The 70573-nt window shown below is 47.9% G+C and overlaps 2 protein-coding genes and 1 long non-coding RNA gene across 12 annotated transcripts; 2 read left to right on the forward strand and 1 right to left on the reverse strand.

Annotated features, from left to right (window-relative positions):
- The first annotated feature begins 7686 nt into the window (after nt 1-7686).
- On the forward strand, nt 7687-17217 carry CRLF2 (cytokine receptor like factor 2). Of its 8 annotated transcripts, none has more exons than XM_070059569.1 (8): nt 7687-7836; nt 10736-10835; nt 12096-12259; nt 12726-12859; nt 13104-13266; nt 15691-15796; nt 16027-16111; nt 16192-17217. In XM_070059569.1, the coding sequence occupies exons 1-8, from the start codon at nt 7710-7712 to the stop codon at nt 16456-16458; spliced, it is 1146 nt and encodes a 381-aa protein (XP_069915670.1). In that variant the 5' UTR covers nt 7687-7709; the 3' UTR covers nt 16459-17217. The 8 variants fall into 8 exon arrangements, with proteins under 8 accessions (XP_069915670.1, XP_069915665.1, XP_069915668.1 ...); XM_070059564.1 differs by having other exon boundaries at nt 7688-7836; nt 16195-17217; XM_070059567.1 differs by lacking the exon at nt 7687-7836 and having other exon boundaries at nt 10453-10835; nt 16059-16111; nt 16192-16359.
- An 11103-nt stretch (nt 17218-28320) lies between these two features.
- LOC103352519 (uncharacterized) lies at nt 28321-58112 on the reverse strand. 2 transcript variants are annotated; one of them, XR_011383037.1, is made up of 5 exons: nt 57217-58112; nt 56893-57022; nt 44343-53523; nt 34829-39916; nt 28321-29380 (listed from the first exon to the last, which is right to left on the reverse strand). It is a non-coding gene; the product is annotated as an uncharacterized lncRNA (long non-coding RNA). The 2 variants fall into 2 exon arrangements; XR_011383036.1 differs by lacking the exons at nt 28321-29380; nt 34829-39916 and adding an exon at nt 40735-43811 and having other exon boundaries at nt 57217-58103.
- Nucleotides 41621-54197, forward strand: LOC100355159 (serine/threonine-protein phosphatase 2A regulatory subunit B'' subunit beta). Of its 2 annotated transcripts, XM_008275405.4 has the most exons (14): nt 41621-41914; nt 43650-43838; nt 44260-44363; nt 44620-44722; nt 44947-45021; nt 45256-45377; nt 45505-45559; nt 45771-45927; nt 46040-46088; nt 46345-46434; nt 46877-47052; nt 47440-47561; nt 48607-48707; nt 49201-54197. In XM_008275405.4, the coding sequence occupies exons 1-14, from the start codon at nt 41621-41623 to the stop codon at nt 49322-49324; spliced, it is 1761 nt and encodes a 586-aa protein (XP_008273627.1). In that variant the 3' UTR covers nt 49325-54197. The 2 variants fall into 2 exon arrangements, with proteins under 2 accessions (XP_008273627.1, XP_002721575.1); XM_002721529.5 differs by lacking the exon at nt 45256-45377 and having other exon boundaries at nt 45473-45559.
- Nucleotides 58113-70573: the final 12461 nt, after the last annotated feature.

Below are 70573 nucleotides of genomic sequence, written 5' to 3' on the forward strand. Positions count from 1 at the left end.
AGCTCCCTGCTCATGCACACCTGGGAGGAGGCAGCAGGGAATGGCTCAGGGGCTCAGCCTGTGCCCCCGTGATGCCAGCTGGTGGTCAGCATCCTGCCAGTCATTCCATTTGTCTTTCACCTGTGGAATCGCAGACAAGAGGCCACACTGCCTGAAGAACCTGGGGTGAGGGAAGGGGCAGAAGAGTGAGCATGGCAAGTTCTGGAACCTTCCATCTGTCACTAAGGGTCAGCCATCCACACCCATCTCCCTTACAAATCTCAGCACTGCCATCATAAGGGATGCAGGAAGCAGGTGACAGGGTGTGAAGGTACAGTCACAGCCAGGAACATTCTGCAACCTTCTCTCTGTCACTGAGGCTCAGTCTTCTACACCCATCTCCCTTGCAAATCTTAGCACTGCCATTGTGAGGGAAGCAGGAGACAAGAGACAGGACAGGAAAGTACAGTCACAGCCAGGAACTTTCTGGAACATTCTGAAACCTTTGATCCATCACAGAGTCAGCCTTCCACACTCATCTCCCTTGCAAATTTCAGCACAACTACTTGAGTTCCTAGCTCTCCTGAGTCGCCTTGAGCACCTGCTGCACCTCCATGGGAGACCTGGAGGAGCTCCTTGCCCTGGTTTTGACCTGGCCCAGCCCTGGCTGTGTGGCCTCTTGGGGGACATCTTGCCTGGGGTGCATGCATCTTACGGATTACCTTTTAGCGATAAAGCCTAGCACAACGGAACAGATGAGGGTCCCCAAGAACACAAGCAGGGACACATGCACAAGGCTGCCATCCTCTGTGTCAGAGCCTGCAGGTGGAAACATGACAAGTGTGGGCTGGGTCAGGCTGGCACAAGCTATTGCCAGGTTCACCTGAGCCATCTCCTGTTGCTGCCTCCCAGGTGTGCATGAGCGGGGAGTTCAGTCAGCATCCAGGAACTCCATCTGGGCCTCCCAGGAAGGTGAAGCAGGTACACAAGCACATGCGCAATCCCCTGCTGCCTCCTCTCAGGTGTACATGAGCAGGGAGCTGCAGGCAGGAGCCAGGAGCTCCATCCAAGTCTCCCACATGCATGCATCAGGTGCACAAGGACCTGAGCCATCCTCTATTGCTGCCTCCCAGGTGTGTACACGCAGGGAGCCGGATCAGAAGCAGGGCAGCCAATTGGGGAGGTCCTGGGTCTGCCAGGCATCCCTGGCACCTGCCCATCACTAAGGAGTGGGCCCCTGCACCCTGCAAAGCCATTACCAAGGTACATGGGCTGGCTCTAGGGGCTCTAGCCCAGGACCTTGGCATCCACAGCTCAGACCCATACGCAGTGCTTGACTCTGGGCTCTGGACTAGAGAGATTGTATTTTTTTCTCTGGCATGCCAGACACACTGACTTTGGGGTAGGGAGAGAGAGAGAGAGAGAAAGCAAGTATGAGCTAGTTCACTCATCTAAATGCACAAAACAGCAAGTTCAGGGCCAGGCTGCAGTCAGAAGGACTCCATCCAGGTCTCCCACGAAGGTGTAGCAGGTGCACAAGGCTCTGAGCCATTCTCTGCTGCTGCCTCCCAGGTGTGCATCTGGGTCCAAAGGTGTTTTACAGAAGGAACTGATCAGCCAGGGTTGATAGATAAAATTTAAATGCGACATGAAACTCACCAGGGGTTTCTGGCTGCCAGGTTCCGTGCTCTTCACAAAGACCAAAACAACACAAAAATACAGAAAAAGCTAACATTTCATCTTCTGCGATCCTGGAGGTTCCCAAGAGTTCCGTGCATTCGGCCAGAGGGAGCAGATGCTTGCGTGACAGCTCCCATGCACCAGCACCCCCTGCACCTGCCCTGCCCAGTAAACCCCACCCGCACTTCGGGGACCTCTGAGGGGATGTCACATACCTCCTTCTGGATGTCCAGCTGGTACTGGGAGTCCAGGTGCCACAGCCACTGCTGGGTTCTGGGCTGCAACCACTGGATCAGACAGTGGGATTCGTTGCAGTGGATGCTGGTGTTGGGCCAGAGGGCTGAAGCATTCTGTAGGGCAACAGATCCCCCAGGACTGAATGGTGCCCATTCCTGCCCCCGCTGGCCGCCCAGGACATGCTGAACACTCCCTGCCTGCCTATCTGAGGGAGGCCAGAATGGAGTTCTGGCTCCTGACTGCTGCTCAGGCACACCTAGGAGGCAGCAGCAGGGGATGGAGCAGGGCCTTGTGCACCTGCTGCACCCACTTGGGAGACCTGGATGGAGCTCCTGGCTCCTGGCTGCAGCCTGGTCCAGCCCCTGACTGTTGGGAACATTTGGGGGAGTGAACCAGCACATGGAAGCTCGCTCTCCGACTCTGTTATACAGACTTCAATCAATTAATCAACGCCACCCCACCCCAAAACAGCAGAAGCCAACAGCGAGCACCCATTCATGGTGCTCACCCATTTCCTTGGTGGACAGGATAGCGACGAAGAACTGGATGCACATATGCTGGCTGCTGCCGATGACCAGGAAGTAGGTGGAGAAGGGCCACCTGGACCGGCCAAGTAGGTGGCAGCCCAGGTATATGCCTGCCTCCTGCATTCTGCTTCCCTCTCACCTTGGCTCCTGCAGCATCCTAGAAGCATGCATTAAAAAAGTCCCCAGTATCAGCCTTTCTTCCTGCACATGGCCATTGTCCCACCCCCAACCCCAGTGCTCACCTGGAGCCCAGCAGAAACAGGAAGTGCTGGGCATCTGCGGAGAGGACAGGCCCCCAGGCCCAGGTGCAATTCAGGAAATCAGCGTTGTAGATGAGGCAGGAGAAGTTGCTGACAGCTGTACCCTACACACCTGTGCAGTGCAGGTAAGCAGGTGTGAGAGCTCAGCCTGGTGCACAGAAGCTGGGCCGGGGGGGGGGGGGGTTTGCAGCGGGGAGGGGTTTGGGACAAGGGGAGAAGGGGAGAAGGGTCCCTGAGATACCTGTGTTGCCATACACCAGGGTCTCACACAGATGTCTCTGATGGGCTGTCACCTGAACCTTGAACGTGGCGCCCACATGTAGCGTCATAGAGGTAAAGGCGCAGCCACATCCTGTCTGGAAGACCTGGCTCCAGACACTGGTTCACTCCCCCCAAATGTCTGCCACAGCCAGGAGCCATGAGACTCCTGGCAGATGCACAGGGACCTGAACCATCCCTTGCTACTGCCTCCTCCAAGGTGTTCATGAGCAAGGAGCTGTAGTCATCCAGGTCTCCCATGTGGGTGGAGTATTATGTTTATCCACCTATCAGATCCATCTATCATAAATCTATGTTTCTACATATCCATCTCTTTATCACCTCTGTCTCTCTGTCATGTCATATCTATTATATCAACTCATCTATTTTATCTATTATCCATCTATCTGTCATATGTCATCTACTCCTCAACATATTTCATCTACCTGCCAATCATCTCCATCTATCCATAATATCCATCATCTATATTTCCCTCTATATATGCATATATCTATCCATCACCCATTTTCTATCTACCCATCAATGTATATCATCTATCTACTTATACACTTATTAGTATATTAATATATATCCATGTATCTTTTCATTAATCTGTGAATATATCTATATGTACATGTCTCACTTATCCTTTCATAATATCTATCCTATATGGTAAGCATTTATCTACCTATATCACCTACAATTTATGTCTGTCGATCCAGCCATCCACTTATATCTAAGTGATTGTCCATCTGTCCATCATCCATTCACCCATCATTCCACTAACTCATCCAAACATCCATCCATCCATTCAGTTATCCATCCATCCATCCACCCATCCACCCACCCACCCATCCAATCCATCTACCCATCCCTCTACCCATGGTTTCCTGTGGCCCTCTGCGGGCACCATCTTGGTTCTCCTACATGATAAGGACAGCCTGTAGTGGAGCCGAGGGCTCACCTGTGGGCTAGGAGCTCACCTTTGTGGTGACTTTCCCAGTCTCCCCATATGTCAGTGAGCACCTGGCTTCAGTCATGTCCTCTGGGCAGGCTTAGCGTAGGGTCATTTTCCTTGGGTTGAAGGTCACATTGAGGCTGTGGTCTGCACCCTGGCCTCTTGGTCTCCCTGGTCCTGGAGGAATGCTGGGACAAGGCAGGTGTATAGTACAAGAGATGTCAGCAGGACACCTGTGGGGACACCAGCAGGAGAGGGAAGGCAGACAGAGAGAGAGAGAGAGAGAGAGAGAGAGAGAGAGAGAAGAGAGGACATCCTGGGAACACCATCCTAATACATGGGGATTAGGACCTGGACATCCTGGGGACATCCTCCTGTCTGTCACATGGGAATCAAGAACTGGACATCCTGGGGACATCATCCTATATATCATATAGGGTTGAGACCTGGACATCCTGGGGACATTTTTCCCTGGTTCCAGGGACCCTCTGAAAAATAGAAGCAAAAAATAGAAATAGAAACACGATGTGGCTCAGGTTTCTGTTATTAAAAAAAATTAATGACTTGTCTTTTTAACATGAGTGTTGTAATGGTTGCAAGAGGGCGAGTGACGGGACAAGCCATCGATGTGACAGGACAAGCCATTGAGTAACGGGACTGGTGTGGGGGTACAGCGAGGTGTGCATGAGCAGGAAACTGCAGTCCGGGGCCAGGAGCTCCATCCTGGTTTCCTACATGGGTGTAGCAGGTGCACAAGGCTGTGAGCCATTCCCCAGCAGATGAATGGATTGGTGGGTGGGTGGGTGTGGGATGTCTATCATCATTCAAAAACTTCCTCCTCCCAGCTCCCTCTTCTCTTTTCCCTCTGCCTGTCACTCACTCCCTGCCCAAGCCCACCCCCAGATGCCAACCCTGAGCCCTTAATGGGGTGGGAATTTTTTTTTTTAAATCTTGGCTTGCATCTCAAAGCCTTTATCAGCTGTGTGCAGCCTGCCAGGTGCAGCCCCAGCTGAAACCAAGCTCCAGGTGCCTCCTGCTGAGACCTTAACACTCACACAGAGGCACCCACCTGGGTGATCAGAGCTGGGAAGCTCTGGGGAGACCCAGGAAGGGGGATCCTAAATTTCTAGAAGTTTCCTAGGCTTCACCCTCCTCCCCCAAGGACTTCCCCTCCTCCTCCTCCCCCACTCTGCTCACCTGGAGCAGGAGCCATGAGCAGGTGCAAATCAGCTCAGCAGCAGCAGCCATAGATCCTGCAAATTCTGGGCTCACCTGGAGGCTGACTGACAAGCCAGCACCGTCTCCCTCTCCTCTTCCTCCTCCACCAGTCTATCTTTCTGCCTGCCTGTCCATCTACTGTTCCTCTTCCCCACCTCCCAGCACTTCCTTTGCGGCAAGATTGGGAAACCGTAGCCCCCGGCAAATGAGGTCAGCTCATGTCCACAGCTGCACACAACCCACTCTTCTTGAAGGGAAGAATGAGAAGAAAAATGTGCAACCATTGGGGTGTTGTTCACATGGGACGTGAATTAAGGAATGAAGGGACAGAGATGAGGGGCTGAGGGATGGAGCTGTCCCTCATGTGTTGATCTGTAAGAGGTCAGCTGGATTTGGGGGACTTTGGCTGGGTCTTGCGTGGTCAGACTGTGGGTGCAGGAGACATTCCACCAACTGGTGGGGCCACAGCCCACATGCGCTGTCGCTCACTGGTGTGTGGACGGTCTCCCAGTGTCTGTCACTCCCATTGACGGCTCATCAATCTGTCATCCTGTTTATCTGCATAAAAGCAATGCAGGCAGGTGGACCTGCAGCAGCACACTCAGGGGTGTCTATTATTTTTAAAGGGCACTCTGGAATTAGGGGAGGAGACAAGGGTTGCTCACGGGGTGGGGGTGGGGTGTCGTTCAGTATATGGTCACCATGCACGCTCACCTGTGTTTGCATGGGAAGCAGAAGCAGCACCTGTGTTCAGAACTGTGAGGTTTACCTGGAGGACGCTGCTGTCATCTGAAGGCCACACACAGTACTGTGGGCTGCCTGGTGGTTCCGGCATCCGAGGCCTTTGAAGGCAGGAGCCTGAGGTCCAGGTCTGGGCCTGAGCTGGGCTGCCTTGGTGGACTGCAGGAGCTCACCTGTGCCTGGGGCACCTGAGTTCCTGGATATCAGGTGAATGCCACCACATAGGAGGCAGGTGCACAAGGCCCTGAGCCATCCCCTGCTCATACACAGCCCTTATGTGCATGAGCAGGGAGATGCAGTCAGGGAGCCAGCAGCTCCACCCAGGTCTTTCAGTTTGATTGATCCATCTGGACAGTTGTCAGTTGTCAGTTCTGATGGCTGCCTCACCTGCTGTGTCTCCCAACAGGATTTGTCCTCGTGCAAAGGTCTTCTATCACACCCACGTTGGGGAGCTTTCATAACAATGCTTGACCTTGAGTCCAGCTTTCAGGTGTGTGCCTGGGACACCCTCAAAATTTCAAAAATATTCTTGAATGTTCTAGAACATCCTGCTTAGATGCCTGTCAGCAGGCATGCTGTCCATTGACTTTCAGTGCAGCTCCCGTGTGCTCTCTATCCGTCTGTCAATCCATCTATCATCTGTTTCTCTATCCCCACCTACTTCCATCCTTCATCCATCACCTCATATCTTTCTACCTATCTTCATTACCACATGTGTCATCTACTTCTATCTGTCCACCTATCTCTCTTTTTACCTATTGTCTAATTATCTATGTATGTGACACCTGTCAACTATCCATCCTCTTTTTTAATCTGCCCATCTTGTGCCTTTCTTTATATCTGTCTACCTATGTAGGAATCTATCACCTGTCTGTCATCTACCTACTTATTATTCTGTCAGTCATCTCTCTTTCCCTCTATCTTTGTCTATCACCTATCTGTCTACCATCTACCTATCATCTATCCACTAACCTCTCTATCACCTCTCTTTCCTATATCTGTCCTTATGCGTGAGTCTCTCCCTCAGCCATCCATCAACCTCTCTGTCTACCTTCGCACATCCCTACCAGTCATCTCTCCATCATCCACCCATCTGTAAGTCATCCATCCACCTGTCAATCATCTGTCAACCTGTCCATCATCTGTCCTTTTGTCACTCATCTGTCCATCGGTCCACCATAAGCCCAGACTGCAAGCCCCCAGCTGGTTCTGAGCCCCACCAGCACGTCACTTTGACCCCTGGAAAGCCCAGGACAGCCCCAATTTCCAGAACCTTCTGAGCTGAAATGCCACTCGTGTGCTGGATGAGGAAGTGAGTGTGACGGAGAGGCCCTAAGCCACAGAGAGATGAGTTTCCCAGGAAGCCACTTCCTATTTTTTTATTTAAAACTAAATTTATTTGGAAGGCAGAGCTACAGAGAGAGAAAGAGACAGACAAAGACAGAAGCAGAGAGAAAACGAGAGGTTCCATCTGATAGGTCTTTATGCCCATATGTTAGGCAGGATGACATCCCCAGGATGTACAAGTCCTATGTGACAGGATGACATCTCTGAGATGTCCAGGTCCTCATGCCCTTGTGATTGACAGGATGATGTCTCCAGGATGTCCAAGTCCTAATCTCCATGTGAGAGACAGGATGTTGTCCCCAGGATGTCCATGTCCTGATCCCTATCTGATTGACAGGATGACAGTGTGTGTAGTGTTTTTTTTTAATGCCGAGACTGAGTCTGTTTCCTTCCTGCCATTTTATCCTTTGTTCCATCTCTGCCTCTTCACCAAAGGGGTGTGGCCTCCATCTGTCACTCACCAGCCGAAATCTCCCCACCCTCCACCCAGGACGATCGTCACTCATGTGTCAGTCTCTCATTTCGGGAGCAGGCATGAGCTGCCCAGTCCACGCAGCAGCCCCCACAGCTGCTATCTTCCTCTTCATCTTCCTGCTGGGTCCTCGGGAGGCTTCGGGGCACCTGGGGACAGGTAAGAGGAACATGGGGGCAGGTAAGGCCTCAGTCCATTGCATTAGTGGTTTACTGTCTCTGTCCTTCCTTTGATTTTTTTTTCTCTTTCTAAATGTACCATAGAAGAATTTCATTGGGTTTTTTTGTGGTGATTTCCTGGCACTATGAAGAGGCCTGATTGGGGTGTGTGGAGAATCTGAGGTGTCTTCAAAATCTGGGTTGTGTGCATAATCTGGGCCATGTGCAGTATCTGGGCCGTGTGCAGTATCTGGGCTGTGTGCAGAATCTTGGCCATGTGCCGTGTCTAGGCCATGTACAGAATCTGGGCTGTGTGAAGACTCTGGGCTGAAGCCAGGTGCCAGGAGCTCCATCCAGGTCTCCCACGTGGGTACTAGGTGCACAAGGGCGTAGGTCTTCCCCTGCTGCCTTCACCCAGGTATGCGTGAGCAGGGAACTGCAGGCAGGAGCAAGGAGCTCCATCCAGTCTCCCACATTTGTTCAGCAGCTACACTAGGACCTGAGCCATACCCTGCTGTCGCCCCCCAGGTGTGTGTGAGCTAGAAGCTGTAGCCAGGAGCCACGACTGGCCTGGTACATGGGCCAACTTGACACCTGCCTCCCAGATGCCATGTTCGGGGGCTGCTCTGTCTCTGAAAACTGCTGTCTTATACACACACACACACACACACACACACCTGCACAGAGTGTAGGTGTCTACAAGGCTACCTCCCAGGCTGCCGCCAGCCTCAGACATCTGTCTAGCTCTCCCTTTTTGTGTCTATCCTGCAGACAAACAGCCACTCCACTGGCCCCCCACCATCCTGGAAACCCCTGTCTTTGCTTCCTGTTTCTGCCAATATAAGCCTTGGTGGCTTAAACTCCAAGCATACAGACTTCTGTGCCATCAGGGACAGAATAAGCTTCACTTTTCTGACAGCCAAAAAAATAATAATAAATAATGCCTCCTTCCACCTCCCCAGGGTGCATGAGCAGGGAGCTGCAGCCAGGAGCCAGGAGCTCCATTCTGGTCTCCAACATGGGTGCAACAGTTGTACAAGGCCCTGCACCTTCCCCTGCTGCTACATCAACTGTCGCCAGCCTCCACCATCTGTCTAGCGCTCTCTCTCTCTCTCTCTCTCTCTCTCTCTCTCTCTCTCTCTTCCTCTAACCATCTTGCAGATGGTAGGCTGGCCTACCCCTTGGCCAGTCTGGAAACCCCTGACTGTGCTTCCAGTTTCTGCCAATCTGATCATGTGTGGGGCCTCTGACCTCAGGAATTGCAGTTCCATCAGTCACAGAAGAGGCTTCACTTTTATAACAGCCAAATAATAATAGTAATAGTAAATAATGCCCCTTTCCACCTCCCAGGTGTGCATAAGCAGGGAGTTGCAGTCTGGAGCAATGAACTCCATCCGGGTAGCCCAGGTGAGTGCAGCAGGTGCAGAGGCCCTGAGCTATCCTCTGCTGCCTTCTCCCAGGTGTGCATGAGAAGGGAGCAGCAGCCAGGAACCAGGAGCTCCATCAGGGTCTCCCACAGCAGTTGCACAAGCTGAGCCATTCCCTGCTTCCTCTCTTCCTCCTCCTCCACCTACTGCTGAGTCACCACCCCTACACCAGGCCCCGACCACAAGTTCCACTTCTGCTTTTCGATTGCAAAGTGGGTGTAGCCGATGGTTATCAATCACTCCGGATTCGTGTTTTTTCCTTCATGGACAGAAGTTGCAGTGAGGTCTTTGCTCCTGCTAGAGGCATGCACAGAAACACACTCACACATGCAAATTCTTCTCATGTGCAAGGTGAGGCCTAGCAAGGACTTCCTAAAGCCCTAGTTCCAGAAACCAGAAGTTGATGGATGACTGACAGTTATCATCTCTCAAGTCACCAACCAGGACATGTCAGAGAGACAGGTGGTATTCAAAGAGGAGTTGATTTCAGTGAAATGCATGAATGGTTTTTTCCTTGATATGCATTTCCCATTTGTTTTAACAAACTCTGTTTGAGTGACACTTGGATGTTTACATATGCATTCAGATTCATCACATATGAGTTGCTATAGACCCTTCTGCCAATGGATCCATCCATGTGCTTGCCTACATGTCCATGCATCCATCCATCCACCCACCCACCCATCCACCTATCTACACATCCAACCATCCAACCATCCATTTATCCACAGATCCAAGCATTCATCCATCTACCCATCCACCTATCCACTCATCCCCACCCCCCCACCCACACATCCAACCATCCATCCATTGCATCTATCCATCCACCTGTCTGTCCACCCACCCACCCATCCATCATTCATCCATATCAGAGTGTCCAGGTTTGAGTTCTTGTTGTGTTTCAGATTCCAGCCCTCTGATCCTGCACACCTGGGAGGCAGCAGCAGGGGATGGCTCTGGCCCCAGTGCAACTGCTACACCCATGTGGTAGACCTTGTTGGAGCTCCTGGCTTCTGACTGCAGCTCCATGCTCATGCATACCTGGATTAAGGGAGAAGCAGGAGATGGTTCAACGTCTTGCGCAAGTGCTGCACTCACATGGGAGACCCAGATGGAGCTTCTGGCTCCTGGCTGCAGCTCTCTGCTCATGCATGCCTAGGAGGCAGCTGCAAAGGACAGCTCAGGTCCCTGTGCACCTGTTGCACCCACGTGAGAGATGCAGATGGAGCTCCTCACCCCTGACTGCAGATTCCTGCTCCTGCACATCTGGGAGGGGGTTCCAGGTACTTTGACCATGACCTGGTGGTGCCATAGATGATGGTGACCCAGCTAGGATGTCACCAGGGCTGCAGACTTTCCCTCAGTGTTGCACCTGCGCATTCCAGCTCAGGATGCCCCTGAAAGCTATCACTCATCCATCCAGCGGGTCGGGCATTTGCTGGCAGTGGTCTGTGCATCTGTGTCTCCATGCAGGGCAGCTAGGACTCCAGATCACCTGCTTCAATTTCCAGACGGTACAGATCACCTGGGATGCTGGCGAAACATCTGGAAGCAACCTGACCTTCATGTACAGGTGAGGTCCTTGGGAAGTGAGTGAGGCCAGGAGCCTCAGTTACAAAGTGGATTCTGCCTCTGGAGGAGTGCATGGGTGTGAGAGAGCTCAGGAGGGTGTGCAGTGGACACGAGGTGCAGATAGATGCTGAGAAATTACAAAGCGATTTCAGTATATTTTTGCCTCCAGCTCAAAATGAAGGCAAACAATGCTTGAAATGAATGCACAAAAATTGATGCAAAAATGCTTGGAAATGTATTATGCAAAAAATAAAAATATGCAGTTACCTCAGCATGTTTTGCATCCAGCTTGAGATGCATGCAAAAATGCACCCTCCAAAAAATAAAATTATTCCGAGATCTCAACATGTTTTTATCCATCTTGATATGCATAGAAGTAATGCTTGAGATGCACAAAGTGCAGAGATGCATGCCCAAAAAAGCATGCATAAATGCATGGAAATGCACTATGCAAAAAAATGCAGCCATTTCAGTGTACTTTTAGTGCAACTTGAAATACATGCAAACAATGTTTGAAATGCATTGTAAAAATGAATGCAAAAGTGCAAGGAGGGGTCAGTGCTGTGGCCTAGCAAGAAAAGCTGCTGCCTGCAGTGCCAGCATCCCATATGGATGCCTGTTCAAGTCCTGGCTGCTCCACTTCCAAACTAGCTTACTGCTATGGCCTGGGAAAGCAATAGCAGATGGCCCAAGTCCTTGGGCCCCTAAACCGTGTGGGAGACCCTGAAGAAGCTCCTGGTTCCTGGCTTCAGATTGGCAGCCAACTGGGGAGTGAACCAGTGGATGGAAAACCTCTCTCTCTCTCTCTCTCTCTCTCTCTCTCTCTTCCTCTCTTTCTCTTTGTGTGTAACTCTGACTTTAAAATAAATAAATGAATCTTTTTTTAAAAAGTGCATGGAAATGCATCCAGTAAAAATCATGCAGCAATCTGTTTATTTTTGCATGAAGCTTGAAATGCATGCAAACAACGCTTGAGATGCATGCAAAAAATTCCATGCAAAAAGAATGGAAATGCGTTATGCAAAAATTATCTCAGTATATTTTTGCATCCAGATCAAAATGCATGCAAACAATGCCTGCAAAAATGCACGGAGATAAACTTGAGGAGCATGCCAAAGCAAAATAATGCACAAGCATGCATCCTACAAAACATCACATCACACCTGCCTTGCAGGTGACACTGGAAATTCTTTTTTAATTCTATAAGAGCCTCAGGGATGGGGCTCAGCACGCGCCGCTGTCCTGTGTGTGTCCCCGTCAGGTTCCAGGATGACCCTGCCTATGTCCAGTGCCTGCACTACAGCATCCATGGCAGTCACACCAACGGGTGCCTGCTGTCTACCGCGGGCGATGACATCCTGCACTTTGTGCTCCTCAATGGCAGCCACGCCCTCATCAACCGCAGCCAGTGGCTCAGCGACCACCGTGAGTGCTCATGGGTGTATTTCTTCTGGTTTAGATGGACATCTGTTAGTCATGTCTTTAGAGAGGGTAGGGGAAATTGCAGGATCATCCAGTTACCTGCTCCAGGGTGCCCTGCAAACCCTCCTTGGCCAAGCGTGCAAATGCAATGGAAACAATACATCATGAGCACATGCTGACCCACATGACATCACACATTAACCATGTGACGTCACACAATTAACGATGTGACCTCACCTGATGACCGACACGACGTCACAGGCTCCAACCCACATGACATCACTCAAAGATCCATGTGAGATCACCTGATAACCGCATGACGTCACTCGAGAAGCCCCCTCCGCGTGACGTTGCCTGGAGTGGGCGGGGAATTGCTGGATGCCTCTGTGATGTCACCGAGCTGCGACTGGCGGCTCGTGTTGGATGTGACGGTGGCAAGGTTTTCCCCTCCTCCTCCTCCTCCTCTCAGTGAAGCCCGGCTCACCCCGTGATGTCAGCTTCCAGTGGGAGGAGGAGGCAGTGACTGTGAGCTGCGTGCAACTACCCTACAGCGGGATCCTGTACGAGGTGCAGCACCGTAGCACCTTCGACACTGAGTGGCAGGTGAAGGAGTCGGGGCCTGGGGCGGGGGGCGGGGTCTGCACGGGTCTCCCACGTGAGTGCAGCAGGTGCACAGGGACCTGAGCCACCTCCTGCTGCTGCCTCCTAAGTGTGTGTGAGCAGAAAGATGAAGCCAGGAGCCAGGAGCTCCATCCGGGTCTCCCAGGTGGGAATAGCAGGTGCATAGGTATCTGCAGCCTCAGATGAGCCCTGAAGTGTGGTCGCTCTGTCTCCCCAAAACTCACAGTCCCAGGATGCGGAGACCTGCAATGTCACCATCCACGGCCTGGATCCAGACAAATGCTACCGCTTCCGGGTGCGAGCGAGGACGAAGCTGTCTGTCTATGGCCCTGAGGCCCAGCCCAGCGAGTGGTCAGCTATCAGTCATTGGAAGCGGGCACGGCCAAAAGGTGAGAACACCTGGCCGCAGGTACAGGCCACGCCCAGCTTCAGGGTTCCCAGGGGAACTAGACGGAAGGGGTGGGACCAGGGGAAAGGGGAGGAACTAGGAGCTCAGATTGACAGGAGAAGGGGCAGGATAAGGAGTAAGGATTGACAGGAGAACAGGAGGAACCAGAAGCAGAGATTAGCAGGAGAAAGGGTGCGACCTGGAGTGGAGACTGATAGGAGATGGGTGAGGGACCAAGGCTGGAGACTGACAGGAAAAGGGGTGGGACCAGGAGTGGGCAGAGGGGTGACTTCTGCTGGGCACAGATGAATAAATGGGAACATCAGAAAGCAGTGATGGAGGCCCTGATGGACGTCTAAGGTGACAGGCGTCATGGCCAGAAGGTGACACATGACATGTGACATGGCCATGTGGCTTCAGGCATGTCTATGGCTGCTCAGAGGTGTCAGGCAACATGTGGATGGCCAGATGGAAGGGTGGAATAGATGGTTGGGAACGGACATGGAGCTGTGCAGGTGATGGGCAGACTGGTAGAGAGATGTGGAGAGGCTCAGATGATTGACACATGGAGAGATGGATGATTGACAAATGAATAAACACTCAGATGATTGACACATAGATAGACAGATATTAAGATGATGGACACATACATTAATAGATACACAGAGGATGGACACACACGCAAAGATGATGGGTAATGGACAGATGGGATAGATTGATGGACAGGTACAGAATAACAAGAAGGAAATTGGAGTTGAAAGGCTGGCTTGTTTTGGGTGAAAGAAATGTGAAATCAATGCAAAGTGATTTCCATGACATCTACAAGGTCACTGCATGGATAACAGATAGATAGGCAGATTGACAGACAGGTAAATGGATGGATTAATAGATGGATGGATAGATAGATAGATAGATAGATAGATAGATAGATAGATAGATAAAATGGATAGGCAGATAAATGGATAGATTGGCAGACACATAGATATGTAGCTAGATAGATGATAAGTTGATGGATTGACAAATGGATAAATACAAAGATACTTTGATATGTAGATATGATAGATAAATGGATGGATTGGCAGATGGACACATATATATGTAGGTAGATAGATGATAGATAACTAGATGTACTGATGGGTAAGTGGTTGGATTGACAGATACATAAACAGATGGATCTGTAGATAGATGATAAATAAGTGGGTAGATTGACAGATACATAGATATGTAAATAGATGATAGATACATAAGTGGATGGATAGACAGATAAGTAGCTGATTTACGGATGGATAGACCGATAGATATGTAGATAGATGATAGATAAGTGGATGGAAAGACAGATAAATGGTAGGATTGACAGATACACAGATAGATATGTAGACAGATAATAGATAAGTGGATGAATTATCAGATGAATAGATATGTAGACAGATAGATGTTAGATACATGGTTAAATTGACAGATACATGGATAGATATGTAAATATATAATAGGTACATGGTTGGACAGATAAATGATATATCAGCAGACAGATAGATATATTGATACACATAGATACATAGATAAATGATTAATGAGAGACACAAACCAGAGGATTGACACATGACTGGGAGAACTGATAGAGAAACAGTTATGGAATATGGATACCTGATGCACAGATGACAGTTCACCAACAATGGGTAAACATAGACACATATATTGGAGATGATGGACAAGTGACAGACAGAGGAGAAGATAGACATCAGTTGGTGGTAGATGGCACAGACAGGCACGTAGATGACAGATGGATCTATGGATTGATGGACAGGAAATAGATTGACAGACAATAGGTGAGGGATGGATGGATAAAAGATGAGACAGAACATACATAGTTGATGGACAGGTGGATGATTGACAGATGGTAGATAGACATACAACATGAGTGAATTGACAGGTCAATCTGTATTATACATATCATGGATGATCAACAGACATATGTGATTGACAGATGGTAGATAGACCCACAGATGAGTGGATTGATTGACAGGTCAGTCTGTACTATATATGTCTCCATGCATGAAGATGGACATAGATGATTGACAGGTGGCAGATAGCCATCAGATGAGTGGATTGATTGACAGATCAGTCCATATTACCTATGTCTCCATAGATAATGATAGATAGACATAGATGATAGATAAGTAGTAGTGACACACAGGTGAGTGGACTGATTGACAGATGTCTCTGTGGATGATGATGGACAGGGTCAGCATCAGGGTCTTGTGGGTGGCCCTGCCTCTGCCCTGGCTGGGGGTGTGTGTGCAGGTGCATGCCTGGTTCATTTGTGGCCTGAAGGCAGTTCATGGCATTCTAGAGCATTCCAGAAGGTTCTAGAAATGGAGCAGGGCCTTGTTGATTTATTTTATTTTATTTTATTTTATTTTTTAAGATTCATGCTCAGACAGGGCTCAGGGCCCCAAGCTGACCTTCATCTTTGTCCTGGCCAGCATCCTGAGCATGGGCCTCCTCTTTCTGTCCCTGTGGAAGTTGCACAGGTGAGGCCGGCACTGACCAGATGCACAGGTCGGGGGGGCATCAGGGCTGGGCAGGGGTCCATGCACACCTGGGAAGAGGCAGCAACAGGGGTTGGCTCAGGGCCTTGTGCACCTGCTATACCCACCTGGGAGACCCAGATGGAGCTCCTGGGGATGGCTCAGGGTCTTGTGCTCCTGGGTGGGGAGGGAAGGGGAGGACCTGCCACATGAATGACAGCTGTCGGTTACAGTGTCAAGAAATTTCTCGTGCCCACTGTGCCAGACCCCAGATCCAGCTTCCCCGGGCTCTTCGAGTGCCACCGAGGAGATTTCCAGGTAAAGCCCAGTGTTCCTGGCCCATGTACTTACCCCTCACCTTTTACCTTTCACCATTCACCTTTCACCTTTCACCCCAGCAGGAGTGGATCTCTGACACCCAGAATGTGGCACCTCCGGATCCAATGGAAGACAGTGCCCCGGAGCACACACTGGTCATCCACCTGCCCAGGATGGACCCCCAGGAGGTGCCTGGGGCATCCAACCCGGGGTACCCTGAAGTTAGGGAGCAGAAAGCCACTGTGGACTCCCCCAGGCTCCCTCGCTCCCCACCGGAAAGCACCAGCCTGGAAGCCCTGGCACAGCCCAAATTCACACTGGCAGACACACACTATGTGGTGATGTAAAAGGGGTTTGCAAACTAAGGAGGCAAAGCGGGCAGCGGGGGCAGGGGGAATGTCTCCTGGGCTCCACAGCTGCAGGATGCGGACCTCTGAGGTCCCCTCAGCCTGTGCTGGGCACCATCCTGGGGACCTGAGGACCTTACCTGGGGAAGGAGGGGGGCTGTTAGGGGTTGGCTGCTTGGGACTGTTGCTGCACAGGACCCCTTCTGGATGTGAGTCAGAGACGTCCATGGTCTCCGGGAACCCCTCCCTCAGCTGTCACTCAGAGGAGGGGGTGGGGGACAGGGAGATGGAGCTGTCGCTGCCAAGGATCCCCCTTTGGCTATGCATCAGAGACCCTCTTGCTCTCAAGGAACCCTCCCTCAGCTGTGGGCAGGGCTGCAGCTGTCCATTACCCTGCAAGGCCCGCCCTTCCTGGAACTTTTTAGAAACTAAGCCATGGTGGCTGCCTAGATGCTGAGAAGATACCTCAGCCACACCCTTGGGCTCCAGCCAAGACCACAGATGCCGTCTCTGTTGTTACTCAGTGTCCATCATGGAAATGACAGCTCAGCCAGTGAGCCTCTGAACCATTTGAGAAGATACTTCCTTGACGTGTGTCAGTTACACTGGAAAAAAAAAAAAAAACCCAGAGGTGATAGGAATTCTCTCCACAATGACATTAGCATTTCTCCTAAATCTGCCGGCTGACCTCTGTGACTCTTGACCTGCATGACCCCTGACCTCGTGCCCCACCAGGAAAAAAATGGAAAAATATTCACATTCTCGGTTTGGCTTTTATTATTTAATAAGCAGAAAACACAAAACACACAGATACCTGAGCAAGCACCTGCTGCTGCTTCCCAGGTGGGCATCAGCAGGAGCCTGTAGCCAGGAGCTCCATCTGGGTCTCCTATGTGGTTGTAGCAGGTGCGCAATGCATTGAGCTATCCCCTGCTGCTGCTCCCAGAAGTGCATGAGCAGGGGACTGCAGCCAGGAGCTCCATCGGGGTATGCCACGTGGACGCAGCAGGTGCACAAGGACCTGAGCCATCTCGCAGCAGGTGGACTGGGTGGGGCATGCCCTGGCATGCCATGTCACAGCAGCCCATCCATCATCAACCACCACTTTCTCCTCCAGGCTTCCTCTTCTCTTTTCCCTCTGCCTGTCACTCACTCCCTGCCCAAGCCCACCCCCAGATGCCAACCCTGAGTCCTTAATGGGGTGGGAATTTTTTTTTAAATCTTGGCTTGCATCTCAAAGCCTTTATCAGCTGTGTGCAGCCTGCCAGGTGCAGCCCCAGCTGAAACCAAGCTCCAGGTGCCTCCTGCTGAGACCTTAACATTCACACAGATACACCCACCTGGGTGATCAGAGCTGGGAAGCTCTGGGGAGACCCAGGAAGGGGGATCCTAAATTTCTAGAAGTTTCCTAGGCTTCACCCTCCTCCCCCAAGGACTTCCCCTCCTCCTCCTCATCCCACTCTGCTCACCTGGAGCAGGAGCCATGAGCAGGTGCAAATCAGCTCAGCAGCAGCAGCCATAGATCCTGCAAATTCTGGGCTCACCTGGAGGCTGACTGACAAGCCAGCACCGCCTCCCTCTCCTCTTCCTCCTCCACCAGTCTATCTTTCTGCCTGCCTGTCCATCTACTGTTCCTCTTCCCCACCTCCCAGTCCTTCCTCCTATGGCAAGATTGAAAAATCGGAGCCCCTGGCAAATGAGGTCAGCTCATGTCCACAGCTGCACACAACCCCACTCTTCCTGAAGGGAAGAATGAGAAGAAAAATGTGCAACCATTGGGGTGTTGTTCACATGGGACGTGAATTAAGGCATGAAGGGACAGAGATGAGGGGCTGAGGGATGGAGCTGTCCCTCATGTGTTGATCTGTAAGAGGTCAGCTGGATTTGGGGGACTTTGGCTGGGACTTGTGTGGTCAGACTGTGGGTGCAGGAGACATTCCACCAACTGGTGGGGCCACAGCCCACATGCGCTGTCGCTCACTGGTGTGTGGACGGTCTCCCAGTGTCTGTCACTCCCATTGACGGCTCATCAATCTGTCATCCTGTTTATCTGCATAAAAGCAATGCAGGCAGGTGGACCTGCAGCAGCATACTCAGGGGTGTCTATTATTTTTAAAGGGCACTCTGGAATTAGGGGAGGAGACAAGGGTTGCTCACGGGGTGGGGGTGGGGTGTCGTTCAGTATACGGTCACCATGCATGCTCACCTGTGTTTGCATGGGAAGCAGAAGCAGCACCTGTGTTCAGAGCTGTGAGGTTTACCTGGAGGACGCTGCTGTCACCTGAAGGCCACACACAGTACTGTGGGCTGCCTGGTGGTTCCGGCATCCGAGGCCTTTGAAGGCAGGAGCCTGAGGTCCAGGTCTGGGCCTGAGCTGGGCTGCCTTGGTGGACTGCAGGAGCTCACCTGTGCCTGGGGCACCTGAGTTCCCGGACATCAGGTGAATGCCACCACATAGGAGGCAGGTGCACAATGCCCTGAGCCATCCCCTGCTGCTGCCTCTCATGTGTGCGTGACCAGGGAGATGCAGTCAGGGATCCAGCAGCTCCATCCAGGTCCCTCAGTGTCCCTAATCCGTCTCGACAGATGCCCATCAGTTCTGATGGCTGCCTTACCTGCTGCTTGTGCTGGGTCTCCCATCAGGATTTGTCTTCATGCAAAGATCTATTGCACCCACGTTGGGGAGCTGTCGTAACAATGCTTGAACTTGAGTCCGGCTTTTGGGTGTATCACCAGGCCAGCTGTCCATTGATTTTCAGTGCAGCTTCCCTGTACTATACATCTATCTACCTATCTATCTTTTTTATCTATGTATCTACATCTCCATCTACGTCCATCCATAATCCATCATCTCTTATCTATCTTCATTATCATCATGTATCATCTACCTCTGTCTACCATCTCTCTTTCTACCTATTGTCTAATTATATATATGGGGCACCTGTCAGCTACCCATCCTCTTTATTAATCTGTACATCATGTCTTTCCCTATATCTGCATATCTAGGAATGAATCCATCATCTACTCATCATTCTGTCAATCATCTCTCTTTCCTCTCTTTTCCTTCTTATCATTCTGTCAATCATCCCTCTATGTGTGTTTATGACTTATCTATTATCTCTTTGAGCATTAATCTCTAAGTCAATCACCTCTCTTTCATATATCTCAGTCTCTATGTGTGAATCTCTCCATCATTCACCCATCAACCTCTCTTTCTACCTGTGCATGTCCCTACCTGTAATCCGTCCATCATCCAACCATCTGACAATCATCGTCTGCCTTTCATTATCCACCAGTCCATCATCCATCTGTCAAGCATCCATCCATCTCTCAATCATCCATCTGGCTGTCCATAGTCAGCCTGAAAGCAAAATGGGAACCAGAACCAGAATCACTGGTTCTTCCCCCACCAGCAGCCACATCACTGGTGCCCCTGGAAAGTCCAGGACGTCCCAGTTTCTAGAATGAGTTGAATCAAAATGTCATTCATGGGCTGAATGAGGAAGAGGAAGCTTGATGCTGAGGTCCAGGGCTGCAAAGCAATGAGTCTCCCTGAAAGCCAGTTCCCATTTTTTATTTAAAAATAATTTATTTGTAAGGCAGAGTTAGTGAGAGAGAGAGCGAGAGAAAAAGAGATAGGAAGAGAAAGAAAGCAACTGGTGACATGTTGCTCCCCCTCTTCGTGGAGGAATGACACTAAACCCTACGCTGTTCTTTCGTCTTCTCGGCCCTTCCTGGGTTTGCTGCTGGTCCTTCCCGGGTTGGCTGCCGACCCCTCCACCTGGTACCCCCTGCCACTTTCCCCGCTTCCGCGGAGGAGTGGCACACCGCCGGCCGGCTCTCTCGGGGGCTGCTCAGATGTTATCCGGATGTTCCTGGTGCATGTTGTCTCTCTCCTCCTTTATAGTCCTCTTCCACCAATCCCAACTCTGCTGCCCACATGCCGAGCACGCTGCTCTCCTCCAATCAGGAGCAGGATCAGCTCCTGCAGCTTATCAGTCAAACTGGCGAGAGGCAGCTGCATAGAGGTTGTTTGGGCTCTCTCTCAGCGCCATATTGTGGGAGAGCAGATGCATAGAATAAGTCTTAATTCCAGTAACTTAGTCTAGTCTCAGTTGCTCCCCACAGTAACATATGCAGGTCCTCATGCCCATGTGATTGACAGGATGATTTCCCCAGGATGTCCAGGTCCTCATGTGCTTGTGATATACAGGCTAACAACCCCGTGTGATTGACAGAATGATGGCCGTGTGTGTGTGTGTGTGTGTGTATTTTAATGCCAAGACTGACTCTGCTTCCTTCCTGTCATTTTATCCCCCACTCCATCTGTGCCTCTTCAACAAATGGGAATAGCCTCCACATGTCACTGACCAGCTGAATTCCCCCTGGACAGCTGTCAGATATGTGTCAGTCCCTTGTCTCAGGAGCAGGCATGAAAGCTTCCAGCTGGGCAGGGGCTCCCACTTCTGTCTTCCTCTTTTTTTTTCCTGCTGGGACTTGGGGAGGCTTCAGGGCACCTGGGAGCAGGTAAAGGGGCACCTCAGCACAGGTAAGGCCTCAGCCCATGTTACTTGTGGTTTATGGTCTCTGTCCTGCTTTTCGATTTCTTTTTTTCTCTTTGTGAAAGTACTGTGGAATGGGGTTAATTTTTTGTGTGTGTGATTATTTCCTGGCACCACAAAAAGACCTACCTCTGGGGCATGTGGAGAATCTGAGGTGTCTTGAGAATCTGGTCTGTGTGCAGAATTTGGGCCGTGTGGAGAATCTGGGCTAAAGCCAGGAGCCAGGAGCTCCATCCAGATCTCCAACATGGATGCAACAGATGCTCTGGGATCTGAGCCATCCCCTGATTCCTCTCTTCATCCTCCTCTTCCTGCTGCAGAGTCACACCCCAGCTACAAGTTCCACAGCTGCTTCTCCATTGCAAAGTGGCCATGGCCAATGGCTATCACTCACTTCAGTTTGGTGGGGTTTGTGTATTTTTTTGCAATGAGGCCTGTGCTGCTGCTGGAGGCATGCACAGGGATACACGCATGCATGCAACTTCTTCTCCCACAGGCCTGGATGAATCCCAGAAAGGAATTCCCAAAGCTTCAGGTCAAGATGCCAAGAGTTGGTGGGTGACTGACAGCTGTCATAACTAGTATCACCCCAAGACTGCTCCAGCTCACAAAGCAAATCCACTAGATGAGATAGAGACTTCCAGACCCAAGACAGGCAGGGCCTGCACTACGCCCCTCATAAGCAGGAAGCAGCTATGGAAGATGTGATGATTCTATGCCCTTCAACATCCCTTAAGATTAAGAGAATGGAGTCTCTGAGGGGGGAATGTTGTAGGCAGGTATATAGGATAAAATCGATCAGGTTTGTGAGCCGGAAGGCCATGCCTTCATCATGCCTCCTGTGTGGCCTCATCCCCCTACCTGGCCCCATCTGTGTGCCCACCTGCCAGTCAGGCTAATTAACACTCCCCTTTGGAAGTGGATTAAAGACCTGGGACACTGTGGGCCCAGCTCTTTTTTTTTTTTTTTGCCCTTTTTCCTTATTCCTTGGACCCACTGGCTGCCCCTGCACCTTCAGGGCACATAGCCTTTGAGCCACCTGCCCCATGCTTTCTGGACTGCGTGCTCCTCCACATGGCTGGCTCCTGGTACTCAGTATGAATCCAGATTTCCCTCTCTCTCTTTGATAGGGCCCTCACTCTCTTATGCATTTCTCTCACTGAATAAAAACCTTAAAATTAAAAACAAACAAACAAACTGGTGTCACCAACTGCAACCCCTCAGAGAACACCACGTGGCATTCAAAGAGAAGTTGATTTCGGCATTGAAATTTCCTTTTTTGCAAATGTATGTGTTTTTTTTTTCATGATATGCATTGCCCAAGAATGTTTTTAGCAACCTCTCATTGACAGACACTTGGATGTTTATATATGCATTCAGCTGCATCACATACAAGTTGCTATTGATCCATCTGCCCATGGATCAATCCATATGTTCACTTACATGTCGATCTGTCCACCCATCCACCCATATATCCATCTATCCATCCATTCATCACCCATCCATTTATATATCATCCACTCATCCAATGACCCACGCACCCATCCATCCATCCACCCATCTATCCATCTATCAATCCCTTGTTCATCAATCCACATTGACATCTATCAATCACCTGTCCATTGATCTGATATAGACAGGCAGATAAGATAAATTTATTAGGTTTGTGAGCTGGAAGACCATGCCTCCACCACACCCCTGTGTGATCTCATCTCCCTACCTGACCTAACCCGTATGCCCACCTACCAATCAAACTAGGTAACCACTCCCCTTTGGAAGTGTAAAAGGCCTGGAAAATCACAAAGTCGCTCTCTCTTCGCCTTCACTTTGCTGCTCATACTAAGCTACTTGTGGCTGCTCATAACCAAATGCTCACTGCACATGGCTCTTGGCCTGCTCTCTGCCCAGTATGGACTTAATTTCCTGGCTTTTCTTTCTTGCTTAGATTAAAGTCCTCACTCTCCCATGCATTTCTCTCACTAAATAAAAAGCTTAAAAACTTACCATGCTGCCTGGTCTATTTGTGCAAGAACCCACACAGCTTATTAATTTCAGAAATATTAATAGGGGCCAGTGCTGTGGCATAGTGGATAAAGCTGCTTCCTGCAATGCCAACATCCCATATGGGCGCCGGTTCAAAACCTGGCTGCTCCACTTCTGATCCAGTTCTCTGCTTTGGCCTGAGAAAGCAGTACAAGATGCCCAAGTGTTTGGGCCCCTACACCTGGGTGTGAGGAAGATCCTGGCTCCTGGCTTCAGATTGGCTCAGCTCCAGCCATTGCAGCCATTTGGGAAGTGAGCCAGAGAATGGAAGACTTCTGCTCTCTCTGCCTCTCTGTAACTCTTCCTTTCAAATAAATAAATAAATCTTTAAAAAGAAATATTAATTAACAGGTTGGTTTCAGATCCACATCCACATCTTATCCTGTCCATCTATCTATATCCCAGGTGCATCCCTCGGCCAAATTACCCACCATCTGCTTCTAAAAATGAGGACAGGGACTCTGAGTGATGGACAGTGACTCTGAGCGATGGACAGCTAGGGCATCTGACCCTCACCATGCATGAGCCATGTTCTGATCACGTGATCACCCCACAATCTCCACTCAGCTGACTGCCAAAACATGGCTACCTCCGCAATGGATGCTTCTTCCCATAGCAGCCATCCAGCCACGCCCTTTCCTTACTGCAATCCCCACACTGCTGCCCATATGAGGCCCAAGCATGCCCATGCCTGTCAACTGGGGACCCCAAGAGCAGGGGAATTTTTTCCCCAGTTCAGTGTGGACCAGGCCTGGTCTACATGGCTCCCCGCGTGCCAGCAGCACCTGTACCTTGAATAAGGTCCTTGTGCACCTGCTGCACCCACGTGGGGGTCCAGAATGGAACTCTGGTGCAGGTGATTCAGAGCTGAGTGACTGACATGTGCAAAGTAGCCGGGATCTTGGGAGCAGCCAGAGCTAGCAGCTCCCCCACCAGCAGCACTGTGTGATATGCATAGCCTTGTCTTAGTCATTCGGAGTGACTGGTCCCCTGCAAAAAAAAAAAAAAAAGTGAAGAATGACAGCTGGGTAAGGGGGATGTAATGTAGCAACTCAGTATCCCCTGCTGCCTCCTAGGTGTGCATGAGCAGGGATCTGCAGCCAGGAGCTCCATCCAGGTCTCCCCAGGTGTGCATGAACAGGGAGCTGCATTCAAACCACAGCAACCTAGCCCCTTTGCAACACTCCCCAAGCTGCCAGCCCAGCCTCCACACCTTCCCCCATCCACTACACCAAAATCATTGTTTTGACAGACAGGCCCTGGGGGGATGCTGTGACACCGTTCCTCTGGACATAGCATGCCCTGGTGATTATAGGGGATCTTGCTTTGCTGCTTCAGAGCAAGGACTGTTCCTTTGAGAACAACAAGTTATAGATATCAGTCTGCTCATCTGGCTGTAACCCTGTAACTGGCATATTTCTGGCTTCTGTACTTCTGCTTGCTTGCTTGATAAGAGCCAAGGCCACCAAAATGTGGTTTCTCCTTTAAAAATACCCACAACTACAACTTGGGGCTGTCTTCTCCAGACTTACTCTGTGAGAAGGCAGTCACCAGCTGTCTAATAGACTCCTAATTTTACCTCAAAAGTCTCCCTGAGTTTTTAATCTGTGCACCCCACAACAATACATGTACCTGCTGCTACAAAGTCCAACCCGAAGCCCCGGTCTCGCTTTGATCCAAGTCCCCCTCACAGTGCTGTCAAGAGCAGGAGGCCCAGAGGGAGCTGAAAGGTGGCTGTGATGATTGAGGGACACAGCAGGGTATGATGGGGGTGGGGCAGCAGGCTCTGTACTGGGGTGAGGGTGGGGCGACGTGCACCCCTCCCATTCCCCCCTCTATCGCTGAGGCCTTGGAGAGGAGGAGCAGAGGTAGCTGGGTGCGCACACACAAATTATTCAAGGTTTATTGATTGCTAAAACGATTTGTTGGTGCAACCTTGAGCTCAGCTGGTTTGCAGCTTTGACTTCAGATTCTTTGCAAAAAATTGTAGCTCTGAGATCAGATTCTTTGCAGAAATTCCAGCCCTGAGCTGAGTTGCTTGCAGAAATTCCAGCTCTGAATTCAGAGTCTTTTCAGAAATTGCAGCTAGTATTACAAATTGTTAGGTTTGCAATAGCTTGGGGTTCCGGCCTTTCATACCCCCAGAAAGGAAAACGGAAAAAGGAAGATGAGACTGACCTCAACAGAGATAGGTTGCATTATCTGAAGCAAAGAGGTTGGTGACACTATGTTTTTGCAAAGAGACTGCACAAAGGGGGTGTTTAGAGCTCAGTTTTTATCCGGCCAGGGAGGGGGTTTGCCACTGGGGAGGGTGGGTAGAGGCAGCTGGGAGGGGGGTAGGGGGGAAGTAGTGGAACTTTCCTCTTATCTGTTTCATAGCTGCCCTGTGCAGCTTATCTGTTTTGCCATTTGCTTTGCAACGAATCTGGAAGGGTCTGGTTCAGCAGCAAGGGTCTCAGCTAAAAGGAAGAAATAGGACTGGGGGTGGGAGGGGGCGGCAGGGAGGAGGAAGAAAGGTGACATGTCCTTTATTCCAGCCCCTAGAGGCAAAAAGGAAAAGGGGTGTTGATTTCATCTGGCTACTTCCTGCAGAGAAAGGGCCCTGTGGATACTGGGGTTTGCCTGTAGAGCCCAGAGTCCTCTTTGGGTTTTGAGGGAAGGGTCTGGTATCCTTGATTGAGGTGGTAGAATAGCATCATGGTTTTAATCTGGACTTGAGAGAGCTTTGATGCTATTCTTGTGGGGAGCAATCCGGACTGGACTAAGTTACTCGAATTAGGACTTATTCTATGCATCTGCTCTCCCACAATATGGCGCTGGGAGAGAAGTAAACAGCTTCCGCACAGCTGCCTCCAGTTCAACCAATTAACTGTAGGACTTGCTCCTGATTGGAGAGCAGCGTACTCAGCCGAGTTGGGATTGGCGGAGGAGGACTATAAAGGAGGAGAGAGACGGCATGCACCAGGAACATCTATGGGGAACATCTAAGGGAACCCGTGCAGCCCCCGAAAGAGCCGGCCGGCGGTGTGCCGCTCCCCTGCGGAAGTGGGGAATGCGGCCAGGGGGAACTGCCCTTCCACGGAGGTGGAAGGGATAGTAGCCAACCCGGGAAGAACCAGCAGCGAACCCGGGGAGGGCCGAGCAGACGAAAGAACAGCGCAGGGTCCTGTGTTGCTCCTCCACGAAGAGGGGGAGCGACATAATGGTGCCGTGACTCGGATATGAAGCCTAGGCAGGGTTTTGTGTTGCTCCTCCACGAAGAGGGGGAGCGACATAATGGTGCCGTGACTCGGATTAGGAAACCTAGGACGGATATGAAACTTAGGAGGGAAGAAACGGGAAGAACTGGGAAAATATCGGAGAGAGAGACTAGCAAACAACCTAGGGAAAATATCGGAAAGAGACTAGCAAACAGCCTAGGGAAAAGCCGGACGAAAAAGGAGCCGGAAGAAGTTATTGAAAGCCTAGGCATAGATTCGGATACGGACTGTGGGAAAGAAGTTAGGGTCGAAAGCGAAAGTGAAAGCTAGAACAAACAGATTCGGATGCGGACTGTGGGGAGAGGCCAGGAGAAATGAGGGAGGAATATCGTTGGAGGAAAGCTTGGGGAAACATACCGGGTAGAGAAAAATGTTAGGGAAATTGAAGCCGCGGGGGGCAGGCCGAGGCGGAAACGAAAGCCACTTTGGGGTTCTCAAGTTAGCCCGGGAATAGGGGGCGAAAAGTTGAAACCAGAAGCTGAGACGTAAGCCAGATTGGGATCCGTCTGATTAGCCCGGGGAGCAAAGGACGGGAAGCCAAATCGTGGGGCGGAGACGTACGCTGGGTTGAATTCGCCAGGCTAGCCCGGGGAACTTAGATTGAATCCTAGTGGCGGAGACGCAAGCTACGCTGTGTTACTCGCGGAAGCCGCCGCGTGCAGAGAGAGCACGGGGCGTGAATAGATAGGGAACGCTGGCGGAGGCCGTGGTTCAGACGCGAAAGGGTTAAGCGTGGAGACCGCGGAGCGCGCAAAGCCGAGCCGCGCAAAGCCGGGAAGCTACGCAGATGAGAGAGGCGCGCGGGCTGAAGCGGTGCAGAGCCGGGAACCCGCCGGCGGGGCGAGGTGCCGGAAAGCCGCGGGGATAAGAGAAACAGAAGTTTGGAAGTGAAGTAAAAGAGAAATAGGAATGTTGGCAGACAGAAGTAAAATGGGAGAAATAGAAATGCCCGGAGATAGAGAAATAGAGAAAAATAAGGCCTCCCCTCAACATGCCAATTAGAAGGCTTGGATTCGGTCTGCCTAATCAAGTGAGGCGATGAGCACCTGCGGGCAGCTAGCAGCTTATGCGCTGCAGGTCACCGAAGACAGGCACGAATTAACATCAGTAAGGCTTCCCCACAATACAACAATATTAAGCTTGGATTCGGTCTGCCTGATTTAAGGCGGTAAGCGCCAGCAAAGCTCGACCAGAGTATGAGCTGCAGGTCACCGAAGATAGGCACGAACCAACACTAATAAGTCTCCCCCACAATAAGGCAATGAGAAGGCTTGGATTCGGTTTGCCTGATAGGTTTTGTAAGCCCCTGCGGGCAGAGCAGAGCATGCGCTGCAGGGCACCGAACACAGGCATGCATCAGCGCCTAAAAACCTCCTCACAATGGCGAAGAGAGGACCCGGATTCGGTTTTCCTGATTGATAGGACTTGTAAGAGCCTGTGGCAACTCTAGCAAGTAGAGCAGAGTGTGTTCCGCGGGACACCGAAGACAGGCGCGTATCAACGCTAAAAAATAAAAAGAAAGGGGGATCTGTGGGGAGCAATCCGGACTGGACTAAGTTACTCGAATTAGGACTTATTCTATGCATCTGCTCTCCCACAATATGGCGCTGGGAGAGAAGTAAACAGCTTCCGCACAGCTGCCTCCAGTTCAACCAATTAACTGTAGGACTTGCTCCTGATTGGAGAGCAGCGTACTCAGCCGAGTTGGGATTGGCGGAGGAGGACTATAAAGGAGGAGAGAGACGGCATGCACCAGGAACATCTATGGGGAACATCTAAGGGAACCCGTGCAGCCCCCGAAAGAGCCGGCCGGCGGTGTGCCGCTCCCCTGCGGAAGTGGGGAATGCGGCCAGGGGGAACTGCCCTTCCACGGAGGTGGAAGGGATAGTAGCCAACCCGGGAAGAACCAGCAGCGAACCCGGGGAGGGCCGAGCAGACGAAAGAACAGCGCAGGGTCCTGTGTTGCTCCTCCACGAAGAGGGGGAGCGACAATTCTTTAAGAAATTTTGCAATAAATTAAATAGGCATGGTCTGAATAGCAAGGCCATAAGGATGACTGTGATGGGCCCAAGAAGAGGAGCTAGCCATGCCCACTCTCCCAGTGTAGCCGTCCTCCCCATGTTTTGTGGGTTTTGAGCCTGTGCCTGTTCCAGTAGTCTATTTTTTATCTTGTCTGGGGAGTCAGTTACCACTCCAGACTGGTTGACATAACAACAGCACTCTTCTCCCAGAAAAGACAGGTTCCGCCCTGTTGTGCTGTCAGGAGATCTAGTGCTCTCCTGTTTTGCAGGACCATGGATGCCAGGGAGTTTATTTGTTCTAGTAAGGCGGTGGATGCCTGGTGGAGGCTTTCAAAGTCAGAATCTATTTGTTGGACCAATTGGTTTAAGAAGTGCTGAGAGAAATTTTCAACATAGGTCCAATCAGTAGGCGTGACTGCCACTAATCCTACAGCAACAATAAGGGCAAGGACTGTGACTGAAGACAGCAGCAAAGGGTGACAATGCATTTAAACAGAAAGAAAATCAGGGAGGCTGGCGCCGTGGCTCACTTGGTTAATCCTCCGCCTGCGGCATCAGCATCTCATATGGGTGCCGGGTTCTAGACCCGGTTGCTCCTTTGCCAGTCCAGCTCTCTGCTGTGGCCCAGGAAGGCAGTGGAAGATGGCCCAAGTGCTTGGGCCCTGCACCCGCATGGGAGACCAGGAGGAAGCACCTGGCTCCTGGCTTCTGATCGGCGTAGCTCCGGCCATAGCGGCCATCTGGGGAGTGAACCAGAGGAAGGAAGACCTTTCTCTCCATCTCTCTCTCTCACTGTCTAACTCTGTCAAATAAAAAAAAAAAAAAAAGAAAGAAAGAAAATCAGATATTTGCATAGGAGTGAAGTCACTGAGACCACCTGGGGCCAATAATAAGAATAAAGTGGGAGTGAAGAAGTCGATTTACTCTGGAATGAAGTCAGTGAACATTCCCTGGAGACCAAGATCCTCAACCAGTGGCCATAGGTTGTTCAATGAGGAGATTTGAGGTGAAGTCACCCAGAGATCCGACTGAAGGGCTATGAGGAAGATACAGAGTTGGGGCAGGTTAAAGGCCATTAGTCAAAGGTGGCTGTGAGACAGGTTCTGCTAAAATAATGCTGCATAATTTAGTTAGTTTGAGTGTGGTGAGACCAGTGGGGGAGGCCATATATCTGGAGTGGATTGGCATTGTTGTGGGAAGGGCCTCTCTTATAGCCAAGACCGGCAGGGGGGCCTCAGGGAAGCCTTCCAGGCCTGGTTAGTATGTTGTAAAATGGTTTGAGAGCTGAAAGGAGGGGATAGAGCGAGTTGGAAGGAAGTGTGGAGGGGAAAACCTCAGCCCCAGGATAGCAATGTGTCTGCCGAACATGACTTGAAAGGGACTGAGCTATACAGGTTTCTTTGGCAGAGCTCTAAGCTTTGGGTGGGCTAAAGGTAGAAGTTTTGTCCAATCTAAATTGAGCTCGATGGAGAGTTTGGTAAAGGTTTCTTTCAAGCGTCTGCAAGTCCTCTCAACCTTTCCTGATGATCAAGGCCTATAAGCAATATGAAATTTCCAAGGGATGGGTAAACACTGAGTGACTTGTTGAGACACCTGGGAGGTGAATTCAGACCTGTTGTCTGATTGGAGGGAGAAGGGTACGCCAAAAAGTGGTATAATTTCCATTAGGAGGAAGTGGACAACCATGGGGGCTCATTTTTTCTTAGTTGGGGGGAATGCCTCCATCCACCCTGAGAAGGTGTCTACCAATACAAGGAGATATTTAACTCTATGTACAGGTGGCATGTGAGTGAAGCCCATGGCAGGGAGGGAACCCTGCGTTTGGTGAGTGGGGAACTTTGGAGGTGAAAGATTGGTGCTAGGATTTGTCTATTGGCAGATGGGGCAGGTTTTAATAAGGTTTTCTAGAAATTATTGGTCTAGGGGATGTAGGGACAGGTGAGTCTTTACAGATTGCTGTAAGATTTGAGTAGAGGGATGAAAAAGAGAGTATATATATGAGAGGATTTGGGGAACAGAAAGGTTAAATGGGTGTTGGGATGGTTTTGAGGTTGTAGTCAGTAGGGCAAGTAGAGAGCTTTGGGAGCTGGACAAAGGGTGAGTGAGGGCAATATGCTTCACCACTTGGTCTGTGACATGATATAAAGTGGTCAAGGGATATTTATCTCTTTGGTGACCCCGATGGTGGAGTACAGCAGTTTGTTTGGGTAGGAGGGCTGCAGCAAGAAGAGCTTTAATGTGAGAAGCATTGACTACAGGAGTGCCTGTCTGAGTGAAAAGGCCATATTCTCTCCAGATAAGGATATTAGAATGAAGAATGTTATAGGCAAACTTTAGTGTGGATGTTTACCTGTGTATCCTTTGTTAGTGTGAGAGCTCGGGAGAGTGCAATAGGCTCTTCCTGTTGGGAAGCAGTTTTAGGTGGAGGTGTTGCGTCTCTAATTGGATGTGTTTAGAGGGATTAGAGTTCTTTCCTTGTATAATTGCATATCCTGCCACATAGGGTGGTATTTTTAGGAACTGACATTGATGAACCAGTATGGGCTATGGGGAATCATTGAGAGGCTCATGCATGATATGGGCAAAGGGTTTTAGGGTGAGATCTAAGATCTCACAGCAATTGTGTGTTTTAACTTGTGAATCTTGGGTATGGAGGGGGGGAGTGTTGCAGAGTTTAGAAAGGGGAGAAGGATATGGTTGGTAAAGGCATGTTGGACCTGGATCCTGGAAGAAGGAAGACAAAGAAAAGTCTAATGCTCACAAGTCTTGGGGGTGAGTGAATATGTAGGAGGAGGTAGGGACCCATGGTCAAGACAGGGTTCAGGCAGAAGGTGGCTTCTCGGGGTGGGGGGTGCACTCTAGCTCACAAAAACTGTCTCCATTAGAGGTTTCATGTGCATGGCCATCTAAAATCTCATTGTTAAGTCTGGAGGAGATAGATCTGACAAACAGGGTTTTAAAACAAAGGACAGATGGTTATTAGAGGACCTAGAAAAGGTTCTGTCAAGAGGAGGAGTGAGTTTTTCATTGACAGGCAGACAGCAAGTAATGGGAGGAGATTTTAATTGTATGTTAATGAAATAGATTGAAAGCTTTTGTATTTAAAAAAATTTTTATAGCCTTCTATGACTCACATCTGCAACTTGCTTACACCTTCTTAGCTTTTAGCTTTTCATTCCGGTCTAGAATAATCTAGCACTTGGGATAAACTCTTTTTTTTTTTTTTTTTTTTTGACAGGCAGAGTGGACAGTGAGAGAGAGAGAGAGAGACAGAGAGAAAGGTCTTCCTTTGCCATTGGTTCACCTTCCAATGGCCGCCGCGGCCGGCGCGCTGCGGCCAGCGCACCGCGCTGATCCGATGGCAGGAGCCAGGTACTTATCCTGGTCTCCCATGGGGTGCAGGGCCCAAGTACTTGGGCCATCCTCCACTGCACTCCCTGGCCACAGCAGAGAGCTGGCCTGGAAGAGGGGCAACCGGGACAGAATCCAGTGCCCCGACCGGGACTAGAACCCGGTGTGCCGGTGCCGCAAGGTGGAGGATTAGCCTAGTGAGCCACAGCGCCGGCTGGGATAAATTCTTACAAGCCTTGCCCTTCATTCAAAATTCTCTATCTTAACCTTTCTTACTAATAACATACTTTATAACCTTTCTTACTAATTAACCTGGTGAGCCTGTTGGTTTGAAGGGCCAGTAGTCTTGATTATTTTACGAAGGTTGGAAGAGATATCTCTCAGGGTAATGTTGCCTTGGGAGGGGGACCTTTATTTTTATTTACTTATTTACTATTCTCTGTGTGGAACATTGCTGGGTAGAGGGCTTCATGGGTATAGAATCCCTAAAATCCCTTCCAGGACTTTACAATGGACTTGACAGCCCTTTTGGTGCAGGGTTGGGGAGCCGAATAAGAAGAGACAGCTAGTTAGAGTAGACTGGAGCTGAGCCTGCCCAGGGGGTGGGGGTGGGCTTGGGGTTTGAAGTCAAACTTGCAGAGCAGAGCTACTTGTTGGGGGAGGTGCAGAGTACCACAAAGACCCTGATTAGGTGAGGGGAGGATGAGAGAAATTCTGCTTGGTAAAATCTGCAGTACATCGTCTTAGCAGTTTGGAATGTCCCAGGTGCAGGGCTTTTGGGGTGATAACATTTGGCTAGCCTTTACAGTATTTTCTTTGTACTCAGGAGGAGAGAGTGGTGGAATGAAGGAGGAGGGTTCAGGAAGAGAGAGGCAGTTTTGGCTGCCGCAGAGGGGAAGGAACAGGGCATCAGGCAGAGGGGAGGAAGAGATGGGGATCTGAGGACAATCGGAGGGGTGGAGCTGCAGACAGAAGATGGAGGTGTAGTCTAGGGGTGGTATGAAGACCCAGACCTTTAACTTGGAGAGAAGGTCTCTGCCCATGAGGGGCATGGGGCATTGTGGCATCACAAGGAAGGCATGGGCCAGAGTAAGGGAGCCAAAGGTGCAGGGAAGGAGTGGAGTGATTCTTGCTTTGATGGGGATGTCTGAAACTCCTTTAATGGAGATGTTGGGGTCCAGAGTATGGCCTAAAAATGTTTTCAACAGAGAGAAAGAGGCCTCAGTGTCCAGGACAAAAGAAACAATGTGTCTGGCCACCATCCCAACCACCCAGAGTTCTTTGGATGAGTCAGAAACTCCAACCAGGGTTGAAGAACCCAGGCCCCCTCATTGGAACACTTGCGCTGGCAGGAGTCAGGGTCGGGGAGGTCACCAGGGGCACTAGGGCATCCCTGGGGACAGTCCCATTGGCCACAAGTGGGGCATGCTTTTGTTGGGGGCCTTGGGTTAGGACATGCTTTTGCCCAATGTCCAGCCTAGTTGCATTGAAAGCAGGGAACAGGAGGGGTCCTATTTTGGGTGTTAGAGTGTCGGGGCCAGACGGATTCTGGTTTCAGAAGGCTGAGACCGGTATATATTTATTTAGCATTTCTGTCCCAGTCTTTTTCTCTTTTGGCCTCATCATCTCGGTTGTTATATACCTTAAAGGCCACATCCAGGAGCTCCTTTTGGGGGGGTTACGGGCCCTTTTTCTAGTTGTCGGAGTTTTCATCTGGTATCAGGTACCAACTGGCTAATGAACTGGACATGAAGATACAGAGTTCTGGCTAGGGCGGTTACATCTAGATTTGCAGATTTTTTGGACTGCTTCAGTGAGACAAGGCCTGGATTTTTGTCAGGCACAGCGTAATCCTCCTGACCCTATCATAGTTCACATAGGCATGAGTATTTTTCTGCATTCCTTCCAGGAGACAGGTTACCATATGATTAAGTCTGTGTGCCTGACTCTCCAGGTTGATACGTCCAGTCTGGGAGAGCAGTGTCTGCCACTGGAGATAGTGAGGGGTCTTTTTTACACAGGTGGTCCACATGAGCCTGAACTGAGGGCCAGATATGCTCCTTTTTATCAACCATAAGTGTAGAGGTTAACACATAATAGACATCTCCCCAGGTTAAAAGGTACACTTGGGCAAGGCAGAGGAAACATTCTTAAATTTAGCTGGATTTTCTGAAAAGGAGCCTAGCTTTTCCTCAATCTTGCCCATGTTGGACAAACAGAAGAGGACTTGGACCCTGTTGGGTCCTTCTATCCCTGCCACTTCCCTTAGGGGGAACATATGTATTGCCTGTGGCTCTGAGACTGAGTGAGGGGAGGGGTCCAGTGAGACCAGGGAGGGGAACATATAAGGGGCTCTGCTGGGGGGCACAGGGAGGATAATGGGTGGAGCCAGCTAATGTGGTTGGCAAAGGGAAACCAGAGAAGGGAGAGAGAAGACAGATGAGTCTGTTTGGCCTCGGGGTCGGGGAGGAGGGTGGTCAGAGAATCCTCTATAATAATAGAAGTGCTAGCAGAGGAGGTGGAGGGAGTTTGGGAGGGAGCTTCCAGGAGAGGCTGGGAGGTCGAGGAGGGGGTTGTCACAGGGGAGCTGAGTGGTTTGGGCAGTGAGGGGGTGGGGGTTGGTAAGGAGGGGGCTCTTTAGCTGGATCAAATGCATCTGGATCAAGGGGTGAGGAACTGGCTTTGGATTTTGAGGTGGGTCTGGGAGGATAAGAGGGGGAACAGAGGAGGAGTACATAGGAAGAACAGTCCTTACATAAAGACTGTGAAGGTTGTGAAGGGTGAAGAAGGCCTGTAGGCATGGAGGGAGAAACTGGTTCCAAAAGCTTGGCAGCAAGGGGGAGTGGGAGAAGAGAGGGAGGAGGGAAGCTCAGAATACTTGCCATTCCATGTGAGGATGTTAATAGGTCCATGAATAAAGGAAGTTTTGGTTAATGGTGCCAAATTCTGGCCTGTGGTCACGGTTATCCAATTTGTATTGAGGCCAAATTTGTGGGCAAGAACATGTCATTTTGCAAGCCTGAAGGTCTGTGAATGTCGGAGGCTTAAGATTTTTTAACATGCAGGCCAAGGCCGATTCTTTTGGAACTGAAATTTCAGGCCCCATGGTGTTAGGCAGAGACAGGATTCCTACCTCTAGGCCAAGTCCCCACTTGACACAGAAGACTGCAGGAACGGAGATGGAGACGCTGCAGTGAAGTTGTAAGTTTCCTTGTTTGCCGTGGATCAGGCCGAAGCTGGAGCCAGTAGGCAGAGTGCACGCAGCAGTGAACTTAGGCGGCCTCTTGTTCGCCGGTGGGTGCAACCAAAGCTGGAGCCTAAGGGCAGGGGATCTGGGGCTGGACCTGGAAAACAATATCCTAGGGTAGCTCCAGAATATGTCCAGATGGAAGAGTCTTACCTTACCACACAAGGGGCTGAGGCCAGTGTCTGCATGTAACTTGGTCAAATGGCAAGAAGCCCCTGCTCTGGAGGTTGGCTTAATAGGAAAAGAAGGGGGAGAAGATGAAAGTCTAAGGGACAGGCTTACACCAGTGAGCTCAGCAGGAAGCAGTGCTCCTGAATGCCTCCGGAGGGTGGTGTAGAAGGGTGAGGAGAGAGGCCAAAGGTTAGGCCCAAGCAAGTCAGAAATGAAAGTAAAAGGAAGTTGACTCTAGGATAGAGAAAAGTTTGGAAGAAGCTGGGGGGTTAAGACATGAAAAGACCCATTCCCTGTACAGGCCTTCAAGTGTTAGGTTTGGAATAGCTCGGGGTTCTGGCCTTTCATACCCCCAGAATGGAGACGGATAAAGGAGACAGACACCAACCTCAACAGAGAGAGGTTGCTTTATTTGAAGCAAAGAGGTTGGCGACAGTCTGTTTTTGGGAAGAGACTGCACTAAGGGTGCATTTACAACTCAGTTTTTATCTGGTCAAGGAGGGGATTTGCCACTGAGGGGGAGTAGGGGGCTCTTTGAAGCCTCAAGGAACTTTCTTCTTATCTGTTTTACCATTGGCTTTGCAAGGAGTCTGCAAGGGTCTGGTTCAGCACCAAGGGTCTCAGCTAAAGGCAGGAAATGGGGGTGTATGTGACATGTCCCTAACAGACCCCCTCCTGTTTGCCATTAAGGAGCCAGTTCGAGGGAATGCTAGCCTCCCTCCTGCTTGTTATCAGAGGGCCAGCTGGGTCTGAGCAGCCCAATGCTGATAGTGGAAACACTTTCTCCACCTGCCATAAAAGTCTAGTCCCATGTCTAAGGTAAGACAGTGTGTGCCTCCTGAAATGGCCTTCAAGTTGTGATTTACCAGTTCCTGCCTTGCTGACCATGTGACAGTGACTCCTGCAGGACAGACAGTTGGGGAGGAGTCCTCCAGAGTGGGGAGCTCTGCTGTCCCAGCCACCAGCCACTACCACCAACCCAGACTCAAGGAGACTTGGAATGATTGGACCTTGACAACATCAGACAAGGTAAGACCTGCCCTAGCAGGCAGACGGGGTACCTGCTCACTCTCTAAGAAATCCACTTCATCTTCTAGGGGCTGGTCCCTGGGGGTCAGGACTCTGAGTAGTTGGATCTTGACTTTGCCAATATGCGAGTTAATAAAACAGGTAATGGCATTGAGTATGCAGGGGCCAACCACAGATATCATGAACAGGAGAAGCAGGGGTCCCGACACAACCCATCAGAGGCCTTAACAACCCAGGATACCAGATGTAGGAAGGAGGGTCTCACATACGTGCACAGAGAAACACACATGCCATAGCATGACATAACACATACAACATAATGCCTTTTTTTTTCACAAGCAGAGTTAGACAGTGAGAGAGAGAGACAGAGAGAAAGGTCTTCCTTTTTTCAGTTGGTTCACCCCACGAATGGCCGCTATGGCCGGTGTGCTGTGCCGATCTGAAGCCAGGAACCAGGTGCTTCCTCCTGGTCTCCCATGCGGGTGCAGGGCCCAAGCACTTGGGCCATCCTCCACTGCCTTCTCGGGGCCACAGCAGAGAGCTGGACTGGAAGAGGAGCAACCAGGACAGAATCTGGCGCCCCAACTGGGACTAGAACCCCGGGTGTTGGCACCGCAGGCAGAGGATTAGCCTAGTGAGCCGCAGCGTCAGCCAAAATGCCTTTTTTTTTTTTTAATTTATTTATTTGAATGGCAGAGCTAGATAGAGAGAGCACGAGATGTCTTCTACCCATTGGCTCACTTCCCAAATGGCAACAATGGCAGAAGTTGGCCCAATCTGAAGCCAGGAGCCAGGAGTTTCTACTGGGTCTCCCATTTGGGTGCAACTCTTTGGGCCATCTTCCACTGCTTTCCTGGGCCATAGCAGAGAGCTGGATTGGAAGAGGAGCAGCTGGGACTCCAACCTGTACCCATATGGGATGCCAGCACTGCAGCCAGCAGCTTTATCTACTGCATCATAGTGCTGGCCCTCCAAGTGCCTTCTTATGACAGCATAAAGAATGACATAAAATGGTATCTCATAACATCATGAAAAGGAAAGAAGATAAAATGCCATCCCAGGGTGTTATAAACAATGACATAAAATAAAACATCAGGGCCGGCACTGTGGTGCAATGGGTTAATGCCCCGGCCTGAAGTGCCGGCATCCCATATGGGCGCTGGTTCGAGACCCGGCTGCTCCACTTCCTGTCCAGCTCTCTGCTATGGCCCGGGATAGCAGTAGAAGATGGCCCAAGTCCTTGGGCCCCTGCACCCACGTGGGAGACTGGGAAGAAGCCCCTGGCTCCTGGCTTCGGATTGGCGTAGGTCCGGTTGTTGCGGCCAATTGGGGAGTGAACCATCAGATGGAAGACCTTTCTCTTTCTCTGCCTCTCCTCTCTCTGTGTAACTCTTTCAAATAAATAAATCTTAAAAAATAAAATAAAATAGAATAAAATATCATCATGTGACATCATAAACAATGACCTAAATGCCATTCCATGTTATAAAGAATGACATGTTATCCTATACTATAATAAAATGACATAAGCCAAAATATCTTCCTATGACATAATAAAAATAACATGAAATACAATGCCATAGTGTAACATAATAAAAATTAAAACCATCCCATGGCATAAAAATAAAATAAAAAATGTCATCCCACGACATCATAAGCAATGACATAAAATGCCATCCCATGTCATAAACAATATGATTAAAAATGCCATCCCATGACATCATAAAAATAACATAAAATACAACAAAAATGAAACGCAATGAAATAGAATAACCACATAACTTAATAAAAGTGAAATAAAATAAAGTAAAAGGAAATCATATAGCATAGCATAATATAACATGAAATGAAATAATGAAATAAAAAAGGAAATAAAATAATATACCAGAACATAGTATGATAGAAAATAAAACAAAATACCATTCCACAACATAATAAAAAATAAAATACAATAAAATAACATAGCATAACATAGTATAAAATAAAAAATAACATGAAAGAAAATGCCATGGCATAAGATCATAAAAACTAAAATAGCATCCCATCCCATAATAAAAAATAAAATAGCATGTAATATCAGACCATAACATCATAAAAAATAAAATACCATATTATAAAAACTAAAATACCATTCTATCCCGACATATAAAATATCATCCATGTCATAAGAATGACATAAAATGCCATCCCATGATTTAATCCAAATGAAATAAAATACCATGAAGTCATAAACAATGACATAAAATAAACTGACATCCCATGATGTCACAGCACCCAACCCTCTGGGCAGTACTGGCTGTGGCCGGCCCTCCTGGGAGCAGTGGGCGGAGCTTCCCCACCTGGCCCCACCTCTTGCACTCACCCAGGTGAGGAGGCCTCTCCAGGGAGGGTGCCATGGGAATGTCCTTGCAGGGGGGCCCCCTGCACTCCCCTAGAAGTCCAAGCAAGTGAACCTGTGATTGAGAGCTTCTCAGCCATGTGTCAATCACTTCTGACAGGCACCTGTCACTTTATTTTTATTTACATTATTCTTTTTAAATTTTTTATTTGACAGGCAGAGTTAGACAGTGAAAGACAGAGAGAAAGGTCTTCCATTGGTTCACTCCCCAAATGGCCACCACAGCCGGCGTGCTGCGCCGATCCAAAGCCAGGAGCCAGGTGCTTCCTCCTGGTCTCCCATGCGGGTGCGGGGGCCCAAGCACTTGGGCCATCTCCACTGCCTTCCCAGGCCACAACAGAGAGTTGGACTGGTAAAGGAGCAACCAGGACTAGAACCCAGCACCCATATGGGATGCTGGCGCCGCAGGTGGAGGATTAACCAAGTGAGCCACGGCGCCAGCACATATTCTAATTATCTTAATTTATTTTTTATCTTATTTCATTTCTTTTTTATCTTAAATTTATTTTATTCCATTTATATTGTATTTACTTCATTTAATTTTATTTAATTATATCTCATTTAATCTGATTTCATTTCATTCTATCTCATTTATTTCCTTTTATACCATTTTATAATTTTCTTATTTTATTTCATTTATTCAACTTTATTATGTTATATACCATTTTATTCATTTATTGCATTATTTATAACTTATTGTATTTATTTTATTCTATTTTTATCTCATTGTATTTCATTTATATAATTTTATTTATACATAAATATTTAAAGATTTATTTGTTTGAGAGGTAGAATCAGAGAGAGAGAGAGAAGTCTTCTATCCACTGGTTCACTCCCTAAATGACAGCAATGGGCCAGAGCTGAGCTGATCTGAAGCCAGCAGCCAGGAGATTCTTCTGGGTCTCCCTCGTAGGTGCAGGGGCCCAAGGACTTGGGCCATCTTCCACTGCTTTCCCAGGTCATAGCAGAGAGTTGGACTGGAAGAGGAGCAGCCAGCCTGGAACAGGCGCCCATATGGGATGCTGGCACTGCAGGTTGGGGCTTTAACCTGCTGCGCCACAGCACCTGCCCCCATTTATGTTGTTTTAACTCATTTTATTTTATTTTACTGAATTTCATTTAATTAATTTACCTCAATACATTTATTTTGTTTTATTCCATTTCTTTTTACTTCATTTTATTGCATTTACTTCATTTCATTTAATTTCATGTATTCCCTTTCATCGTATTTATTTATTTCACTTCATTTTAATTTATTGCATGGATTTGTTTACCCAGAGCCACTGGATACACACTGAATTTTTCTGGAAGCTTTGTGTTTTGATTGGCAAGTGTTGAGCCCTGGGGAGCAGACTGGGTCCCTCCTCAAAAATCAGCTGTAGACAAAAAATTATTCAAGAAAATAATTTTTTCTCTAAAAAATTAAAGTATATATAAATACTGTATGCAAAATTCAAACCATATGCAAATCCTAATTCAAAACACATTAATATCAAACTATATGCAAATCATGCAGGTAAAAACCCAAACTATATGTGAATAACGTATGCAAAAAAGTATATGCAAATCCTATATGAAAAACCAACTACATGCAAATATTATGTCCAAAAAATCACATACTACCTTTGAAAAAAGTATCAAAAATTCAAATTAGATGCAAATACTTAATCAACGATACACCTAACAATCAAATCATATAAAAAATCAAATTATATACAAATCATGTATGGAAAAAATAGAACATGCAAATTCTGTATACAAAAAGTCAAAATATATGCAAATATGTCCCCAGATGCATACAATTAACTATATATAAAATTTGTATTCAAAAATGCATGCAAAATTCAAATCATATGGAAATATTGCCTGCAAAAAATGCATCCAAAAATTAAATTATATAAAAACATCAAATTATATGCAAATACTGTGTCCAAAAAATGCATCAACACATCAAACTGTAAGCAAACAGTGAATCCAAAAAATGCATTCAAAAATAAGTTTATACGCAAATGACTGCACAACATGCCTGAAATAAACTACGTGCAAATCCAGCTGCTCTCCTTTGCCTTCTGGGACACCTGCAGCCGGCAGCGGAAATCCACGAGGGTACCTGCCTTCCTTCTCTCCCTCCTCTTCCCCGTTTCTCATCCCAGAAAGCCGCAGCAAAAATCCCTGATTGACAAGGATTCGTGTGGCAGTTTTCAAGAGTATTTTTTTTTTTTAATTTTTTTTCAAAAAGTCCCAGGGAGGAGCAGAGCTTAATCCGGAAGCGCGTGGGCGGATTCGCCGCGCTGTCAATCACTAGGCGGCGCGAACTCGGCACCCGCCCGCTTCGCCCACGCTGCAGGGGCGCGCTCTGGGACTCTGCCCGCCAGCTCCAAGCTTTAACAGACTCCCCGGGCTCGGATCTAGGGGTCTCCGCCGGCGGCCCTGACTTCCAATGCCGGGCCCAAGGTTTCATCGTCACTCACTGCTGGGCCAGGTCTTTAGTGGACCCCAATTCATTTTAAAATCCAAGTAGTTTGAAATCCTACTACACATAAGCCGCCTTACTGGCGCAGTCCCGGGGACACACACTGCGCATGCAACTAACCATAGTCTTTCAAATCCTGCGCGCTAGCCTAGCTGCACATCGCGCATGCTCACTCCTATGCCCGCTCTCGCCCAGGTGTTCCCCTTCTCAGCGGATCGCATCGCGCATGCGCCAACGAGCAGCCCGGTTTCCCTTCGGAGCCTTGCTTCAGCAGCACGTTCTGCGCACGCGCAACCCCACAACAGCGTCCTTCCTGGACGTACTGTGCACGCTCCTGCGGCACCCCCTCAGAACACCTCAGGTATCCCAAAAAGCCATGAGAGCTGGGATGCCGGTCGCTTCCTAAGCCTCCGGGACATTCCCGTTAGCTTCAAGTAATGGCAAATGGGGCTAAGAAGTGAGACACAGGAAGGGAAAAAAAAAGCGTCGCGGCCCTGTGACGTCAGGCAAGTGGAAGCCGTGACGCGCGTCGCCGCTGGTTCGGGGCAGCCGCGAGTTCGGAGCGCGCGGTCCTTGGTTTTGTGAGGGAAGAACGGCGGCGGCCGTCATGTCGCCGGGTAAGACGCTCCAGCCCGTGCTGAAAATGAAGGTGGACGAGCTCTTCCTGCGGTGGCTGAGCGAGGACGCAACGCAGCGGCTGCTCCACGAGTGCCTGCGCGCAGTCCAGGCCCCTCAAGGCGCTCCCAACGTGGCCGTCTCCGCGGATGCCGCGATGCCTGCGCCCGCCCCGGGAGGACCCGGACCCCCTGCCGCTCCTGCCGCCCCTGGACCCCGGCCCGAACCTCACAGCCGCAGAACCCGCAGACCCGCTGTTCGCAGAGGCGGGCGCGGCTGCGCGGAGGTAAGGCCTAAGAGGAGGGTGTGCCCTGATCAGGTGGGCGTGGCCTTTGAGGGGCGTGAGCGGGCTCTGTGGGAGAGTGAGCCTGGCCTTCACGGATGAGCGTGGCCTGTTTATGTTGGGTGGACTGGCGTGGCCTCTCTGAGAAGTAACCCCGAGAACCAATACTGCTTTGGAGGCTGCAGGACCATTTTGGGCGTTGGCCACATTGGGTGGTAGAGAGGAGGGGGTGGCAGGAGCCTAAGTCGGGGGTGGGGGCGGACAGGGGCTTCATCCGTGGAGCGAATTCCCGTGCGCGTGGCGTGTTGTGTTGGGTGTGGCCCGTGGCTGTGGGCTGGTGAGGGGCTTGGAGGAAGAGAGGTTCCCTGAGTTCACCGGGGCCAGACCCCAGTGTTTTCCTTCGGGTGTGTGGGGGGGCGGTTCTACAGCAAGGGGCACTGTTTAACAGTTGCTTCGCCCCTGCGCCAGAACCTTAACCCCTAAAAGAGGAGGTTCTATCCCAAGTTGTGGGTCCCTGGAGATTTTTTAATTCCTTAAAAGAGCCATCCTTGCTAAGAAGTGATTTTTTTTTTGTTTTTGAAAGCTGGAGTGCCTGGTGATGGACAGATGTCACTCATATCAGGGTTGGCTGTGGGGACTCATGAGAAGGAAGCAGAGATGCTGAGTTGTCACTCATGGAGCAGGGAATCATGGGAAGGGATGCTGAGCTGTCACTCATGGAGCAGGGAATCATGGGAAGGGAATGGAGGCGCTGACCTGTCACTGATCATAGGCTCATGGAAAGCAGCAGACACTGAGCTGTCATGGAGCAGGGGTTTACCTGCTACTTCCAGCCCCGCCTCTGCCCCTCCCCTAGATGGGTTTCTGGGGTCTCTGGCCAAACGCAGGTATCCTAGGCCCAGCCATGGATAGCCAGGGTGTTGGGGTCAGCTGCTCTGTGCAGCCTGTGGGCTGAGGGCTAGGCTAGGCTGTCCCTTTGGCTGTTGATCGCAGGCTGATCTGGGCTGTCAATTAACCTTCTTGGGTTTGGAGTTTATCCCAAAGGCTGTGGGTGGGTCTTTCCTATCCCTGCTGTCTGTCAGCCTAAGTGGTATGAGGATGATGAGGACTATGTGTCTGAGGAAGATGAAGAGGGGGCCGTGACCACTGCTGGGTCTCTTCGCAGGGCCCACTGATTGTGGTTCTTGGAAGTGGGTTCTGGCCCTGGCCCTGTTGCAGGGATTATGGACAGCTGTCAATCATTGCCTGTCTGATATGGAGTGGCAGGTTCCCAGGTGGATGCTGTGGGGCCAGCAATGGGCTCCTGGCAAGAGGGGGTGGGGCAGCTGTCCATCAAATCTACTTTCTGTGGAGGTAGGGCCCCATCCACCGATAGCCCTGGACGCTCAGGGACAGCCAAAGGCAGGGTCAGCACAGCACGGGGTGGCTCTGCATTCCAGTTCTCACTGCCCAGGCTCAGCAGGGGAGGGGCTTGATGTGGGACTAGGGTCTCTGGCCCTGCTATGAGATTGAGAGTTCCCAGGCTGGAGTGACTGGTCTCAGGTGGATTGGCGGGTCCCAGTTTGGCCCCAACAGCTCTTGGCTAGAGTGACAGGTCCTGGGCAGGAATGACAGTTCTAGGGATGGAGTGGCAGTCCGTGGGCAGTCGTGGGCAGTGATGGTCAGTGCTCAGCAGCTCAACAGGGGTGGCTGGGGCAGGTCGCTGGCCACTAATGCCCCCTTCATCCATCCCCCACAGGTGCAGACGTGGCCGGAGCTGCAGGGAACTCCAGGACTCTCGGTGGGTGGGATCCCCACCTTCTACTTCCCGCGCGGCCGCCCAGTGGGTCCTGTCAGCAAGGATGGGGCCATACGTGCCGTGGAGACTGCGTTTGCCCTGCTCCCACTGCAGCGCGCCCGCCTGGAGGACATGGGCAATGTGGCCAAGGTTGGTGCCAGGGATGGGGCGGGGGCTGGGCTTGTGGTGCTGGAGATTGGGCTGGAGGCCAAGGGCGGGGCCTGCGAGACCTGGATGTGACCAAGGTGGGTGCTGGCCTGGGGATGGGACAGCCTGTGCCCTCCCTGTGGCTGGGTCGCTTTTGTCACTGCTGACCAGAGTGGCATTGCCTGTGCCCTCTCTGTTGCCGGGCCCTTCCTTCACATCTCTGCTGTCTGACAGCATGAGTGACACAGCCTCTGCCCTCCCTGTGTCTGGATCCTTCTTCTCCCTGGTATCTGGTTCCTTCCTTTCGCTGTTGTCTGTCGCTGTGAGTGGCACAGTCTGATCATTCCCTGTGACCAGGCCCTTCCAGTCGTTGCTGTCTGTCACCCTCATTGGCAATCTCAGTAACTGCCTGGTGGTGTTCCAGGCCTGTGGCTGCCCTTTGTACTGGAAGGGACCCTTATTCTACCGGGCTGGGGGCCGCCGCGGGGGATCCGTGTCTGTGCATACCTTCGTGGCCATGTGGCGCAGGTGAGTCCCAGGCATGCAGGGTAAGCAGGACAGGGGGCGGGCCTTGGGGATCCTACACCTGCTGGGCAGGAGAGTGTAAGGGGGGTGGGGCAGGGCAGGGCTTCCTCCAGGGGGAGTCCTGGGCAGGCCCTGCCTCCCCAGCTGCAGTAGCCAGAGGAGACCCTGGCTCTGCCTCCCACATGTGATTGGCAGAGGGGACCCAGGCCCCACTCCCACCTCCTGGGGACGGGGCTCCGAACGATGCTGATGCTTCCAGAATCCTCCAGGACTGCCACGATGAGGAGGCCAGGTTCCTGCACCTGCTCGCTAGTCCTGGGTGCGACTTCTTGGAACAGGAGGATTTCGTCCCCTTCTTGCAGGTGAGCACCCTGCCCCTCCCCCAGTGGGAGGTACACACGTCACACCTATCAATCACAAACCTCATACCTTTCAGTCACAGCTGTCAGTCACAGGTTATACCGCATACTTGTCAATCAAGTCACACCTGTCAGAGGGGAGTTCGCACCTCACACCTGTCACAGGGATGTCTTCACCTCACACGTGTCACACACCTCACACCTGTCACTCACTTCCTGTGTCCCAGGATGTGGTAGAATCACACCCTGGCCTCGCCTTCCTCAAGGAGGCACCTGAGTTCCACTCCTGCTACATCACCACTGTGAGTACCCCTGACCCCAAACCCAGTGTGATACCCAAACCCTGCCTGTAACCCCTGACCTTGCAGTGACCCCTGACCCTGCCTGGGTCCCCGTCCTGGGCAGTAAGAGGAATACACCTGGGTATAAGTTCGACTGTGCTGGTCAGAGTCACCCTGTGAGTGGCAGCTCCTTGTGAGTGGCGGCTCCTCCCGCCCTCTGTGAGTGGCAGCTCCTCCCTCCCTCCCCTGTGACAGCTCCTCCCTCCCCTGTGGCTCCGCCCCTTATGGGGGCAGGTCTCTCGGGCCATCTGCTCACTGCTGCCCTGGACTCAGGTGAGAGGATGCCCTCAGGTGAGGACAGATGAGAGGACACTCAGGTGAGCACAGGTGAGGATGTCTGCCAGCCACTGCCAACACGCCACTGCTGGTCCCGCCCCCTGCTAGCCCCAGCCCCACCCCATCTGCCCCGCAGGTCATCCAGCGGATCTTCTACGCTGTCAACAGGTCCTGGTCCGGGCGCATCAGCTACAATGAACTCAGGAGGAGCCACTTCCTGCAGGTGGGGGAAGTGGGAACCACCTACCATGATGGGAGACCCCGCCTCCTGGGAAAGGAGTCCCTGCTCCCAGGACAGGAGACCCTACCCCCAAAGAAGATTCCACCCTTAGGACAGGAGACCCTAGTTCCCCACCCAGCAGGAAAACCCACCCTCCACAACCTGAGGTCCTGAGCCCCACCTCGTTCCCATCCTGAAGCCCCGCTCCCCGCAGGTTGTGGCGCGGCTGGAGGAGGAGGCGGACCTGAGCCTGACAAGCGGGCTCTTCTGCTATGAGCACGTCTATGTCATCTACTGTACCTTCCGTGAGCTTGACACTGACTGCGACCTCCTGCTGGGCAACTGTGACCTGGCCCGGCACCGCGACCACGGTCGGGGACCCCAGGGACCCCAAGACCCCTTCCCAGGGACCCCCCCCATGCCGACCCCAGCCTCCTGCCCTGCCCTCTGCATGGCTCACAGGCCCTGCCTCTTCTTCCACAGCCATCTCCGACAAGATGATTGACAGGATATTTTCAGGTGCTGTCATGCGGTAGGTGGGGTCCCCGGCGGGGGAGTAGAGGTGATGCCATCGTGTTGAGGGATGACATGGGTGATGACATCACAGATGATGGCATCACAGGTATTCATCACACCAGATTGGGGCAGTGTGGACAGCACTGGAGGGGGACTCAGGGCCAGCACAGGACTCCTTGGGTTCCCCATGTGGGGCTGGACAGGGATACCCCCAGCTGGGAGTGGCCCATGCTGAACCTGCCTGTGTGTCTGCTGGCTACTGCTGACCACAGGGACAGGACGGCACAGAGAGCAGGGAAGATGAGCTACGAGGACTTTGTGTGGTTCCTGCTCTCCGAGGAGGACAAGACCACGCCCACCAGGTGGGTCTGAGGGCCCCCCTTGCAGGCGGATAGTGGATGACGCTGGACACCATGGGCTCACTCCTCGGCCCAGGGTGTGGTCTGGGTCAGGAAAGTGGTCAGCTTGGGTTCTGTGAAGTCAGCAGTGTCCATGGTGTGGCCAGTGGTAACTTTGGGGTTAGTATGGTCAGCAGTGCCCACTTGGTCAGCTCAGGGGATCAGTGAGCAGAATCTTTTGGGTGATCAGTGGTCACATTGCTGTCAGTGTGGTCAGCAGCATGGTCAGGGATCACTCCACGGTTAGTGTGGTCAGCGGCTGACTGCCATCTCCCTTGACAAGGCAGCATTGAGTACTAGTTCTGAATGGACCTGGGTGGGGACTGTGTCCCTAGTGTGGTCAGTGGTCACTCTGGGGTCAACATAGTTTATTCCCCTACTGACTGCCACCTACCCAACTGGGCAGCATCGAGTACTGGTTCCGCTGTATGGACCTAGATGGGGACGGGGCACTGTCTGCCTTTGAGCTTGAGTTCTTCTATGAGGAGCAGAGCCGCCGACTACGCAGCCTGGACGTCGAACCACTGCCCTTCCCAGACTGCCTCTGCCAGATGCTGGACCTGGTTCGGCCAAGGACCCAGGGTAGAGACCCGCCCCTTCCCTTCCCAGCCCCCACCATGGAGGTCCCTTCCCTTGCTGGCCCTGCCCCCTCCCCATCTCCAGGGTCCTCAGTGGCTGAGATCCACTTACCAGGTCCCAGCTGTTTGCCCACAGGGTCTGGAGGGCGTTGCTGGCGAGTGGTCCTGCAGTCCCCTCTGGCCATGGCCAAGGCGTCTGGGTTATCCCCCTCCACCACGTCCATCCCAGCATCCAGGCCTCCTGTGCCCCTGCTGCCCAGCACCTGCCTGCATCGTTTACTCTGATTTCTCTGAGGCCTCTCTGGGTCCACATGTACATCCCCCACGTCTGGCCCTGGCCCTGGCCCTGGTGTCCAACCCCACATCCATGCCCTTGCATCCACCCCCATAGGCCGCATCACGCTGGGCGATCTGAAGCGGTGCCGGCTGCTGGCGCCCATTTTCTTTGACACCTTCTTCAACGTGGACAAGTACCTGGACCGTGAACAGCACGAGCAGTTGGCCCTGCCCGGGGTGAGGCTGCCTGCTGACCCCTGCTGACAACTGACTGCTACTGACCACAGACACCACTGACACAGGGAGGTGGGAACTTCCTGAGGAAAGAAGCTCCGTTGGCCTCTATCACCCCGCTGCCTGGCAGCAGAGGGGGTCTGAGCAGGCGGCTCCTTAAGTCTAAATTTCTGGCTTTGCTTGCCATGTCTCCAACCCTCGGCAGTCCCCTCATACCCATGGCTCCCTGGGAAGCTGGGCGGAGCCAGTGAATTGTTTTTTAAGCCTGGGGCCAACAGGGTCTTCTATGACCCAGGAACCCTTTGACCCCCTAGCCCTCAACCAGGGCATGGAAACAGGAGCCACTGGGGGATGGGCTGGCCTTTTGGGGTCACCATGATGGCCGATGACCTTGTCAATCACCCATTAACTGGCATGAATTTTTCTCGGTCTTCTTCCTCCTGGTCTCTCTTACAAAGCTGACCTCGGAGGTGGCCATGAGGACTTCAGCTGAGGGGGTAATGCTTGGTCCCACCCCTAATCGTTTTTATTTAATATTTCCTGGAATATCAGGAAAGTAATGGTCATGGCTAGATTCTGTCATTTTTTTGTATTTTCCATGTGAATTAAGATGATGCCCAGGAGAACTATGTGCTTGCAGCTCAGAGCTGATGTGCTAAGCTGCCTAAATGTTGATGTCATCATGACATCATGTAATAGTTTGATGTTATTGGAACTAGAGGCATCACTAGTAGCATATTGGCATCTTGATGTCATCATGACATTATCTATATTATGACATCAACAACACTTCCTATCTGCCCATCACTTTGGCCAGGCATGATGGCAGAAGGATCTTCCTCACTGCTTTTGTAAATCTGATGACTGATGACCTCTGCTGACCGCTGACCACTGCTGTCCACTAACCAATGCTGACTACTACTACTCACCAATGACCGCTGCCAACCAATTGCTGATGGCCCCTACTTGACTGCTGCTAACCATTGACTGCTGACCTCTACTGACCAATGACTGCTGATTACCACTGCTGACTGCATGCCTCCTGCAGGACGGTGATGGCCCTGAGCTGTCAGACTGGGACCGTTTCGCAGCCGCCGAGTACAGACTGCTGGTGGCCGAGGAGGCAGCAGCACAGCTGTGGGAGGACGGGTTAGTGCTGGATGGGGGAGGGGTGGGGGTTGGGGATGGGGCTGAGAAGAGAGGGTGGAGTACGACTTCCTGTGGTGGAGGGGCCCCAGGAGATGTCAGCAACCTCAGAGGACTGTCCTCATACTACTCAGAGGAGTCTGGCAAAGCTGGAGAGGTGGGGCCGGTGAGAGGGGTGGGGCTGGAGTGAGGCTGGGAGGGAACTGAGGGAGGCAGGGCTGGGGAGGAAGTGGTAGAGCTGGGGGGATGGGGCATAGATGGAGGTGGGGCCCGACAAGGAAAGCCCAGGACCTGGGCGGGTCCACCTCTCCCATGTTCAGAGGGGTCCACTAGAGTGGCAGCCGCACTGGTGTCGGGAGGAGTGGGTGCGTGGATTTGGGGCTTAACCCGAGAAGCAGGTCTACCAGTCCAGGCTGCAGAGTACAGGTGCATCTGGTGCCCACTTGGGGCTCACCTGTCAAATGTCAAACTTGTCACTCACCTGGGCACACCACAGGTCCGACACGGATGAGCCGAGCCCTGGGAAGCAGCAACCAAGTGGGCTTCGCCCCCAGCGTCCGTTCTGGGAGGCATCGGGGGCTGAGCTCCTGGAAGAGGAAGATGACCTGTGGCCGGCGTGATATGCTTGGCATGTGTGTGTTGCATGCACATCACATGCAGGACATAAATCCTTTATTCAACCCGGGGTTGCTTGGGGGTGTCTATGACTCAGCCTCCAGAAGCGGGGCCCATCCAGTGTCTACTCAGTCATCCTATTGTCCACTCTGAGTCCAGTGTCCACTCCCCCTGCCCTCTGTGGAGTTACCTGAAGGTCACTGGGAATATCTGCTCTCAGGCAGGCCTCAGCTGATGTCTCCTGGGTCGGAGTCCAGCTGGGTAACGTCCAGACTGAGCCCCAGCAAGGCCCAGCTGGTGCCCACGGCTGTTCTGACCCTTGTAGACGCTGAGCAGCTGGATCACATTTTGCTGACCTGAGCTCCCTGAGTAACATGTGCCTCTCAGCTGTGTTCCAGAAGCTGCACTTGTGCTCAAGCTGCTGGCCTAGGGCCTTTGCCCCAGTCCCTTACCCTCACCCCTCCCTGGGCTCTGACCCCACTGGGCTTCTAGGTCCTCCCTGTGGGCGCTCAGGGCTCTGTCAATCCTTTACTTTTTCCGTTTACACATGTTGGCTCTTTCCTTTTGCACAAGGCCCTCTCTGTGCACACAGCCCTCTCCCTGAGTTGGACCCTTTCCTTTTGCACTCAGCTCTTTGTGTTTGCACATGGGCTTTCCATTGACATGGTTTATTTGCAATTCCCTATTAAACATCTTCCTATGTGTTTTCACATGCATCTGTAGATCTAATACAGTATGGTACATTCTTGGATATTTACTCATTTGATATCAGATGCATATTTTGTTATAGTTTTGTTTTCTGTTTTTGCTGAGTCTTATCTGCTTTGACATACATATGTTTTCTAGTTGTAACATATCTTTTCATTCTTTAACAGCAGCTTTCAAAAAGGCAAAGTGCTTAACTTTTACACAATTATTAATTTTTTGTTTAAGTATATTGCTATTGGTGTTATATTAATCTAGTTATTAAACTCAAGGCCATCTTTTTCATGTAGACATTTTATGTTTTACAGTTTTCATTTCATGATGTGATTTGAGTTAAATTGTGTTAAGGTTTGTATCTGTGATTTTTTTTTTTTGTATTGGTGTCTAGATGTTCAAGGTGGATAATTTTATATTTGTTGGCTTTGTTTTGAGAATCACTTAAGCCACTTAAAGCCAGCTGCATCCTTTCAAGTCCTAATTTTATTCTTTAGGTGGTTCCAGGGTAGCATTAAATTGTGAATTAGTTTTTCCCATCAATAGGCAAATATTTTCTTAAAATTATACCAGGCCCCAAGAATGAAAGGTTCTACCCTGGTTGGAGAGAAATCTATCAGTGTGAAATCTAACATTGCTCCTTATGATTCTCTGGGTGATTCCCTCTATTAGTTGATGACCTTACATGCATTACCTCATTAGTCCTCAGATGAAACACTCTTAGGGCCCCTGCTGATCTTTCCATTTTGAAGACCATTTTTATATTGGATTTTTGTTTTTGCTGAGTTTCAAATTTCCTTCTTTATTTTGGGTTGTTTATATTATGATATGTGCATATATATTCCTTTATCACATGTTTTTACAAAATTTTTTTACCAGCTTTGGCCCTTCTTTTATCTTGACATTGTCACAAAGGAAATGTCCTTCATTTTAATGAAGACCGGTTAACAGTCATTTATTTCATGGACTGTGCCTTCAGGGCTGTATATAAGCACCATACCCAAGCTTACCTAAATGTTCTCCTGTATCTTTTCCTGGGAGGTTAATAATTTGCCTTTTTTTTTTTTTTTTCATTTAGGTTTACAGCCAACTTAAGCTAATTTTTGTGAAGTTTGTGAGTAGATTTGTGTTATGGCATGTGGATGTCTATTTTTTGCAGCACTATTTGTTGAAAGTCTGTCCTTGCTCCATGATACTGATTTTACTCTTATGTCAGTGATCTGTTATCCACATTGATGAAGGTCTACTTCTGGGCTTTCTAATTTTTTTTTTTATAATGTGCTTACCTATTCCTTCATCAATACTGCACTGTCTTGGTTAACTTTCTTTTGTTTTTAAAAGGCTCTATTTGAGAAGTAGAGTTGCAGACCGAGAGAGGGAGAGACAGTGAGAGGTCTTCCATTCATTGGATCACTCACCAAATGTCGCAAATGCTGGAGCTGGAGCTTCCTCCAGGTCTTCCATGTGGGTGCAGGGACCCAAGTACTTGGGCCATCTTCTGCTGCTTTTCCAGGCTACAGCAGAGAGCTGGATCAGACAGAACAGAAACAGCCACAACTAGAACCAGCACCCAGGTGGGATGCCAGCACCACAGGTGGAGGCTTAGCCTACTTACATTTCAGCGCTGGCCCCTTGGTTAACATTCTAGTAAATACTAAAGTTGGAGAGTGCTGATCCTCCAAGTGTATTCTTTTCTTTCAGTAGTGAGTTGGCTTTTTTGGGTCTTTTGGTCTTCCACATTAATTTTAGAATATATTTTTGTTTATAATCACAAAATAACTTGTCAGCATTTTGATTGGAATTATGTTGAATTGATATAAAAAGTGGGGGAAGTACTGGTAATTGTAATTTTGGGTCTTTTCTACCTATGACCATGGAATCCATCTCCAATATTTAATTTTTCTTTAATAGCTTTCAACGAAGGATTATGGTTTTTCTCATATAGATCTTTCACTTAGTTATGCTCTATCTACACTCATAATTTGTTAGGATTATACTAACATACTTTGTGGGGTTATGTAAATGGTAATGTGCTTTTATTTAAATTATTTTGTTTCTGTTATGTAAGAAAGCAACTGATAACAACTATATATAAACTTGGTATGATTGATCATTGATTCCAGGAGTAACTTAGTTGATTTGTTTGTATTTTTCTACATAAATATTTACATTCTCTCTGAACAACGACTTTTTCTTCCTAAACCTGTATGTCTTTATTTCCACTTCTTACCTATGTCATTAGCTAGGACTTCTAGTAAGATGTTGAAAGGCAGTGGTGGAAGGGACATACTTGTCTGTTCCTGATCTTAGGAAATTTAGACACTTCAATAGAAAAGCGGTGGAAAGTCTGGTGTCTGAGGCTGCTGTCCGGTTCCTACACTTGCCATACTGTTGAACTCCAGCCTCCTTGGTGCTGCTCTATCTAATAGGGCTTTTAAAATTTTTCAAATTTCTTTGCAATACAATTCAAAGCCCCCACTCCCATCTTTTTTACTAACTGAAAATGCATTCCATGCCCCCCACCCCCAAGCAAGGAGTAAACCACACAATATTCAAGGGACATTTTAAAATCAGGGCCACATGAAGTTAATTATGCTGATCTTCAGGGCTACTGTAATTACCCTGGTCAAGATGTCATCAGCATATTTTTTACAAGAATAAAGAAAAGTTGAGAGACCAGCCTCAAAAAGCATATAAGCCTTCAGAGACGATTAGAAATTGGAAGAAAAGATCCACAGAAAAGGTAGATGGCAGTGGCACTGATAGTTGGGTGTTAACCAACTTGTGCAGGGCTTTCAAGTACCACACTTGTCCATTGTCATAAACCAATCAGTCGTATAGTTGATTATATTTGGCAGTAGCACTGAGTATGGATTATTAACATATGATGTGAACCATGTCATACTGGAGTTTAAATTGCTTTTGGTCTGCTATATTTTCATCTCTTAGCTTGTAAATTATACACTCATACAATTTTTAGTGGTTACCCTATATACTAAAGCATGCATTGATTTATTGAATTCTAATAATAGTTGGGCTCTGTGATCTTATAGTGAATATTATAGACATTAGAACACTTTAAGCTCATTTACTCAACATCTGCCATATTTGATATATCCTGTTATACATATTCCATTTGTTAAATACCTTGGATAAAATGTATTTTAGATAACATAAAACCTTCTGAGGTGATTGTCCATTCATCAACTTGTTCCTATCTGGTGGAGTTAAGGCCCCACGCTGGCTCTTGAGATCACTCGATGTCCCGTTGCCTACATTCTTCTCAACACACCTGCATCCAGCTTGCAGCCTCAGTGACCTCTGCGTCAGGTTCTGCACCAGCCTCAGCTGTCTTGGCCTTGGTGCTTGGTGGGAATCGAGCATCTGTCCTGGTACTCACGATACCAATTTTCCAGACATAACTTTCATTTAGGTAGTTCCACTATCAGAATTGGAGTCTTCCAGATATACACCAGAGGTTTTCAAATAGTCCTCTATTCCGTGCCTGATTATGAACCAATATAATTAGGATAATACGTCATTATTACATTCTAAGATTGCATTATTTTAAAATGACATTTTCCTTTTCAAGTTTTGTCAACATTTCATAAAATATATTCTGAAAAACATTACCTGCATGGGTTTTTCAAGAAAAAAGATTTTGTGCTGAAATACATTTGGTGAATTCTATTCTGTTTTCTGTTCCTACTGATTCATGTTCATTTTGACAAAGGACAGGCTCTGAAGAATGCTGTATGAAGGAGGTGTATTTACCTTGTTTTACGTGGTGATTTTTAAATTTACTGATCATGGAGTAATTCTTTAACCACCTTAATATTCCATTTTGGAATATTGTATTATTAAAATTGCATAAAATTATACATTTTATGGGTTTTGAAGACCTTTTCTAATATATTTATTGTCTCATAATGAGCTGAGTACATAACATTATTTGTATGAAATAAAATGTGTCAAGATTCATTAGAAACAACTTATAGAAAATACATAGCAATCCTGTAATGACCTGAAATTGACTCAAAAATCCAATTTCTCTTCCTCCCTTGAGTGCCATGTTTTCATGGCTTTGTGTTTGTTATTGTGTAGAATGGAGTCTAATCTGAACAATGTTTTCTTAACATGATCTCTTTCCAACCCAGTAAAATATATATTTTGAGAATACTGCTTTCTAATTTACTTCTGCATTGTTCTAGATCTATTAAATACCAGAATTTCATCATTTTTGGCTTATATCTGTATAAGTCAAGGATTTAACATTTCCTACATGGATTCACAGCATTACTTTCATCTTCAGAATATTGTACATGTCTAGACTCAAGCCTGTCTTGAGCAGAATGGGCCATACCCATTGATTGATCAAGGAAAGGGCGATAACATGAACAGTTTTTCCTACTGAGTTGCATTTCCTATAAACTAATGGGCTCAAGTAGAGAATTTTTAAATTGAACTTAATATTTGTCACTGAAGCACTTGTTGAAATGCATGTAATAGTTGGGGCTGGCGCCGTGGCTCAGTAGGTTAATCCTCTACCTGTGCTGCTGGCATCCCATATGGGCATCGTTTCTAGTCCCAGCTTGTCGGGGAACGGGACAGCCTGGCCAGCTGTGCCCCTCCCGACATGTACAAGCACAAGAAGTTTAGTGCTGGGCTTTTTCCACCCTGCCCGTTGCTAATTGCAAGATCCTGTTTTGACTTTAAGCATCCTGTTATTGCATGTTTCCCACACTTAGTTGGTAACATGTTTTCCGTGAATGATATATATAAATAGGTGGACGGTGGGCGGGAGTGAATGGATGAACGCTGGTAAAAGACGGAGGAATGAATGAACGCTGGTAAAAGGCGGAGTGAATGAATGAACGCCGGTAACAGGCGGAGTTGTGAATGAACGCCGGAAACAGGCGGGAGCTATGAATGAATGCGAGTAGTAAGCAGGAGTGGTGAATGAAGGAGTTGTGAATGAATGAGTTGTGAATGAATGCCGGTAACAGGGCGGGCGTTCGCGACATGTAACGCGAGTCCGCTGAAAAATAAAGTGAAAGCTGAAAAGCCGATAAACACGTCTGGTGTCTCCGAGGTCTCGCCGGCGTTAACCTATCCGGAAGGTGTACGCCTGCACCAGCTGCCCCTCTTCCAGTCCAGCTCTGCTATGGCTTGGGAAAGCAGTGGAGGATAGCCCAAGTGCTTGGGCCCCTGCACCTGTGTAGGAGACCAGGAAGAACACCTGGCTCCTGGCTTTGGATTGACACAGCTCCAGCTGTTGTAGCCATCTGGGGAGTGAACCAATGATAGGAAGACCTTTCTGTCTCTCCCTCTCACCTCTCACTGTCTGTAACTCTACCTCTCAAATAAATAAATAAAAATCTTTAAAGAAAAATGCATGTAATGGTTTTCCTGAAAAGTCCATTTTCTCCTGTTTTTATGACAATCATCCCCAAAACATGCCTTTCAGTAAACTGAAGCATTGTCTTCTCTTTGTTCTTGTGATATGAAGTACTCTCTTAGTTCCAGTCAAAAATACTTTTGTAGCTGACACACATTAAGCTTTAGCATAAAATCAATTAGGATCATCATAATTTTACATTAAAATGGCATACTAAACAGAAGTACTATTCATTTTGTGTTGCCTACTAATTAAATAACAAGAACTCTGATCTATGAAGGCAGCATTGTTACTCTTTCTTTGTGGATTTTCTTCACTTAGCAACTGAGATTGTAGCCTTTCAAGAAGCTTTGTTTTGTCCCACATATTTTCTCTTCTGCTTGCTCAGTGTTTTTTGAATTAGAAAACCTGACAGAAGATAGGCATGTGTGTGTGTGTGCATATTTTTATTCAATAGAATAGGTGCCCTTCTGCACTATTTTATTTATGCTACTAAAATTATTAAAAGCTTCTCAGAGAAGTTTATTCATCATAAGAGGAAATGAGATATTTTTGCATAGCCATTGTTTCTATTTTATATCCACCTACAGTTTTAAAATATAACAATGAAATTTTATAGTGGTTACATGGAATTTATTAACATGGTGGAATTACATGTAATTATTGTCATATAAACAATATAATTTGCAAATCCAAATGTTAAAAAGATTAAGGAAAATGCATAAAATTAAAGCAAAGGTAATGGAGTAACTACCACTCAGGATAAACAGAGTCACCTTTCCCCTCCCAACATCCTACCACCTATCAGTTCAATCTTTGTTTCTTTCATGAGAAGCATTGTGGGGTGATTGCTCTTCATGAGTACCAGTGGGCCCATTTGTTCTGTGAGTATCTGCCTAATGATGTGGGAGGAGCTATAACATGATATAGTGGTTCTAGAGTGCTTGAGAATGTAGCACTAAATATATACATGTATGTGCTTTCTACAGCTTCTTCAAAGTCTATTGATGTCAAAGTTGTTTTCTCAACTCCTATGGTAGAATCAGCCTTAGCTCCATACATGGAGGTGTTAGGTAGACAGCAACTTCCAGAGTAAGAGCCATTCCTCTTTTTGGACAAATAGCCCTACCCATCACGATAGTGTGTGAGATATGGAGAAGGGTTATCAGGTCACCTCCCACATGTACATGAGGGCATAACAGTAAAAACATGATGAAATCATTAAAGGCAAAGTAATTAAAACAACGTAAGTAAATTTGTAGAAAGTAACTTTTGATATGCTTGCAAATATCTGAATTGTGACCTTCCTCTAGATAAAGCAGACGCTGAGCTGGGAGGGTGAATCTCTTAATTCCTTTGAGAGATCTCTCATTAGCAAAGCCATGGCAGGGAGTTGATCAGGGCATCTTTTCCCCATGATTTTCTCTGGCCTTCTACCTTCACCAGGTATAGAATCCCATCTGTTCCCACACTCACCTGGGACGTAGAATCCCTGTCCACAGCCCCACAGTAGTACCAGAGTCTGTCTTGGTCATGGTTTGGCTTGTTCCTATCAAGATGACCTTGTACTCTGGCACCACACACAGATCCTTGTTTCACAACAAATCTGGAACAAAGTTCATGACAGCCTGAGCAAACTGGAGGAGCAGCTCTCTAGATGAGAGGTGACACAAATGCTCCTTCTGGCCCTGTCACACCTATCATGTGGGGTGTTCGCATGAGAGGACCTCCCACCTACATGTTCCTCCCCTCATGGGCTTCCCCATCATGACTCCTATTACATCACAGGATGAGGCTCACCGTGCTGGCCTGGTCTTGATGGGCCTTCCTGGGTCATCCTTTGTTACTTTCTGTGCCATCTGGCAAGTGGCCGGAGGCAGTGTTCAGGCCTGAGTAAATATCTGTACCACAGGGAAAGGCTTTTACCCAATGGTCTTCCTAGGCCGTAGCCTCTGGAAATAAAAAAGTAGCATGAGAACCTCTTGTCTCAACTCTGGCCAAGTGAGTTGTGTAGAGGCTGTTTCTAGGTCATAGGAACCTGGTCACCAGGGTTCCTAGTTCTATCAGGGTCTGTCACAAAGGGCGTGACCTGACTTCCTGGGATCTCCTTGCCTGAACTCTCTCCTCTGGTATGAAGTCCCTCACTCTCAGAGACACTGACTGCCCAGCCTCCTATCCCATGTTATCTATATGTGTACACAATGATATTAACATCACCTCCCTACAACCCTCATGGAATTCTTGCATGCAGGTGTCTTCTTTCAAGACTAAAAAAATTACTGAGTCATGAAATATGTGGTTCTAAAATAGTTCATACAAAATTTATATTATAGTTTTATGAATTTGACATATTTGTGTTGCCTGTATCTCAGTTTGAAGTACCTTAATTTTAAGCTCCAGCACCTCTCTCAATCCCAGCATCATCCTAATTTGCACACTGGGAGACAACAGATGATGGTTCAAGTAATTGGTTCCCTGTGATCTGTGTGGGAGACCATAATTGTGTTCCCAGTTCCCAGCTTCAACTGGATCCAGATACAGCCATTGAGGGCATTTTGGCAGTCAACCAGCTAATGAGAGCTGTGTTTCTCTCTATGCCTCCCAAATAGTTTTTTTTTAAAGGATTTATTTATTTATTTGAAACTCAGTTACACACAGAGAGGAGAAGCAGAGAGAAAGAGAGAGAGAGAGAGGTGGTCCATCTGCTGGTTCACTCACCAATTGTCCGGAGTGGTTGGAGTTGTGCTGATCCAGAGACCAGAGTTTCTTCTGGGTCTCCCACGTGGGTACAGGGGCCCAAGGACTTGGGCCATCTTGTAATGATTTTTTAGGCTATAGCAGAGAGCTGGATCAGGAGTGGAGCAGCCGGTATTCCAACTAGCACCCATATGGCATGCCAGTACTGCAAGCGGCAGCTTTACCTGCTACACCACAGTGCCAGCCCCATCCAAAGAGTTTTTAAAGAACAAATAAGGAGGCGGGTGCCATGGCTCAATAGGTTAATCCTCCGCCTGCAGCGCCGGCACACCGGGTTCTAGTCCCGGTCGGGGCGCCGGATTCTGTCCCGGTTGCTCCTCTGCCAGTCCAGGTCTCTGCTGTGGCCTGGGAGTGCAGTGGAGGATGGCCCAGGTCCTTGGGCCCTGCACCCACATGGGCGACCAGGAGAAGCACCTGGCTCCTGGCTTTGGATCAGTGCAGTGTGCTGGCCGCAGCACGCTGGCTGCAGCTGCCATTGGGGGGTGAACCAATGGAAAAGGAAGATCTTTCTTTCACTGTCCACTCTGCCTGTCCAAGAAAAAAAATAAGGCACAGAGGGTGTTATTTGCCTAGATAGTTAGTTAAGATAATGCTCTTACTGCAATCACGATCAGAAGCTCATTAAATTTGCATTTGCTTAAAAATTCTTCTCAAATAATATAGAGATAAGTATTTCCAAAGAAATCTTGAAGGCAAATTAAAGAAGTGGGGCAGTTTGTTAATTGTAACATATTTAAAAATACTGCACAGGCCAGCGCTGCGGCTCACTAGGCTAATCCTCCACCTAGCGGCGCCGGCACACCGGGTTCTAGTCCCGGTCGGGGCGCCAGATTCTATCCCGGTTGCCCCTCTTCCAGGCCAGCTCTCTGCTGTGGCCAGGGAGTGCAGTGGAGGATGGCCCAAGTGCTTGAGCCCTGCACCCCATGGGAGACCAGGAGAAGCACCTGGCTTCTGCCTTCGGATCAGCGCAGTGCGCCGGCCGTGGCAGCCATTGGAGGGTGAACCAATGGCAAAAGGAAGACCTTTCTCTCTGTCTCTCTCTCTCACTGTCCACTCTCCTGTAAAAAAAAATAATGCACATTTTACATTTTAAGAGTTTCTTTCTTTTTGTTTTATATAAAAGGCAGAGAGATACAGACAGAGAGATCTTTCTGTCACTGGTCCACTCCCCAAATGTCAGCCACAACTGGAACTGGTTCAGGAAAGCAACTGGGGTCTGGATTCAATGTATAAAACCAAGGCCTCCTGTATGTGCCAGTCATCCTAAAGTACTGCATATTTTATGGATATATGAGTTAAAAAGTACTGATGTAAGAAGCAAGTCATTCATGGGGCTACATCCTCCCACCACAGGCTTTCCTGGCCAGCAGCCATGGGTGCCAGGACCCTGGATGAAGGGCTTCTCGTTAGGAGACCTGGGCTGATTCTTCTGATGACCTCCGTGCCTGAGCTGCATGACCACCATCCTGGCCTTCCTGCTAATAATGCCCACATAGAGAGAAACACATATCCTCTGTGGGCAGAGAATTCGGATTGTGCCCATGGTAGACTTGGTTTTGCAGTATAAGTGCACAGCGGTCATCCTCCACTCCTCCTTTATGGCTGGTCTGTCTGTGGATTTTGGGATACCAGGAAGACTTACTGCTTTGGTCTCCAGCCTTGACAAGATATTTACAGTCTCCTCTCCGGGCCGGCGCTGCGGCTCACTAGGCTAATCCTCCACCTAGCGGCGCCGGCACACCAGGTTCTAGTCCCGGTCGGGGCGCCGGATTCTGTCCTGGTTGCCCCTCTTCCAGGCCAGCTCTCTGCTGTGGCCAGGGAGTGCAGTGGAGGATGGCCCAAGTACTTGGGCCCTGCACCCCATGGGAGACCAGGAGAAGTACCTGGCTCCTGCCATCATATCAGCGCAGTGCGCTGGCTACAGCGCGCTGGCTGTGGTGGCCATTGGAGGGTGAACCAACGGCAAAAGGAAGACCTTTCTCTCTGTCTCTTTCTCTCACTGTCCACTCTGCCTGTCAAAATAAATAAATAAATAAAGTCTCCTCTCCCATGTTGGCCATTCACATTGTGGAGGATGAGGTCATAAATTCCTCCTATGACCTGTCCATTTAGTCATATTTTCCCCTCACTGTGGAGCTCCTCTGGGTCAAATGGGTTGAGTATAATGACATAGATAGAGCTTTATATGTAATAGCCGGCAACAGTAAAACAGTTTTTGTGTCACAAACTTCCTTATTCCTGAAGCTGACAGCTTGCCATTACCTCATTTACTGTGGTCAGAAGAGTCCTCTGTTTTGCTCCTGCTTTAACTGACTAGCTATAATGGCTCAGTGATGGTGAAGAAGTGTATAGCCTTCAGCATGTTCTAATCACAGAACTGGTGAAATCTCTGAATTTTATGTCTCAAGGTGGCTCTGCTAACTCCTGTAGCAGGTTAAATTTAAGCAATACTGATTCCCAGCTTCCTTATCCTGCAGGAAGAGGAATGAGAGCTGAGTTTGGGGAGCATTTTCTACTGTCATGTAAAGTGGGCTCACTCATCTGTTTCTCCCACTTGCCCATCATTTCTGATTCATTTATGTTGGAGGACTCAAGGCCATCTCTACCACTACTCCCAGTATTTGACACTCAGCTCTCTTTTCAGCACTGAATTCATGGGTTCAAACATTTGTGAAGTAATGGTAGTATAATTACAAAACTATTGTGCTAAAAACCCTTTAATTTTTGTGTACATGCAAATCTTTTCCCAACAAATAAATTGGATAACTTGTCAACTGTAACCATATAAATGGAAATGAAATGTTCCTAAACAAAAAAATTAGTTCAATGTAAATGTGCTACTAACCAATTGATTTTCAATATTTTGAGAGCCCAGTTCATGTCACAAAGAGTCTCACCAACTCTCCTTCCATGAGGTCACCCTACAGGCAGAGTGGACAGTGAGAGAGAGACAGAGAGAAAGGTCTTCCTTTGCCATTGGTTCACCCTCCAATGGCCGCTGCGGCCGGCACGCTGCGGCCGGCGCACCGCGCTGATCTGATGGCAGGAGCCAGGAGACAAGTGCTTTTCCTGGTCTCCCATGGGGTGCAGGGCCCAAGCACCTGGGCCATCCTCCACTGCACTCCCTGGCCACAGCAGAGAGCTGGCCTGGAAGAGGGGCAACCGGGACAGAATCCGGCGCCCCGACCGGGACTAGAACCCGGTGTGCCGGCGCAGCTAGGCGGAGGATTAGCCTAGTGAGCCGCGGCGCCGGCCCCTACAGGGCTTTTTAAAAGTGCTGTACATAGGGGTTGGCTCTGTAGCATCATGGGATAATCCTCCCCCTCTGGTGCTTGCATCCCTTATAGGCACCAGTTCTATTCCTAGCTGCTCCTCTTCCAGTCTAGCTCTCTGCTAGAAACAGAGATGATGCCCCAAGTACTTGGGTCCCTGCACCCACATGGGAGACCTACAAGAAGCTCCTGACTCCTGGCTTCAGATCAGCCCAGCTCTGGCCATTGGGGCCATTTGGGGAGTGAACCAGCAGATGGAAGACCTTCCTTTCTGTCTCTCCCTGTCTCTAACTCTACATCTCAAATACAATCTTTTAAAAGTACTGTATATATTTGAAATTGCATTGTGCAAAAATTTTAATGGGTACTTTTGTCAGGTACAACAATGAACTGCATGTTCATTTGTTATGTAAGTGATTGAATATATTTTGTTAATATGTTTTAGTTCCTATGGTTTGCTATAAAATTTTTATAGCATTTCCAATATGAAACTCCAAATTTCATGCTTTGAAGAATATACATAATTAAAATTTCACTAATTATTTTTATTTCAGGAGCTATTTGGATTTTGACATGAGTTAATGCCGCATGGGTGTGAGAAATGTGAAATGCTTTGAACTAATAAATTACTTGTATTGGTTTGGAATGCGGGTCTGGGGGTTCTTAGGTCTTTTTTTTCCTTCAAATTTTAAAAACTTAAAATTACTGTAAACCTCACTTTGAACAACTGGATTGTGGTTCCAGTTTGTGCACTTCTGCTTAGGGGTACAATGACTGGAACAGAATAAAGGATGCATGGATAAGAATACACACACACGAAACAGACCATTCAATGGAACAGAATGCAAATTCCTGGGAATTTTAGGTAAAATATGTAGCCTACTGTCAAAACATGGACTGTTTGAGATTAGTGAATACACATTTTTTTTTTGACAGGCAGAGTGGACAGTGAGAGAGAGAGACAGAGAGAAAAGTCTTCCTTTGCCGAGTGAATACACATTTTTAAAACTTCATAAATATTACGCCACGCTCCAAAGTAAAGCATGGGTTGACTCATGATTCAATTGAGGGAAATAACAGCAAAAATGAAAGATGAAGGTAAGGCTGGGCTAAATGAGAGAGGTAGGAGACCCGTAGAAATGCATTTTCGTTTCTCCTGGGAAACTTTCGCTGGTTTCTCCTCCTGAGTTAGCACTTGATGGCATGTATGGCCACAGTATCTGAAATCACGAAAACACAATTTTGTTTTTGCATCTGTTACATTCCCATGGAAACTGACTAGGACCCAGAGGCATGGGAAAAGCGAGTAAATTAAAAGATGAACAGACTGAGAGAGCTCTTAGACCTTCAGCATCCTGAAAGTCAATGTCACTTTATTCCTGGTAGAGCGCAGAAACTGCTTTCTCATGGGCATGAGTGTTTCTTTTCCACAAAATCCCCAACAGTCAGTCAGGGTTGTTTGATCGTAACACAATCCCTCATATTTGCCAGGTGTGACTCCCACACATGCGCACTGAGCAAAGCTGGCCATCAGGCCTTTGTGCGCATGCGCAGCTTCTGCCCTCTAGCGGTGCGCCTGCGCGCAACGCTGGACTACAATTACTGTGAGCTGAGTTTGGAAAAGCCTGGGGCTTTGCTGTTGGGACTTCCAGGGGAGCCGGTTGCTCAGCTATAGGTCTAGCCTTAGGCTTACCAGGGCATGAAAAGCGACCCCTAGTCTTGGTCATTCAGTTTATACCTTCTCGTTTCAGAAGTGTGCTTCTTTAGCGCCATCATCGATGGCGAAAATGACAGATATGATTGAATCAGGCGCTGGTCATCATCCGGTACCAGGCTCTCGAGAAGAGCCACAAAGCTGCAGGAGCTGGTGCAGTGGTTCCAGGGCAGCAACTCGTGTTGCTCGGGTGAAGACAGGAACAGGTAACAGGGCCTGGCGGGCTGCATGCGGGGGCCGGGCTGGTGAAGGCTGGACCAAGTGAGGAGAGGCGCCTGCCTCCCAGGACTCGGAAACTGCAGGGGCCAGGCCCTACGTAACTGGGGATGCTGGGCTTCCCGCTCCCCGCAGCCCCTCAGAATCTAAGACGGAGAGACTGAACCCCCAGGTCACCTCTCTTAGCCCAGGAAACAAAACTCAGCTGGTTTCCTGCATTCTCATAATCTCCTTATAAACCACTTTAATTAAAGGTTGCATGATTTAAGAAATCTGTACAGAATTTTTAACTTGTGATTATTTATAATATGCAATGTGTAAGGGAGCTGGGCAGTTTATTCAGGCACAGCTCTATTAAGATTTTATCAGTATTTCTATGGTTGCCTAAGCAAGTTGCTAAGGGAAGTCTACATTCAAAAGGAGTTAGTTTCCATCCATCATATTCCACATTTTTTCACATGAGTTGACTTTACCAAAAAATTGCAACATAATACAGAGTTTAAATATACTGCACACTCAGATTCCCCTATGGTTAGCATCTTATTATCTTCTCAGCCTCAGAAATCGATGATCTATTCATACTGAATCATTTTAATTTTTAACACTAACATAAAGAGAATGTACAGTGTTTGTTTTTCTGAATCTGGCTTATTTCACTGAACATGAATGATATCTTGTCATTTTGCTTAAAATGGCAGAATTAGCTGAAAGGTAGTCTGTTGTATCTAAATATCACATTTTCATTGTCCATTCATTTGATGATGGACCCCTTGGTTGAATCCATATGTTGGGAATTGTGAGCAGCACTGGGATGAACATGGTGGAGCAGGTATCTTTCTGATACAATGTCTTTGAGAAACATTCCCAATAGTAGGACTTCTGGGTTATCTGGCAGTTCTATTTCTATATTTGAAAGAAATATGCGTACTGTTTTCCATAGTGGCTACACTAAATTATATTTCCACCAATAGAATGTAAGAATTTCTTTTTTAAAAAAAGATTTATTTATTTATTTATTTGAAAGTCAGAGTTAGAGAGAGGAGAGAGAGAGAGAGAGAGAGAGAGAGAGAGAGGTCTTCCATCCAAAGGTTCACTCCCCAATTGGCTGCAGTGGCTAGAGCTGTGTCAGTCCGAAGCCAGAAGCAGCCAGGAGCTTCCTCCGGGTCTTCCATGCAGGTGCAGGGGCCCAAGGACTTGGCCATCTTCTACTGCTTTCCCAGGTAACAGCAGAGAGCTGGATCAGAAGTGGAGCAGCCAGGACTCAAACCAGTGCCCATATGGGATGCTGGCGCTTCAGGCCAGGGCATTAACCTGCTGTGCTGCAGCACCAGCCCCATACAATCAGTTGTTTCTTTCTTTCTTTTTTAATGTCAATCCTAGTTGGAGTGACGTAGATATTCCTATGCTTTAGATTTACAATCTCTTGCTAGATAATGAATTGGCCATTTTTCCTTGTATTTCTTGGCCATTTGTATTTATTTTTTGAGAATTGTTTATTCAAGTTCTTGTGAATTTCTTAACTGATGGATTTCTATTGCTGAATATTTTGAGATACTGATATTTTTGGATATTAATGTTGCATAAGTGACTTGCAAATATTTCTTCCCATTCAGGCAAATGTCTCTTTATGCTATTGATTCCTTGTCTCTGAGGAAGCATTTGAGTTTGATATAATCTCATTTGTCTAGATTTGCTTTTCTTTCCTTTGCTTTTGGAATCCCATAACAGAAATCGGTGCTAACATGAATGTCTTTATATCTTGCTCCTATGTTTCCTTCTGGCAGTTTTGTTATATAAAAATCTTACATTAACATATTTCATGCATCTTAAGTTGATTTTTAAAGATTTATTCATTTATTTGAAAGTCAGGGTTACACACAGAGAGAAAGAGCGGAGAGAGAGAGAGAGAGAGAGAGTGAGCGAGCTCCTCCATCTGCTGTTTCACTCGCCAAGTGGCTTCAATGTCTGGAGATGCACTGATCCGAAGCCAGGAACCAAGAGCCCTCTCTGGGTCTCCCACGGATGCAGGGGCCCAAGAACCAAGGCCATCCTCCACTGCCTTCCCAGGCCACAGCAGAGAGCCAGATCGGAAGTGGAGCAGCTGGGACTTGTTGATTTTTGTATATGATGAGATATAGTGGTCTAAATTCATTTTCTACCTATGTATGTACAATTATGCCACGATATTTACTTATTTTTCTTTTTCCTTCAGAAACCTTCTATTTAAAGAATACAAACTTAATGCATTTCATAAATACAACTTTAGGAACATATGATTCTCCCCACTGTACTTACATTCCCACCCACACTCTACCCCTCTTCCCCTCCCATTCTTATTTTTCACTAAGATCCATTTTCAGTTAACATTATACACATGCAATTACCTCTATACTAAGTAAATAATTCAACAGATGGTATGGAAAAAGAACTGTTTCTCAATAGTCAATAAAAGGGCTGTTCAAACTCATTGCATCTCAAAGTGTCTATTTCACTTCTATAGATTACCTTTTAGGTGCTCTATTAGTTATCACAGATCAGGGAAAATATGGTATTTGTTCTTTTGGGACTGGCTTATTTCACTAAATATGATGTTTTCCAGTTTCATCCATTTTGTTGCAAGTAATAGAACTTCACTTTTTTTTTAACACTGTATAGTATTCTATGATGTACATGTCTCATAATTTCTTATCCAGTCTTCAGTTGATGGACATCTGAGTTGATTCCATATCTTAGTTATTGTGAATTGAGCTGCAATAAGAATGGGATACAGATAACTTTTTCATGCTGATTTCACTTTCCTTGGATAATTTCCCAGGAGTGGGATGAGTTAGTCATATTGTAAGTCTATATTCAGATTTTTTGAGGTATCTCCATACTATTTTCAATAGTGGCTGTACCAGTTTACATTCCTAACAACAGTGGATTCAGGTACCTTTTCCCCCACATCCTCACCAGCATCTGTTGTTTGTTGATTTCTGTATGAAAGCCATTCTAATAGGGATGAGGTAAAACCTCATTGTGGTTGTGATTTGCATTTCCCTGATTGCTAGTGATCCTGAGGTTTTTTTCTTGTGTCTGTTGGCCATTTGGATTTTCTTGTTTGAAAATGCCCATTTCTTAACTGGGTTGTTTGTTTTGTTGTTGTTGAGTTTCTTGATCTCTTTATGTATTCTGATTATTATTCATTTAGCAGATGTATAGTTTGCAAATAATTTCTCCCATTCTGTTGGTTGCTCCTTCATGTTGCTGAGTTTTGTTGTTGTTGTTGTTGTTTTTGCCGTGCAAAAGCTTCTCAATTAGATGTAATCCCATTTGCCAATTTTAGCTTATATTGCTTTGGCACTGAAGTCTTTTCCAAAAACTCTTAGCCTATGTCAATGTCTTGCAGGGTTTCGCCAGTGTGCTCTAATAATTTGATGGTATCAGGTCATAGATTTAGATCTTTAATCGCTTTTGAGTAGATTTTTGTGGAAGGTGTAAGGTAGGGGTCATGCCTCATATTTCTGCATGTGAAGATCAATTTTTTCCAGCACCGTTTGTTGAAGAGACTGTACTTGCCCCAGGGATTGGTATTATCTTTTTTTAAAAAAGATTTATTTTATTTATTTGAAAAACAGAGTTACAGAGAAAGGTAGATCCAGAGACACACACACACACACACAGAGGTCCATTCAGCTGGTTCACTCCCCAAATGACCACAATGGCCAAAGCTGAGCTGATCCAAAGCCAGGAGGTAGTAGCTTCTTAAAGGTCTCCCACACAGGTACAGGGTCCCAAGGACTTGGGCCATCTTCTATTGTTTTCCCAGGCCATAGCAGAGAGCTGCATTGGAAGGGGAGCAGTCAGGACACAAACCTGAGCCCATATGGGATACTGGTGTAGCAGGCTGGGGCTTTAACCCACTGCGTTACAGCACCAGCCCCAGGGATTGATTTTAGCTCCTTGGTCAAATATAAGTTGGATGTAGATGCTTAGATTGATTTATGTCATTTCTGTTTTGTTCCATTGGTCTATCCATGTGTTTTTGTATCAGTACCAAGCTCTTTTGATTATAACCGCCCTGTAGTATGTCTTGAATTCTGGTATTGTTACGCCTCCAACTTTTTTTTTTTTTGTCTATAAGATTTCTTTAGGTATTCAGGGTCTCCTGTATTTCCATATGAATTTTAGCATCATGTTTTTCTGGAAAAAGACTTGTTTTTGGAAAAGACTTCAGTGCCAAAGCAATCTAAGCTAAAATTGGCAAATGGGATTACATCAAATTGAGTAGCTTTTGCACTACAAAACAAAACAAAGCAAAACAAAACTCAGCAATGGAAGGAGCAAGCAACAGAATGGGAGAAATTATTTGCAGACTATACATTTTTTCTATATCTGAGAAGAATGTCCTTAGTATTTTTATTGGTATCACATTGAATCTGTAAATTGCTTTTGGTATTGTGGAAATTTTGATAATATCGATTCATCCAATGCGTGTATATGGAAGATTTTTCCATTTATTTATATCTTCTTCTATTTATTTTTTAATGTTTTGTAATTCTCATCATAGAGATCATTGACATCCTTGATTAAACTTATTCCAAGATATTGCATTTTTGTAGCTATTGTGTGTGAGATTGATCATAGAAGTTCTAAGTCAGGTGTGGCATTGTCTGTGTATACAAAGTCTGTTTATTTTTGTATGTTGATTTTATATTGTGCCACTTTACTAAACTCTTCTATGAGTTCCAGTAGTCTCTTAGTGGAGTCTTTTGGATCCCCTATATATAGAATCTTGTCATCTGCAAATAGGGATAATTTGACTTCATCCTTCCTAATTTTTGTCCTTTTGATTTGTTTTTCTTGCCTAATGGCTCTGGCTAAAGCTTCCAGGACTGTGTTGAATCTCAGTAGTGAGAGTGGGCATCCTTGTTTGGTTCTAGATCTCAGTGGAAATGCTTCCAGCTTTTCCCCATTCAATATAACACTGGCCACAGGTTTGTCATTAATTGCCTTGATTGTGTTGAGGAATATTCCATTTATACCCAATATTTAGAGTTTTCATCATGAAAACATTTTATCAAATGCTTTCTCTGCATCTATGGAGATAATCAGATGGTTTTTGTTCTTCAATTTGTTAATGTGATGTATCACATTGATTGAACTGCAAATGTTGAACCATCCCTGAATACCAGGGTTAAATCTAATGTGGTTTGGGTGAATGATCTTTCTGATGTGTTGTTGGATTCAATTGCCTACTATTTTGTTGAGTGTTTTGCATCTATGTTCATCAGGGATATTGGTCTGTAGTTCTCATTCTCTGTTGCATCTTTTTGGTTTTTAGGAATTAAGGTGATGCTGGCTAAATAGAAAGAATCTGGGAGGATTCCCTCCCCTTTTAGTTGTTTTGGATAGCTTGAAAAGGATTGGAGTTAGTTCTTTTTTTAAATGTCTGGTAGAATTCAGCATTGAAGCCATTGGTCCTGGGCTTTTCTTTGTTGGGATGGTCTTGATTTCGATTCAGTTTTTGTCTTAGTAATTTGACTGTTTTGGTTTTCTGTGTCTTCATGGCTCAATTTAGGTAGGTTTGTGTGTCCAGGAATCTGTCCATTTCTTTTAGATTTCCTGGTTTGTTGGCATATAAAGCTCTTTGTAGTAATTTCTGATGATTCTTTTTTATCTGTAGTGTTTGTTGTTATATTTCCCTTTTTATCTCTAATTTTATTGATTTGGGTCTTCTCTCTTTTTTTGGTTAGTGGGGCCACTGATGTGTCAATTCAGTTTTTTTTTTTTTTTCAAAAAACCAGGTCTTCATTTTGCTGATCTTTTGTATTTTTTGTCTCAATTTTGTTGATTTTAATTATTTCTTTTATCCTACTAGTTTTGGGTTTAGTTTGCTGTTGTTTTTCTAGATCGTTGAGGTACACTGATAGTTCATTTATTTATTACCTTTCCAATTACTTGATGTAGGTACTAATTGCTGTAGACTTTCCTCTCAACACTGCTTTGGCTGTATCCCATAAGTTTTGATATGTTGTCTTCATTTGTTTCCAGAAATTTTTTGATTCCTCTCTTGATTTTTACAATGAGCCAGTGTTCATTCAGGAGCATCTTGATCAGTTTCTGTGTTTTTGCATATGTTCTAGAGATTCCTGAGTTAATGATTTCCATCTTCACTTCATTGTGATCAGAGAAGATGCATGGTATGATTTCAATTTTTTTGATTTGGCTGGGACTTGCTTTATGCCCCAGCATGTGGTAAATCCTAGAGAAAGTTCCATGCACTTGTGAGAAGAATGTGTATTCTGCACTGTAGGATGGAAAGTTCTGTATAAACCCATTAGGTCCAGTTGGTCTATAGTATCAATTAACTCTGCTGTTTCCTTGCTGATCTTCTGCCTGGTTCATCAGTCCATTGCTGAAATTGGGGTATTGAAGTCCCCCATTACTATTGTATTGGAGTCTGTGTCTCCCTTTTGATCCATTAACATTTCATTTAAATAGCCAGGTACTCTGCAATTAAGTGCAAATATGTATATAATAGTCACATATTCCTGTTGAATTGATCCTTCAATCATTACATAGTGCCCTTCTTTGCCTCTTTTAACAGTTTTTGTGTTAAAGTCTATTTTTTCTGATACTAAGATGGCTATACCAGCTCTCTTTTGGTTTCTGTTGGCATAGAATGTCTTTTTTCATCCTTTCACTTTCATTCCACATGGGTCTTTGTTGGTAAGATGTGTTTCTTGTAGGAAGCAAATAGATGGGTTTTGTTTTTTAATCCATTCAGCCAGTCTGTGTCTTTTTAACTGGAGGGTTGAGGCCATTTACATTAAGTGTAACTGCTGTTAAGTACTGACTTTGCCCTGCGATGTTTCTGTAAATAGTCCTGTTTATGTATTTTGGATTTCATTTGTACTTTTGCTGTATCATTTTCTGCTTCATCTTTTTTAATGATGTTCTTGTTTATAGTGATGTTTCATCTTCGTCTTCTTTTGTAGTCATATCCTGTTTCTGTGTTTCTGTGTGTAGCACACCCTTGAATATATTTTGTAGGGCTAGGTGAGTAGTTATAAATTATTTCAATTTCTGCTTATTGTAGAATATCCTTATTTTTCTTTCATTCATAAATGAGAATTTTGCAGGGTACAGTATTCTGTATTGACAGTTTTTTTCTCTTAGGACTTGGAATATGTCTCGCCATTGTCTCCTTGCCTGT

The sequence above is a fragment of the Oryctolagus cuniculus genome, chromosome 16 (genome assembly GCF_964237555.1).
Source record: "Oryctolagus cuniculus chromosome 16, mOryCun1.1, whole genome shotgun sequence".
Taxonomy (NCBI): Eukaryota; Metazoa; Chordata; class Mammalia; order Lagomorpha; family Leporidae; genus Oryctolagus; species Oryctolagus cuniculus.

What these genes read in the sequence shown, in the direction of transcription:
- CRLF2 (XM_070059562.1), top strand. Translation starts at nt 10,597, where the DNA reads ATGTCACCAGGGCTGCAGACTTTCCCTCAGTGTTGCACCTGCGCATTC. An exon ending in CCAGTGGCTCAGCGACCACC is followed by an intron (nt 12,260 to 12,725) that starts GTGAGTGCTCAT and finishes TCCTCCTCTCAG; the next exon opens with TGAAGCCCGGCTCACCCCGT. An exon ending in CCTTCGACACTGAGTGGCAG is followed by an intron (nt 12,860 to 13,103) that starts GTGAAGGAGTCG and finishes CAAAACTCACAG; the next exon opens with TCCCAGGATGCGGAGACCTG.
- LOC100355159 (XM_008275405.4), top strand. Translation starts at nt 41,621, where the DNA reads ATGTCGCCGGGTAAGACGCTCCAGCCCGTGCTGAAAATGAAGGTGGAC. An exon ending in ACAGATGAGAGGACACTCAG is followed by an intron (nt 45,378 to 45,504) that starts GTGAGCACAGGT and finishes CGCTGTCAACAG; the next exon opens with GTCCTGGTCCGGGCGCATCA. An exon ending in TTTTCAGGTGCTGTCATGCG is followed by an intron (nt 46,089 to 46,344) that starts GTAGGTGGGGTC and finishes TGCTGACCACAG; the next exon opens with GGACAGGACGGCACAGAGAG.